Below are 72,089 nucleotides of genomic sequence, written 5' to 3' on the forward strand. Positions count from 1 at the left end.
TGTTTAGGAGGTTTTTCCTCTTTCAGAAGAAAGTTCAGAGGCTCTTTCATGTCCCCTGAATCCTCCAAATCAGGCAGAACATCTTTAAAGATGTCTTCCAACTCTGATTCGAGACTCTCAGCCATGTTGATCTCTTCTACCAAAGAGTCAATAAGGTCAACTTTCATACAGTCTGTTGATGTGTCTGGATGCTGCATGGCTTTGACAGCGTTCAACTTGAACTCGTCATCGTTGACTCTCAGGGTTATTTCCCCCTGTTGGACGTCAATGAGGGACCGTCCAGTTGCTAGGAAGGGTCTTCCTAGAATGAGAGTGGCACTCTTGTGCTCCTCCATTTCCAGCACAACAAAGTCAGTGGGAAAGGCGAATGGCCCAACTTTGACAATCATGTCCTCAATCACGCCTGATAGGTATTTAGTGGAACCATCAGCAAGTTGGAGACATATCCGGGTTGGTTTAACCTCTTCAGTTAAGCCAAGCTTCCTGATAGTGGATGCAGGTATTAGGTTGATGCTTGCCCCAAGATCGCATAAGGCTGTCTTGGTGCAATCACCTTCCAATGTGCATGGTATCAGAAAACTCCCAGGGTCTTTAAGCTTTTCAGGAAAGCTTTTCAGAATGACTGCACTGCATTCTTCAGTGAGGAGAACTCTTTCTGTTTCTCTCCACTCCTTTTTATGACTCAAGATCTCTTTCATGAACTTGGCATAAGAAGGTATTTGCTCAAGTGCCTCTGCAAAAGGAATCTTTATTTCAAGAGTCCTTAGATAATCTGCAAAGCGAGCAAACTGCTTATCCTGCTCCTCTTTCCGGAGTTTTTGAGGATAAGGTATCTTGGCTTTATATTCCTCAACCTTAGTGGTTAAAGAAGCCTTTTTAGAGGGGTTGTTATCAGCACTAGTGTGTGTCTGATCCCTCACTGGCAATTGAGTACCAGAGTCAGAAGCTGGAGTGACGTTAGACGCCAACTCACTGTCTGTTCCTGGCGCCTGAGCGCCAGAAATGTGCCCCTGTTGGGCGTTCAGTGCTGGATTATGCCCCCTTTGGGCGTTCATCGCCAGATTCTTGCCCATTTCTGGCGTTGAACGCCAATCCTGCCTTGTTTCTGGCGCTGAACGCCAGTTTTGGGCATGGTCTGGGCGTTCAGCGCCAGCCTTCCACCCATTTTCTGGCGTTTTAGTGCCAGAATTATTTTTCCCTGGGCTCTTACTGTCCTCAGGGGAATCTTTGGTGGGTCGCTCATTTCTTGAATTTTTGATGCCTTGAGGTGGGGTATTTAATGTTTTCCCACTTCTTAATTGAACTGCTTGGCATTCTTCTGCTATTTGCTTTGATAGCTGCTGCTTTGTTTGCTTAAACTGTTCGTCCATATGTATATTAGCTATCCTTGTCTCCTGTAACCTGTCTTTGAATTCAGCTAGCTGCTTTGTTAGAAAATCTAATTGCTGATTGAATTCAGCAGCTTGTTTTACAGTACTGAATTCAGCAGTTACTGTTTTAACCTCTTCATTCATGGAAGAGTTGTTGCTTAGATACAGATGCTGATTCCTGGCAACTGTATCAATGAGCTCTTGAGCTTCTTCTATTGTCTTTCTCATATGGATAGATCCACCAGCTGAGTAATCTAAAGACATCTGAGCTCCTTCTGCAAGCCCATAGTAGAAGATGTCTAACTGAACCCACTCTGAAAACATTTCAGATGGGCATTTTCGTAGCATCTCTCTGTATCTCTCCCAGGCATCATAAAGAGATTCAGTATCTCCTTGTTTAAAGCCTTGGATGTCCAGCCTTAGCTGTGTCATCCTTTTTGGAGGGAAATATTGATTCAGGAATTTTTCTGTCAGCTGTTTCCATGTTCTTATGCTGGCCTTAGGTTGGTTATTTAACCACCTCTTGGCTTGATCTTTTACAGCAAATGGAAACAGTAATAGTCTGTAGACATCCTGATCTATTTCCTTATCATGTACTGTGTCAGCAATTTGTAAAAATTGTGCCAGAAACTCTGTAGGTTCTTCCTGTGGAAGACCGGAATACTGGCAACTTTGCTGCACCATGATAATGAGCTGAGGATTCAACTCAAAGCTACTGACTCCAATGGAGGGTATGCAGATGCTACTCCCATATGAAGCAGTAGAGGGGTTAGAATATGACCCCAGAGTCCTCCTGGACTGTTCATTTCCACTTATGTCCATGATGGATCTATGGATATAACTTGGACTGATTTACCTTTTTATTTATTTTATTTTATAAAAAGTAAATACTTAAATAAAATAAAATAACTAAAAAGAATTTGAATTTTGAAGTTAAAATTTTTTTTTTTCGTTTATAAAAAAAAGAAATTAATTAGTTAATAAAAAAAAGAAATTTTTGAAAAAGAGGGAAGATATTTTCGAAAATTAGAGAGATGGAGAGTTAGTTAGGTAGTTTTGAAAAAGTTAAGAAACAAACAAAAAGTTAGTTAGTTAGTTGAAACAAATTTTGAAAAGATAAGAAGTTAGGAAGTTAGAAGAGATATTTTGAAAAGATATTTTTTTTGAATTTAGTGAGGAGAGAGAAAAACAATAAGATAGTACAAGATTTAAAATTTTTAGATCTAATGCTCCTTGTTTTCGAAAAATTTGGAGGGAAAACACCAAGGAACACCAAACTTAAAAATTTAAAGATCAAGACACAAGGAAAACTCAAGAACACTTTGAAGATTCACAAGAACACAAGAACATGAAGAAAGAACACCAAACTTAAAATTTTTTAGAAAACCACCAAAATTTTCGAAAACCAAGGGGGATTCAACAAGAAAACACCAAACTTAAAGTTTGGCACACAATTTAATAGAGAAAATATTATTTATGAAAAAGAAGGTTTTGAAAAGAATATAAAAGACTCTAACCCAATTACCAAGAACGCAGATTAACGCTCTAGCCAAATGAGTTATGGGACCTTCAAAAATTTTAAGAAAGATTATTTTTGAAAACACCAAACTTAAAGTTTGGCACAGGATTTAATAGAAAAATTATTTTTGAAAAAGGTTTTAAAAATATGATAGCCAATTATCATGAACATAAACACCACGTTCTAAATAACTGAGCTATAAGTTTAAAGTATTTTAACAAGGGATAATTAATAAAAGACTCTAAACCAAAAAAAAAAAAAGAAGGATTTTTCCTAATCTAAGCAACAAAATAATCCGTCAGTTGTTCAAACACGAACAATCCCCGGCAACGGCGCCAAAAACTTGGTGCACGAATTGTGAATCACACTTTTCACAACGCGTACCACTAACCAGCAAGTGCACTGGGTCATCCAAGTAATACCTCACGTGAGTAAGGGTCGAATCCCACGGAGATTGTTGGTTTGAAGCAATCTATGGTTATCTTGTAAATCTTAGTCAGGAAGTCAATTATGTTTATCAGTTGAATTGTGAATAACTAAGAGAGCATAAATTAAAGGTTACTTGTTGTGCAGTAATGGAGAATATGTTGGAGTTTTGGAGATGCTTTGTCTTCTGAATCTCTGCTTTCCTCTGTCTTCTGATTCACGCACGCATGTCCTCCTATGGCAAGCTGTGTGTTGGTGGATCACCGTTGTCAATGGCTACCTTCCATCCTTCCAGTGAAAACTACGCTCACGCGCTCTGTCACAGCACGGCTAATCATCGGTTGGTTCTCGATCCGGTTGGAATAGGATTTACTATCCTTTTGCATCTGTCACTAACACCCAGCCTTCAGAAGTTTGAAGCTCGTCACAGTCATTCAATCCTTGAATCCTACTCGGAATACCACAGACAAGGTTTAGACTTTCCGGATTCTCATGAATGCCGCCATCAGTTCTAGCTTATACCACGGAGATTCTGATTAAGGAATCTAAGAGATACTCATTCAATCGGATTTAGAACGGAGGTGGTTGTCAGGCACACGTTCGTGGTTTGAGGAAGGTGATGAATGTCACAGATCATCACCTTCATCACAGTTAAGCGCGAATGAACATCTTAGATAGGAACAAGCGTGTTTGAATGGAAAACAGAAATACTTGCATTAATTCATCGAGACACAGCAGAGCTCCTCACCCCCAACAATAGGGTTTAGAGACTCATGCCGTCAGAGAATACAAAGTTTAGATCTGAAATGTCATGAGATACAAAATAAGTCTCTAAAAGTTGTTTAAATACTAAACTAGTAGCCTAGGGTTACAAAATATGAGTGGACTATGATGAATGATGCAGAGGTCCACTTCTGGGGCCCACTTGATGTGTGCTGGGGCTGAGATTTGAGTGAGTCACGTGCAGAGGCCATTTGTGGAGTTGAACGCCAGTTTTTATGCCAGTTTGGGCGTTCAACTCCAGTTTTTGATCCTTTTCTGGCGCTGGACGCCAGAATTGGGCAAAGAACTGGCGTTGAACGCCAGTTTACGTCGTCTATCCTTGTGCAAAGTATGGACTATTATATATTTCTGGAAATCCCTGGATGTCTACTTTCCAATGCAATTGGAAGCATGCCATTTCGAGTTCTGTAGCTCCAGAAAATCCAATTTGAGTGCAGGGAGGTCAGAATCCAACAGCATTAGCAGTCCTTTTTCAGCCTGAATCAGATTTTTGCTCAGCTCCTTGAATTTCAGCCAGAAAAATACCTGAAATTACAGAAAAACACACAACTCATAGTAAAGTCCAGAATTATGAATTTTTCCTAAAAACTACTAGAAATAGACTAAAAACTAACTAAAACATACTCTAAACTATATGAAATTATCCCCAAAAAGCGTATAAAATATCCGCTCATCACTTAGTCTTGCTCACTTTAGGAAGTCATTTGATGATCTTCAGGAAGGCCAAGTTTGTTTTCATTAAAGGAGTATTTGTTTTTATTTTAGTGTAATTATTATTTGGCTTGTAATCGTTTGTTTCTTTTATTGTGTGCAGTTTGTGTGGCAGGCCTATGCTATTGATTGCATTGAGCCAGACATAATTCCTGCAAAAATCTACATTGACTCAATTGTGTGGAGCGCTACGGTGCCATTAGTATCATTTGAATGCATTGAGTGGCATGCTTCCGATCGGATTAGGCGATAGTTCAGTTTCATTCAGGGAGTTCCTCATCAGGAACGGAGTTCGGATATGGCACACGAGGAAGTTCTGACTAGTCCAAAGAATCTTGACTGGGCCATAGCCACGACTCATTCATTTTGGGTGATGTAGTGGACAAATAGGTATAATCACATTCTTACTGAGATTTCTGTGCCTCCACAGCATCCCTTAGAGATTTACATGCATTGGTATTGTACAAAATATGGCAACCACTTGAACTTGTCGGATCTTATGGTGCAAGAGAATGATGAGGGTAATCCAGTTAGGGATGATGACAACCAAGAGCAGGAGAATGATGACTATCAGTCACCGCTACCTTAACCTCAACCACCAGAAGAACAACCACGGTCTTCAATTCCATATGTACTTCAAACATAGTTTACCGCATCATACCCATTACATCAACAGTACTGGAGTACTCCACAGTTTGACATAGGAGAATGAGCTTCATTTAGCCAGTTACTTGGGTTCATGGGTGCAAATCCAAGCCGATCACCATCTAGCCATCAGCCTGATATGATGATGGGCAGGTATTCCTTGGACGCGAGGTTTCCATGCTGCACTTCCTTGGGAAATTCTGGAGGGGTAGTATCTAGAGACTCTAATAGGAGTGATGGTGGTCAAGGAATTCTTAACAGCCATAACCCACGACGTGTTTCAATGGGTCTAATTGAGGAGAATACTAAGGCAATTGAGCAAGAGGCTGATGACTATATAGTAGATAAACCAGACAAAGAGAAGGACGAAGTAGAAGATATGGATGATGATTAAGAATCCAAAGACGACGAGTTTGATCATGGTGATGATGCAAGTCCGGGTAAATGTTTACTTTTTTGTTGTTTGATTCATCGAGTACTTGGATAAAATGTAAAATACATAACTCTGCTGAGCATTGTTGCCGGCACTTGCACCTCTGGATTGACGGCATCTACTACGGTTGTGGCCCTCGGCCCCACATTGCCTACACCGTTTAGGACCACGTAACATTCGCGTGTCCATCTCGTTCAAAAAATGCGTCATCCTTGGGCAACCTTTGGAAACCCGTCTCAGGAATGGATTTGGCACGAATCGAGGCCCGTTATAAGCAGGCCATGTAGTAGGATTCCCTAGTGGCCTAAACCTGCCTCGATATACACGTCGAACTTGATCCATCTTATAAACATCATGTACATACACTTGCCAATCTAGCCGTTGATTTGCACAACATGCAAACACATGTCGATATGAAATTCGGTCCACCTGGAACTCAACACGGTCACATCGGTGTCGACGGAGGTTGACGGCATTCTCCATACCACTTGGCATATCACGCACTTCAAAGACCTCATTCTGCCTGTCAAAGCAATTAACCTGGATGTTTCCTGATGCAAGTTGATTTGCATGCAATTTGGAGGTCACAAGTTCAGAAAAAACATGTCCAGCATTAATCTGAGCCTCCGCCTCGGCTCTTTTTCATGTGAACAACTCATTAAGCCTGTAGAATATTATTTTCACAAGTGCAGTGATAAGGAGATTGCGTGCACCCTTCAAGACTGAGTTGATGCATTCCGCTAAGTTCGTGGTCAATGCATACTGTTCGCGGGGGATTCGGCTTAACCAGTTAGTGTAAGCCTCACCTCGTTCTCGTAAGCGCTAGTAACGCAACTCGTACTCGCAGACTGTCCTCGAATATCCTGCGCAATAAGAAAAAACAAAGAAAAAAATAGATGAGAAACACTGTATAAAGATAACTCTGTTAATTATGAACTTCGAATTAGTCGATGTTACCTATATTGACGACAAGTTTTTGCAGGCACGGTGCCTTGAAATTTCTCAAAAAATTTGACTCTATATGCCTGATGTAAAACATGTGAAAAGCTTTAGGAGGTGACCAAGCTCCGTTACTGCGGGCCACAACTGCATTGATGGATTCGTGTCGGTTAGAGATCAGTCCCACACCATCCCGAGTCACTACATTCGTAGGTTACTAAGAAAAAAGTGCCACGCATCAGAACTCTCTCCTTCCACAATAGAAAATGCAATTGGGACGATATTGTTGTTACCATCCTGTGAAACTACAACCAACATACAACCCATATATTTTCCGTACAAGTGGGTCACATCCACCTAGACAACTGGTTTACAATGTCTGAATGCTCTAATATATGGGTAATAACTCTAGAAGACTCGATGCAACACTTGGATATCAGTAACCAAGTCATCGCTTTGATATGCAGGCATAATCTCAAAATGGATGACTACTGATGGCTCCTTATGACACATGGCCTCAAACCATATGGGCAAAACTTGATACGATGCTTCCCAACCTCCAAATATTTTTTCACTGACTTTTGCTTAGCCAACTATGCTTTTCGATAGCTGATGGTGTAATTGAACTTTGACTGCACTTCCGCAATAACTGATTTCACCTTTATCGAGGGGTCAGCCTCAACCAACGACTTTATCGCTTCTGCAATTGTGTTTGAATCTAGCTTCGAATGATCCTGAGAAATGGTTACTCTGGTACAAGTGTGACTACCATTATACCTCCTTATAACCCAACAGTACTTTCTGCTGATCTTGCTAACCCTGATAAGCCAATCACAACCTGACCCATACTGCGTACACTTGGCATAAAATGTCAGCGGCTCTTACTCATACACCCGGTAGTCTACACCTCTTCGGATAGTATAATCTTTCATCGCCATAATAATAGTTTTCCTAGAACTGAATTCCATTCCCACAACAAATTCACCATCTGTGACAATAGAAATTTCTTCCACGACGACAGCAGTACCATAAATATTTAATAAACAAATATTTAATAACTGAAATTAAAAGTAAAATCTATCTATAACTTATAAATCAATCATACCAAAAATTTGATACTAACATAAATAAATATTAAAAGTAATATTTCGGTCGGCCTCAGATTGTTCAAACTCAATATACATTTCAATGAACGGCATCTAAGTGCGACTTTCAATATACATTGAAAACATCTCTTGCATGCTCCCTTCATCAGTTATATATTTGGTTTGAAATTGAACGAATCCGTCAAATACCGGTATAGGATACCTATATAAAATGCATGATATTTTCCTTAACATTTCAGAATCTATCTTCTCACAAATCACACCTTTTAGTTCCTCGAATGAGATTGTAAATGGAATAACAATATCTAACGAATTTTCACAAACAAATTTCACTCCTTCAAATGTTTGTAACAAAATCTGACCAAAATAATATATTTTTAATAGGACTATATCATCCATATTTCTCACTCACATACATATAAACTCCACTATCAATTTTTTTGCACTCAAACAAAACAATGGAGATAGAGCAGAGGGAAGAAGAAGAACAGCACGAAGGAGAAGAAGAGATTTGCAAACTCGTAACACACACACATATATATACACATATAAATATAACAAATCGTACCACTCGATTTCTATTTGTCCATTGAAATAATATATATTATACTGAAATTGGATGGTCCGATTTGTATTTCTCGAAATAAAAAAAAATTAAACCCTACTGAAATCGGACGATCCGATTACAATGGCCAAAATTCAAAATTTTTCCTCCACACAAATCGAACCATCCAATTTGTGACCCCAAATTTCCTTAACAAAGAAATCGGATGGTCCGATTTCATCATACTAAGGTTCAGATAAAGCTGCTTCACACTTCTATATAGCACCCCACAGCTCCATAATCAGACACAATACACACGGTTTTAATATAAAAAAAATAAGCCTACGTGAAAGTGGATATTTAAAATTAATTAAATAATAATAAATCCTTAAAAAATTGACTAAAGACTGAAAGTTAAATGACAACTAACATTCTTTTTAGGGCTGTCAAACGAACTAGCCCAGCCCATTTAGGCCCGACCCGTTAAACCCGTGAGTTAAATGGGTTGGACCGTTTAAGCCCGCTTTATTCGCGGGCCATAATTTTTCAACCCGGACCGTTTATGGTCAGTCCGTGGGTTAAACGGGCCAGCCCGTTTATTCTTTTATTTTATTTTTTAAAAAATATTTTGACAAAAAATATTACTTTTAGGTCAAAAACCTTTAAAAAATAATTATTTTTTTTTAGTTGATGGGTCAGATTTTTGGGTCGGATCGAGGAAAATATAGACTAAAAGTGCTACTTTTTTTTTAAAATGTAAAAAAAATTAAACGGACCACCCGTTTAGCCTACGAACTAGCCCGTTTAACCCGTCATTTTTTTCGAGTTAATCGAACTCAGCCCGTTTAGCCCGAAATTTAAACGAGCTTAATTTTGGAGGAAAAGCCCGCCCATTTAAATGGGTAAACGGGCTGGCCCGATGGATTTGGCCCATTTTGAGGGCCCTAATTCTTTTAATTTAAATGAGTAAAGGACATTTTCGTCCCTGACCTTTTTTTTCGCGGACATTTTCGTCCTTGACCATTGAAAAATACTTTTAAGTCCCTGATGTCCTTAAAAACTGGACGGATCAGTCCCTCCGTCCAAATGCCTCCGTTAGACCCAACGGAAAATGCTTGTCACGCGTACGTGTCGTATGACAAACTTTCCACTCACGCGTACACGTGACCCACGCATACGCGTCGCCATGAATTCTGCACTTCACCATGAATTCTGCACTTCACCATGAATTCTCCACTTTGCATACTTTTAATTTAATATTTTTTTACATCGTACTCTTATTCTAGTACTCTCAATAATCTTATTCTTAATATTATTTTGGAATTCAACGTTTATGATTATATTATTACCTATGATTAATTTTTTATTTAATTTGTCTTTTTTAATGAGATCATAATTTATATTATAAAAAAATTATACTAAAATATAGTACACAAAAATTACAATTATAAAAGAGAGTACTAAAAATAATAAAAGTTAAATATTTATCTTGACAATGATAAAAATAAATCTAAAAATTTTTTATGATATTTTTCTATAGATATTTTTAGTACTCTTAGTGCTCTTTTTTAGTACGCTATAATTTTACTATTATTATTCTATACAAAAAAAATAATAGGTAAAAAATATATATAAACAAAAAAAATAAGAATCCCATAAAGAATAATAATATCCATGAGAGAGTACCAGAGAACAAATATTATATAAAAAAAACAAAATTAATCATATGAACAATGAAGGACAAAATTAGAAAATAGAAAATAAATTTCAATCTAACGTGAAAATGTAAACGTAAAGCCTATCATTTTTAGTTTTGATTAAACTTGGGTTGAAGAACAGAATCACGTTTACGTTTAGAAGAAGAATAAAATAGCCAAACTAGAAAGTGAAACTTTCAAAACAATTAAACCTACGTTTGATGCTTCAAATTAAGCCAAACACACTCTAAATTACTAAATTTAATTTACTTTTCTTCCATTCGATACATTGATATGTTTGCTTGAGTGATTTAAAGTTTTGAAGGTAAGAATGGTTTGAAAGAAATGGAAAAAAAAACATGCAAAGTAGAGAATTTATGGTGAAGTGGAGAATTCATGGCGACGCGTGAACATGTACACATGAGTGGGAAGTTTGTCATACAACACGTACGCGTGACAAATATTACGGGAGGCACGTCAGCTTTTTTCGTTGAGTCTAACGGAGACATTTAGATAGAGGGACTGATCCGTCCAGTTTTTAAGGACGTCAGGGGCTTAAAAGTATTTTTGAATGGTCAAGGACGAAAATATCATTTCCTCAATTTAAATTGTTCCCGTCCGTTGCTCACGTGCTTCCCACGGAGAATGGAAGGTAGTTTGTCTTCCATTCTTCGGGTATACAGTTAGCTGAAGAAAGTTTCTTCTTCGCTGGTGTCGGTTTGAAAACACCTTGTACGTAGGATCATGTACACACGCCACGTGTCCCTTAAACCCATAGAATAATGAAAACAGACTGTTCTTCCTTATTGTTTCTGCGCTGTGTTTTTACGTTCTTTTTCTTCAAACAGAATATAAGACTTTAAAAAACAAACGTCAGCAGGGTACTTTCATTTGGTTGGATTACTGTTACATGCTTCATTACAATTTATAAACTATCAAACTTTCAATTCAATATGTTTCCTTCAATCTCTTCGTTTTCTTTTTCCCTTTTGTTTCTTCTGAAGTCACGTTCGTCAGGTTTGTTAACTTTCGTTTGTATACTATATACTTTCTTTTATAAACTTTGTTATTTAGAATTATTAGGGTTTTCTGTTGCAGCTTTTTTTTTTTCATTTCTTCAGGCTGCTGCAATTTTTTCTCCAATCAAATTAATTGACTTGATCGCTTATTTCCGACCTCTGTTTATTGATTAACCGAATGAATCGAAACTCGAAGTTCAAATTTTATTGCCAAATAAAAATGTTAGATTTACCTGTTGAATAGTAATATTGAAAAACCTCAGTCTTTTTCATATTATGTGTTCTACTTTATCCTCTTTTCTCTAATTTTCTTTATTACAATTTTGATTCTTATAGTTTTAGTTCCCAATTTGATAAAAAAATTGAAAATCACTATTTTGGTTTAATTTATACTGTAGAAATTGACAAAATGTCTTCCAGTTTTTTTTTCCCCCTTATTTAATCTTTTATCATATCTTTTAGAGTTGTTTTGTTATTAACCGAGTTATTGGTATAGGAAATAGGGATAGTGGAATCATGTCAACTACAACTATGGCTACTGCAGTGGGTGCAGCTGCTCTTTTGTACTACACATTGAATAGGAGATTGCAGTCTCATGAAATAGACAAAGATGAAGATCACAATGGCAATGATTCGCAGGATGTTGTGCCTTTGGGTATCGAACGTGTTTCCCATAGATTAATCCAAGCCCCTGCAACATGGTTAGAGACGATCTCGACGTTGTCGGAGACTCTCAGGTTTACATATTCGGAGACGCTTGCTAAATGGCCTATTGGAGATTTGGCATTTGGTATCAACTTTCTAATGAAGAAGCAGGTTATAGGGACTTTGCTTCTTTAACCAACAGATAATAGTTAAGGAAACTGTGGAGTTGTGTTACAACTAGTGACTATTAATTTTTAACTGTTTAGCGTTGTTTTTATGCTGTGCAGGGAAAGTACCATGTTGAAAGTGTCTTTGCTGATAAGGACAGTTTACAACTGAAAGGATCTGATATTACTGCTGAACTTAAGCATCTCTTAACCTTGTTGACTCTGTGTTGGCATTTTTCAAAAAAGCCCTTCCCTTTGTTCTTGAAAGAAACTGGCTACAATGATGAAAATGTTCTTTTTCAGGAACCAAAAGCAGGAGTAAGTCTTCTCTGAATTTATGAGAAAAGCACCATAAAAACTTAATATCTGTATCATTTGTGGTTGGAGGGAAGGCTGATATAACATAACAGAAGATGTTACTTTAGACTAACAAATCAGGCGCATATTTGATTAATAGAATAGTTTTTGCCATATCGGTAGTCGTAGTTCATTTCGTGAAAAGCAATACATGTGTAAAGTTGTCTTTTCATTTGTCATGCAGATTTTGAAACCAGCTTTTACAATAATAGTTGATCATGAGATGAGATGTTTCCTATTATTAATTCGGGGGACACACAGTATCAAGGATACTCTAACAGCTGTTACAGGATCTGTGGTACCCTTTCATCATAGTGTAGTTCATCAGGGAGGTGTTAGTGATCTGGTATTAGGTTATGCGCATGGTGGAATGCTTGCAGCTGCTCGATGGATTGCAAAGCTATCAACTCCATGTCTGCTTGAGGCACTTAGTCGTTACCCTTCCTATAATGTTAAGGTGAAGATTCCTTTTTCAATATGTATTAATAAAAGAATTTTATTGAGAAGTAGACAATGAATTTCAAAGGTTTGGGAGGAGAAGAAGTTCAAAATCCTTTCTTGCATGCATTCCTTGTTAGAAAGCAAAATCATCTTTTTCACATTAACTTGTGTTTTTATGTTCAAATAGCTACTAATCATGATAATAGTTGTGGATATGGAAGTTATATTTGTTCCTCTGTAGTCATATAAGATAATCTTATAGGTCTTCATACCAACCAGTTTATAAAATTATTTTTTGTTTTCTATCCATCTATGTTGGATTTTTAGCTTTCAATACTAGTGTATGATGCTTCGGTGGTTTTTTGTCTCACTTATTGAAGTGGCTTTTTTTATGCAGATTGTAGGGCACTCCTTGGGTGGTGGCACAGCAGCACTTCTAACTTATATTCTAAGAGAGCAGAAGGCACTGTCTACTACTACATGTGTTGCATTTGCTCCAGGTCAGTCTTATATAATATTAAAAGCTATATTCTTTTCGTTAATTAGATTTTGCATCTTTCCAAACTTAATGGATATATTCAAATATCTTGGAAAGTGAATGTTCAGTTGGAACTGACACATTTTTATTCTGTGCAGCTGCTTGTATGACGTGGGAGTTGGCAGAGTCCGGCAATGATTTTATCACTTCTGTTATAAATGAGGCAGACTTAGTGCCTACATTCTCAGCTGCTTCCGCAGATGACTTGCGTTCTGAGGTTTTGTTCTTGAGAATTTCTAAACAAAATGAATCATGCATCTTGTATTTGAGAATATTTTATAATCTGATTGATTAGCCCAATATATATGATGATATTTTTGAGATCTGCCAATGCTGGATTCTATCAACTAAATAACACATGGGTGAGCGGTTTTGTTAGGTTTCTATCAACTGAATTATTTGATAAGTTGGAAACAAACAACAATTTCAGCATGAAATATACTCTGGGAGATTAATCATGTAATTATCCTACAGCTGAGGGTTTATATAGGACATGGACTACATTGTTGAAGTTACATTTTGGAGATTTTCTGAGTCTCATTTATCAACATTAAGGTCTTACAATGTATACTATAGAATATGCAAAGTATTTCTTATAGTAGTCTTTATGCTCTCATTTTAAGTCAAGGCTTTAACATAGAGTTTGCTGAACATAATTTAGTTTGGTTGCCTTAATGGAGCTTCAATTAACAACATTTTTAGGACAAATGGGGTTTGATGTTTTTGTGTTTCATTTTAGCTTTACTGCATCACATTATAATTAATTATGTTAAGTTTATAGGTTATGGCGTCAGCATGGATAAATGACTTGAGGACTCAAATTCAGCAAACAAGAATAATCAGCACTGTCTGTCGATCTGCTTCAGCACTGGGTTCTCGTCTGCCATCCATTGCTGCTGCTAGATCAAAGGTTGCAGGGGCTGGCGCAATGTTGCAACCTGTTTCTAATGGCACCCAGGTACTTTTCTTCTCTTATATAATTTTGTGCAAAGGTATCATATATAATACAACAATATACTATCTTGAAAAGCTGGATATGATAAACTGCGCAATATAACTAAAAGAGGCCTAAAACAAGAAAATCAAAGAAACCAGTTGTGTGTCCTGTTTTGAGCAAAAATTTTTTGTTGTTGCAATCCAGTTGCCAAAAGAGTGTCAAAACCATAAACTTAAATTTCTAAATTTTAATAATTGGTACCTGGAAATGCAAGCACTTTTTTTCTCCAGTTTCTGAATTTTGAACAACTATAGGTGGTTATGAGGAGGGCCAAAAGTATGGCTCAGGCAGCATGGATGCGTCCAAGTCTTAACCTGTCCTCTTGGTCTTGCATAGGGCCTCGTCGTCGAGCAATTTCTCATTCAACCTCCAAGGATGAAGCAAACTCCCCCACATGTTCAACCTCTAACAATGAAGAAAGTTTGGATCAACCTCTTTATACTACCAAGAAAGGGGTGAATTCCGAGAATATGAACATACCTGTATCTTCGTCTGTAGAGGAATGGTATTCCGAAATAGGATGTGCCGATGAAAGGAGTATGATTGATGAGAGACATGCTGATCATCCCAGCGACATTTTGGAAGACGGCCGGTATGTGGACCACGTGAATGAAGTGTTGTTGTGGCATGAGCTGGAGCACCAGTTGTATGAAAGCTCCAACGGTGAAGAGGGTAATGTGGTAAAGGAGATAAGGGAAGAAGAAACAGAAATAACAGAGGTTTCTGGTGCGCAAACCCAGAGCTCTACTTCAGAAATGAAGGAAGTTCACAGGTTTTTCCCTCCTGGAAAAATAATGCACATAGTTACACTTCACTGCAATGCTTCTGATAGTGAAAACAATAGTAGCCAAACCTCGACGAGTTCGGATGGTCGCGAGCCAGATGAGACTAAGATTGGGATATTTCAAACCTCAAGGTCTTTATATAGCAAAATTAGACTCTCACAAACCATGATCGCTGACCACTTCATGCCGGTTTATAGAAAGCAGATCGAAAGACTGATTCAAGAAGTGGAGGAGGAGGAGGAGGAGGAGGGGGAGGAGGAATAATCTAACTGCGGATCATAGTTCACAGTAGTATTATAGTTAAAGGACATGTTAAATTTTGATTTATTTGTTTTTACTGTCATGTATGTCATTGGGTGTTTTTTTTGTCCCATTGGCATTTCGACGACAAAAACAGTTTTTGCGTTATGCTGCAGAAACTGATGGGTGGGACTGGGACCAATTCGGATCAATGGATGCTTTGACATTGATTTTTGCCGGGGAAAAGCAAGTGTAAATAATGTTGTGGTAATTATACAAGCGAAAGAAAAAAAAGGGTCAACCTGACTCATTGATGCTAATGTAAAACTGCAATCATTTTCTGAATAAATGTTTGTAAAGAAATATTAGTCCATGGCCATGTATGTATGAAGCAGCAGATTCCATTTCCATTGAAAATTGAATGGTTTTTGTAATTATTGAGTTTGGTAGAGGTCACCCTCACACATGATGATGGGGTCTCTGCTGCAGGCTCAGTAATTGAGGTGGACCCTGCTGTCCCTGCCACTTGAATTATAGATTCAAGGGAAAAAAAAATATTATTTATATCCATGAATTTTACAAGTGCTAACAAAAATATCTATAAAAAAAAAAAGCTAATATTATGTTTATAAAAAATGTGTTTTGTGTGATAAAAATACTTAAGTCTTAAATTGTTATTGATTTTTTAATAAAATTTTTAAATTACATTTACTTTTTGTCTATAATTTTAATTTCACTATCATTTTTTCTTTCGCAGATCTCAAACTTTTATATTCTTTTATTATCATTAGGGGTGGTAAACAGGCCAAAATTCACCAAAGTGGCCCGTATAACTGGCCAAAAAATGCAGGCTGCACTGAAAATTTGAAACCAGCATAATTAAAATGAAGCGGGCGCGGGCTTTTCCGGCAGATCCGCCATTTTTTTTGCAATTGAAAATGATAATTGAAGATGTTTTAAGTTATAATTTGGATGATGTTCTATGTTTAATTGATTAGAGACTTGAAGATGTTTAATTACATGTTTTTGACAATGTTTATTTAATAGTTTTGAGAGAGAGAGAGAGAGAGAGAGAGAGAGAGAGAGAGAGAGAGAGAGAGAGAGAGAGAGAGAGAGAGAGAGAGAGAGAGAGAGACCACCTCACTAGGTAGGCAGGAATGTCCTAGCTCGCTTGCCACCCTTAAGGTACCCGCCTTTCCTGCAGAAATAATTAAATGGGGACCCATGACAAGAATAAAATGGGAACAATGAACATTTTTCTAAACCAGGATGGAGAGCGAAAGAAGGGTACCCCGCAAATACTCGTTTGTCATCCCTAATTCGAAATATTAAAAGTACTTCAAACAATTATAATCCTATCCCAAGCTATATGACCAAATTAGTTAGTGTGTCACGTGATTTAGTATTATTAATCCCATTATAATTATAATTACAACTTTGTTAGGTAACTAACTAAGGTATCAGCTAACTTTGCCAACTTTAATGTAGAGTCTAAGAACAAAGTCCAATAACATAAAAAATCATGCCATCATTTTCACCCAAGACTAACCCTAACTTACCTTTTCACCTTCATATGTAGTAAAATTCACAATTCACAAAACTATCGCACATTACTCTCCTCCCATTCCCACCCACATTGCTGCCGAAGTCCACCCAATTGCGCTACTGCCTCCCAACTAGTTCCGGCCACACCACCGCTGCATGAAGAAGCCACGTGTCAACTTAACAGCGCTGACAACCATAGCCCCCAAGAAGGCAGTCTTGCACGCTGTCAGCTTAACAGCGCATCCTGACCCCTCGCGTCGTCGATACCCCCGTGTAACCCGACCCTACAACGTTGACTCGGTGCTAAATGTCCTATTCATGAAGTAACTGCCTGCGTCCTCTGTCGCCAAAGACCACCGCAACATGCATGCGAAGGATTGTCAGTAGTCTGTGGCCACAACGCGCCCAATTCCGACCCTAAGTCCCCTCACTACTGACTGCAACAAAATCCCTTACAAGTTAATGTCACTTGTGCCCAGTACCTGAGGTTTTTTTTTTCTTTTGTTTAAACTCTCTTTATTGGAGGGAAACAAAAAATTCATTTAATTTGGTGATTTTTCAGAAGTTTATTTCTTCCTTAAACATATGTTCCTTAGCTCTTTAGATGGATGCTTCTTAATATAGGAATGCGAATGTTCATTCTTGTTTGACGGATGTTTCTTTGCTCTTAGTTGGATATTTCTTTGTATTGTACATGGATGTTTCTTAGTATAGGATTGCAGATGTTTCTTTGCTCTTAGCTGGATGTTTTATTATATTGTAGATGGATGTTTCTTTATATAGGATTATGAATGTTCCTTCTTGTTTGATTCAGAATGGTTGTAGAGTTGACTCCATCGCTCCTTCCGACAGCCTCTAGCATCAACGACGGTATAGAATGGTAACACACCAAGAGCAACTCCAACATAGACCGGTGGAAGACGGTTGCCCCAGCCAGCGCACTCTGCGGCGATGAGAATCTGACGTAGGTTGGTCCAGCGCAACACATAGATAAGGTGCGGCAGACGGGTGACGCAATGAGAGTGGTTTTAGCAATGATAGTTACGATCACAAAACTGTATGTGTATTACGCAGTAAAAATAAGAGTTACTTTATAATTCTATTTTTAACAAATTCAAAAATCTAATTTTTAAAAAGTCGTTTAAGTTAGCTGGTGGAATAGTTAGATCCTTATACTTTCTCTTGTAATTAATTGCAGAATAATAAAATGTAATCCTAAGCAGATTACTATATACCTACAAAACTAGTCACCAAAAAAAAATATACCTACAAAACTAAATCGTTGTGTAGATTACCCAAGTCGAGTAATCAAAGGAAATAATCGTCGCATACAACAAACTACTCTACATACATGTACACAAGCATTGTCTCATAACATTCAAACGATAATCAATAATCATCTAAGAACCATACTATGATCACAAATAAAAATTGCTTGATCATTAATTTTTTACTTGCATTACATGAGCATTGTCTTTTAATGCTTTCCGTCAAAGACGTTGAAATAAAACGGCACTTTCTTCTTCAACAAAATATACTCGAACTGAAAATTACCCATGAAAACTTTAATGAAAATCATAATTTTTTTTTGTTTTGATTATTCACGATATTTTTTAACCTGACAGATTAATGATCAATTTGTAGCATATCTGAATTTCTTTTAAAAATTTGCTGCTAGCTGCATGCACAAAATAATATTGGAGTTCCCGACATTTGCTAATCACTCGACCAACTCAAATTGGTCACTAAAACTGAATATTTCCACTTCCCAATTTGCTTCTTCCTCAAAAGGCCCACCATTGAACAACTCGTTATCTTTTTGTGTAATATAAATTCATTGGGCCTATCTGTCTAAAACACCCCAGCATGTTTTTCAACTACATCCTTCCATTCTGACCAAAAAAGCAAAAAACTACATCCTTCCATGGCAGCAACCTTTTCTTGTCCCACACATAAATCATATGGAATTGTGATATTTTCTATATATATAAAAGGAAAAATTGAAGACATTATTTTAGCACTAATTCTATTTATGAACTCTAGTTATTTACACTAGAATACTAAATCTTAAATTTCTCTTTTTTATTAAAAAAAATTCAAACTATACAAATAACATTTTCCTTAGAAGTAAGAAGATATGCTAGAAAAGGCAAGACAAACTAAAATGTGATTAGCATTTTGGCTGATTCATCATAATAAATATGCAGTCATGCAGAACCACGGCTATTTTTTCTATCGCTATTCTAATCAATGCCATTTCATCACTTCATGTGACTTGATCCCATCATAACTCATTACAAGTTCATCTTCTGCTACTTCAAAGCTAGCATTTAAATTGCAAGACAGAGAGTACCCAGCAATTATTACATACTTTTGTACAACAATAAGCAAGCATAAATTACCAACAAAGAAACTAAAACCATAACCTGAAACCTCTGCTGCTAGATCCGTGTAACGCTCGAGTTCACTCAAATGGATGCTGAGAGTCCTTCTCTCCATCTTACAGCAATCGGGCTCCTCACACTGTGGCTTCCATCACTCCACTCAATGGACCCAAAACTTGAAGAAACCGCATTCCCAACCCCTCTAGTAAACGTTACCTCAAATGCTTGTGTCTTGTTTTCAGCACTAAACACAAGCTTGCTTGGTGATACTACAACTTCGACACCAGGAGGAGCAACAACTTTCACATTGTAAACAGCATCAACCGAACGCCCCACGTTAGTAACAACCCGTTTGTACTTAACCTCGCCATGATCCGCACCAAACTCAACCGCGAAAGACGGGTAATTCAGATCACCGGGACTAGTTAACTTACCAGTCCTAGCTACTTTAGTTTCACAAATGTCTGAACTAGGAGCCTCCCTAACAAAAACAGCAATATCCCTATTGTCATACCCAATTGAGCATAGGAATGCAACGTAGTCATCAATGTCCAAATCATAAACCAAACCAGGATTGAGTGCCCTGTTTGGATCAACATGTCCAGCACCATGAATGAAAGGGTTGGACTCTCCACCAGTTCCAAGATCCTTAATTTTACCCCCCGAGTTATCGACATTATAAGCGGTTGTCATCAAAGCAGATTTTATAGCAGCAGGTGTAAAAGATGGATATGCCTTCCTAAGCAATGCAGCAATGCCACTAGCATGGGGGCAAGACATAGAAGTACCCGAAATAATGTTGAATTCGACTCGTCTAGGATCAATTTCTAAATCAGTAGGTCCTATCTTCCCAGTCCACCCTGCCAAAATGTTAACACCAGGGGCTATAACATCCGGCTTAAGAATCTCCGGCGTGAGATGGTTCGGTCCGCGGCTAGAAAATGAAGCAACTTGTGGAGCAGAAGGTGAAGAACCAATCACAGTGCCTCTGAACTCTATTGTTGCAGTTGGAGATTGGCTTGTTTTTATGTATTGCTTGATCTTGTCTCCGGCGGTTTGACCCACCATGGTTGCCGGAAGAAGATGTGCATCCGCGAGAAGCTCCTCACCATTCTCTTCAGTGTTGGCTAATATCATTCCCAACCCACCAGCAAGCTTCACCGCACTACCTTTCTCAACTCTAGCATTCACTCCCCTGTCACAAACAACTATTTTTCCTTGAACCTTGGAAGGTTCTAGAGACCCAATGTAGCACAGCCTGTTTCCACAATCCGAGGCATAAACCAAAGGAAGCTTAAAATCAGGCAACTCTTGGCCGTAGTACAAAGAAACCCCTCCAAAAACACTCCCATCTCCAAGAACCACGTCAGCAGGAAACTCCCTGTCAACCGTAGAAGCGCCAACGGTCAAAATCCAGGGAGCAATGTTCACGGCAGTGAACGGACCGGGACCGGAATTGCCGGCAGAACAAGAAACAAGAACGCCGTGCTGCGCTGCACCGAAAGCACCAACGGCGATGGAATCATGAGAGTACGGTGGCGCATAACCGTTTGCACCAACAGAGAGGGAAATTACATGGACTCCATCAGCAACAGCTTGATCCATGGCAGCAAGAATATCAGAATCAAAACACCCCATTGACCAGCAGATCTTGTATGCTGCAATTCTAGCCTTTGTAGCCATACCTCTGGCTTCGCCCTGTGCATAGTGGAACAAGCTCGCATTAGAAACGACGGAACCAGCGGCGGTTGAAGCAGTGTGCGTTCCATGGCCTTCAGTGTCCCTAGTAACAGAGCAAGGATATATTATATAACATAAGAATAGATTTGTCGTAATTAAAATTCAAATAGTAACTATGTTACGTTATTGTTAGCTTTTGATTTAATTTTTATCACCTAGCAGACTTGGATTCTGTGGATTCATCGATGGGCTTCTCGCGGAAAGCCTCGTAGCCTTTGTAGAAGGCTCTGGCGCCTATGATCTTCTTGTTGCATGAGGAAGCGGGAAAGTCGGAACCAGTTTCGCACACGCCTTTCCAGGAGGAAGGGACGGCGGAGAGGCCGTCGTCGGAGAAGCTTCGGAGCTCCGGCCAGATCCCCGTGTCGAGGACTCCGATGATGACGTCGTCAGCGTAGTCGGAATCTGGCCATATCCCGAAGGATTCGGCGAGGCCAAGGAAGCGAGGGGTGTGGGTGGTGTGGGGGTGGCGGATTTGGTCCGGCACGACGGAGAGGATGGCTGGGTTGCGCTGGAGGGCGGCGGCCTGCGCGGCGGTTAGGCGAACGGAGAAGCCATGGAGGGCGTAGTTGTAGGTGTATAGGAGGGTTGTGTGGTCAACGGAAGAAGGGAGGGAACGGAGGATAGAGTGGTACCAGTGGTGGGGAGAGGCGAAGTGGGATGGCTTCTGTGATTTTGACACGTGGATGATGTAGGTGTGTGGAGCGTCGGATGATGATGCGTCAGAAGTGGAGGATGAAAAAGAAGCTAGGAGACAGAAGAGGAAGAGAAGAGAAGAGAAACAAGAGGAGAAAGAACGAGTAAAAGCCATTATTGTGTTTTCTTGTACCCGGAGAAATGGGAGGAACTGAAGTGAGCAATATTAGGTGGCGTCGATTGGGCGTTGGGTTTAGTAGCTTAGCCAGTGAGGGGTAGGCAGCTGTTGGTGTGATGAAGAAAGATGAAGAATGTATCTGACCTACAAATGGGGGAAGGTGTATGGTAGTTTAGAGATATTTGCAGCATGTGATTAGGAGGATATGTTATTAAATGGTAGTGTGGGGCCCATGTGTGGAGACGGGGATGCTATGGGTTTAAACCAAGTTCTGAAATCAGACTCATGATTCAACCATTCTAATTATCGATTTACTGATTTATTAGCCTAATTAGTTTAACTGTAATTTAATTAAAATAATTATTTTATAAAATAAAATATAAATAAATTCGTTAAATTTTATAGTTTAATTTAAACCTTAAAATGTCATTTATATTTAAATTTATAATTCATAAAATATATTAATAACTTTTGTTCATATTAATTATTAATAATTTATCATTTATTATATCATATTTAGGGTTGGATGCATTCCATATATAATACATATTTTATAAAAATTAAGTATATATTGAAAAAAGTAAGAGTTAAACTTACAATTTTTTTTATGTAATGACTTGCAATGAGTGAGTAATTACTAAATTAGTTAGTTAATTTAGTAATTTAGAGTATTAATTTTTTATTTTTTATTTTATTAATATGTATAAAATTTAGAATGACTGAATTTTATATTTTCTTGGAAAAATTTAATATTTTTACAGGTAAGGTAGAATTTAGAACTATAGAGTACGGGTAGGATTAGGGTTGACAGATTCTCAACCCCTCGGATAAAGTAAGGTAGAATTTTAATGAAATTTTTAACCCATGGGTAGCATTAAGGTAGGGTCCAAACCCTATCCTACCTTACCCATTGCCAACCCCAATCACATTATTAAACTCATCAACACCGTAACAATTTATGAATAAATTTTATAAGGTTGTCAACACAAAAGTTAATGAAGATAAACTGATCATAATAAACAGTAAAAGCTCATGCTTCATTGTACAAATTTCATTAAAGCTCATGGAATATCTTCATTGTGCAAATCTCATGAAAAATTAACAAATTTTGCCAACTAACTATACACCATAGTAGTTTTTGCAAAGTTTTCCAATAGCACATTACAAAAAGCACAGTAGTGAAGAAAACAGAGTACTAACAGTGACTAGAAAAAGATGAACATAGCAGCTGTGAGCAGAGCTAATCAATAATTATTTAAAGTGGCTTCTGAACAACAAAAAAAACAAAGAACGAGCACTAGCAGTGAACAGAGAAGAACGAGCATAGCAACAATGAGCAAAGTTAATAAATAATCATTTAAAGTGGTTTTTGAAAAAAAATGAAGAACGAGCACTAGCAGTGAACACAAAAGAACGAGCATAGAGACGACAATGAACAGAGCTAATCAATAATCATTCAAACTAGTTTCTGAACAAAAAATTAAAAAGAACAAACAACGACCACAGCAACAATGAGCAAAGTTAATCAATAATCAATAATCATTCAAAGTGGTTTCTGAACAAAACAAATGAAGAACCAGGCAATCAGGAGATCTGAGCAAAGTATGAGGGAAAGCGGTTGAGCACGACGGAAGATGGCAACCAGGCGACGAGTACGATGACGGAGGCGGGCGAAGGACGACTGAGTAGGATAAAGGGTTGGAGCACGCTAAGCTCGAGGAAGAAGCTGCAATTGGTAAATGAGGAGAAGGGTTGGAGCACGATGACCGGATGACAACGAAAGATCCTGAGCACGACGGATGGTGGCAGTGAGAGTAACTGCTGTGGCGGTGGTGGAGGCTAGATGGCTAAGGTTTCTTTTGAGTTTTGAGGGAATTTTGTGCAAAGGAGAAATGGAGAAGGGTGTTGGGCGTGTTCCTCAGCCCCTGTTTTGGCTCTTCGTTTCCTAGCAAACCCAAAACTATGTTGTTTCACAAAAAATAGCCAGGTTTCGGTTCAATCTGACCGGTCGGTTCTTGACCGATTCAACGGTTTTGAAACGGTTTTTAAAATAGTTAGTTAAGAATTACATATACATATCACTAATATTTATATATTTGGGTAGCTAGTTAAGAATAAATCAATGCTAATTATTTATGCGAATAATAATCGACTCAAAGGAAGCTTATTGTTTGGCCAAATAATAAACATTGAACCTTATATTTATTTTCTATTTAGTTGTGCAACAATTAATTAGCCCAAAGGAAGGTTAGTGTTTGGCCAATTAATAAAAAATATATGTGGTAAGAAATAGACATAATTCTCAAGTTTTTATGTGAACAATGAGTTGATCCAAAGATAGGTTTATTGTTTGACAGAATTTTGTAGAGAATATTTGGTAAGTCGCACTAAATAAATTTATGTTGCTTAGTTTATGTGAGTACAGATTGTCCCAAAAGAAGTTCTGTATTGGCTAAATTACATGCTTATTTTTAGTAATAAATATGTGATACTTATTTGGTTTCATATGAATAATAAGTTTGTCCAAAAATAGGCTTATTGTTTGGCAAGATTTATTATCAATATTTAATTACTGTATTAAAATACTACTTACAAATTAATGTTTTTGTTCAAAGACTAAATATTAATATTGTGCTAGGTATTTGTGAAGGACCCACCATTATATGAATTTTATTCGTAAGATATGTAACTTTTGTGAATATATTATTTAGCTTTAAAGTTATATCCGTCAATGTTAGTCTATTTTTAAATATTTTTTTTGGAAATTAAAAAAAAAGTAAAGACTTTCTGTAATGAGTAACTTATATTTTATCAAATTATTCTTTCATATGGCCTTTTGAGATAAATGTGATTGATGGATTATATCAGTTTAGCAGGAGTACGTATATTTTCACTATTCTTGTATGTCAGCGGCATGTAGAATTGTAAATAAGGTTATATACTCAACTCTAAAGACAAGTACAGTCTCATTAGGTGCCTCAAGAAAGTTATAAAGGTCAAAAGTGCATAAAGTTTATTATGCTTCAACAGTAGTCTAATGGATAAAAAATACACTTACAGTTATTGTATACTTTATTGGTATCTTTGGCAGATATTTGAATCAGTTAACAATAGATCACTAAATAGTATACAAATAAATTTTGTTATAGCAAAACATTACATGTTCACACATATGAAGTCAGAAACTAAAGTTAGAGATAATTTGATATTGAAAGACTTTTTGTTGAATGTCAAAACAATTTTGATCCATTGCAGGTATACTCATATGCTCATTAGAAGAGTTCTTTGGAACAGTATTGAGAAGACACTTATTATTCTTTCTACTAAAGTATTTGAATATAAAACACCTTATAAAGATATTCATTTTGGTGACTACAAATACTTGTCACAAATTAAAAAAATAAATTTAAAAAATTACTTGAGTTATTTTGTGACAATATATTAGTAATCTAATATTTTAAATCTTTTGTTAAACAAGAGAGTTCAGAGTGTTTAAGTGTCTTGTGAGAAAGATAGCACAAACTCAACAAATGCATGCATATTTGATTAGTAAGAAACAAACACTCAAGGTATTTCTTGTGGATACTATTCATATGGGTTTCATATCATTTTATGGTATATTGTTTTAGTGGGAATGTGCATTTAGATGCTCGTATGATTTAGACAAATTTACGAATATAGATATTTCTATAGAAATAAAGTATTCAATTTTGTTTTCACTTTGACTCATGTTCTCATAAAATTTATTAAAGTTGGATAAGTTGGAAATAGTCATGCATGAGATCTTTTCGCACATAATTTCTGAATTTTCTTATCCAAATTTGATCTATGTCATTGAGTATATTAGTATAGTAATTATCGTAGTTTCACTAATATGATAAAAATTACGATAATTTCATAACTGATATATGAGACGAACCAGATTATTAAAATAATCAAGAAAATAGCATTCAGATGCCCACGCGTATAAAGTTTGGCAAATTATCTGGTATGAACCGGAACTAACATCCATACGTATGGATCTGCTATGGCATGGAGTACGTCGCGACTCCTGGCTTCGTTCTTCTGTGGACTGCGCACTTAAAAACATGTGATTATCTTATAATCCTCACTCCATTTGAAAAGCAATTATGCCACTTTCTTTTTGTCCAAATATAATTTTCGAAACTCAACTTGCAATCTATCTTAACATGTACACTTGACACTATGTGAGATGCACACATCAGAATCCATACATATGGATGTTTATTTCCATCCATACCATATACTTTGCCATAAAGTTTATAAGATATATGTGATTATATATATATATATATATATATATATATATATATATATATATATATATATATATATATATATATAGTTCAAGTAGGAGATTGCTAGGAAATTATTATTTTTTAATTTATTTATGGATAATACATATATAATTATAATCACAAATTAAGTCATTTCACATTAAATGACTTATATAATGGTGATCTCATTTATTCTCATAAATGTTGAATTAAATAAATCATTGTTACTTTTAATTTGGAATTAAATGAGAATAAAATCATAGATACTATTTTATTTAGGTTTTAGGGTTTAATGAGTGTCACACTCAAATATAAATAGTTATTTCAGGGTTTTGGTCTCCAACACACCAAAGCTGCCTCCGCAACTCTTTTTCCATCAGAGAAATTATGATTAAGCCCTCTTAGTGATACAGAAGGCTTTGATTGAGAAAGATCAAAGAACCAAACTCTTCTAATCATGTTCATGAATTCAGGTACGATTCCGTATTCAAGTATTTCTTTTAATAATTTAACATAAATGGTTTTTGGATTAAGGAAGTCATAAAAATTCCAACAGAATACCCTCGAGTTGCACCGTATACGTGACTCGGTCGAAGTAGGGTAAAGGGGTGGTGATTTTGACAAGAGGCGTGTACTTCAACAGACCCAGCCACAATAACCTGGCGTCGCCAAAGAGCAACACTCCAAAAGGAGGAGTCGCTAGAGATGCAATACGAAAATTTGCCAAGTCCCATTTGCGTAACGCAGGAAAGGGAACTGCAGTTCATGCCCATTAATCTCGTTATCTTGGAGTCCTCATTGGTATTGGATCTGAATGAAAAAGAGTTTATGCACCCAAAGACGATGCTTGGTTGAGCGAAGCCGGCCAAGTAGAAGGTGTCTGCGGCGAGGTTGCCGTTGAGGGAGGTGGCATCGGTGTAACACCCTAACTTTTAGCACCTCATTATCGTACTAAAAGTTCAAGCGTTACTTACCTTTAAACCTTTTTATTTTATACTATTTTTATTTAATATTGAGCCTTTGCAAATACAAACCGAAACTTTCATCAAGAAAACAAAGAGTCGATACTTTAAATCATTTAATCACAAAATTATATATATCCACGTAGCATTATATACATAGACTTACTCAAAGATCCTCAAATACAATTTCTATCCCTCTAAAAACTAAAATAATAAATGATGAAGGAAAAATAAAATCTAAGAACTCAACTCATAAATATAATCTTCTATGCTCCTATAGCTCCGCACTAAACCTTCGCACCTGTTCAGAAGCATCGGTTGGGGAGGGGATGGACTGACTATGTGATGAGAGAAATTTTGTGTGGTCTAGAAATTTGCAGATAAATCCTCGTTGCAAGTATAGTTTCTAAACCAACAAAAGTCCTTTCATACAAACGTTTTGGTTGTCACAAGTAACAAACCCCTTTAAAATTGATAACCGAGTATTTAAATCTCGGGTCGTCTTCTCAAGGAATTGCAGGGAGGTATGTTCTTATTATTGGTTGTGAGTTTGTAAATTGGGGGTTTTTAATGTATAAGATAAAAAGCGAGAATAGTAAATGGCAAGAAAGTAAATTGTATTAATTTAAATAAAAATAAAACTCTTGGCAAGGTATAAGCACTGGAAGTCCTATCCTTATCAATTGTGATGAGAATTGGGTTTTAATCCCACTTTGTTAACCTCTAACTATGAAGGTAAATCAAGTGGATTAATTAGCTTAATCCTCAGGTCCTAGTCAATTCCTATGGAAAGACTAGAGTTATTGGAGCAACTCCCAATTTCAACCACTGCTTTATTTGACAGCTCAAGCGTTACCAATTACTTAACCAAAGCCAAAAGGAAGAATTCTAAATTAAATTAAAAGCATTCATGTAAATAAAGCAAAGCAAAATTAAATCTGAAAATACCTTGAATTGCATTAATAAAAGAAATCAAATCTAACATGAATATTCATAAAGTAAATTGAGAAAATAAATAAAAATAACATTGAACCTGGGATTGAGAGGCACTCCTAAAACTAAGAGAAATCCTAAATCCTAATCCTAAGAGAGAGGAGAGAACCTCTCTCTCTAAAAACTACATTTAAATCCTAAAATTGTGAATATGAGAGCTTATTCATGTATGGATATATTCTCCCACTTTATAGCCTCTAATCTGTGTTTTCTAGGCCGCAAATTGGGTCGAAAACAGCCCAGAAATCGCTGTAGATGAAATCTGCCATGCTGGTTTTTCGCCACTGCGACGCGTCCGCGTGGATCACGCGACCGCATCGCCTAGCGTTAGAGCAACTATGGCATATTATATATCAAATCGAAGCTCCGGACGTTAGCTTTCCAAGGCAACTAGAACCGCGTCATTTGGACCTCTGTAGCTAAAGTTATAGCCATTTGAGTGCGAAGAGGTCAGGCCGGACAGCTTAGCAATTTCTCCAACTTCTTGTATTTCTTCCACTTTTGCATGCTTCCTTTCCATCCTCTGAGCCATTCCTGCCCTGTAATCTCTGAAATCACTTAACACACATATCAAGGCATCTAATGGTAATAAGAGAGGATTAAACATAGGGAACTTAAGGTCAAAGAAGCATGTTTTCAATCAAAGCACATAATTAGGAAGGCAAATGTAAAACCATGCAAATAGTATGAATAAGTGGGTAAAGAGTTGATAAAAACCACTCAATTGAGTACAAGATAAACCATGAAATAGTGATTTATCAACCTCCCCACACTTAAACATTAGCATGTACTCATGCTAAGCTCAAGAGAAGCTATAAGAGAGTGAAGAGGAATGGTAGAAAGTATGAAATGCAACCTATCTATATGAATGCAACTACATGCAGAATGTTTCTACCTACTTGGTTAAAAGTAAATAAGCTCTTCAAGACAAACATAAATCATATTTCACTAATTCAAATCATACAATAAAAGACAAGTAAACTTGTAAGAAGATAGCTCATGAAAGCAGGGAACATAGAATTTAGCACTGAACCCTTACTGGTAGTGTATATCACTCAAACTCTCAAGTATCTAGGGTCAATCACTCTACTCTTCTCTAATCATGCTTTCTAAACTTTGTTCTTCATCTAACCAATCAACAAATATTTAGTATACCAATGCAAACATCATGAGGTCTTTTCAGGGTTGTAATGGGGCTAAGGTAAGGGTGGGGGTATATATATATATATATATATATATATATATATATATATATATATATATATATATATATATGGCCAAGTGAGCTATAATATGAATCTTTGACTAACCTAAGCTCTCACCTAATATACATATACTCTATATACTATTAAATTCATGCCTAACTACCCATAATTCTCACTTTTGTATGATTCCCATACTCATGTACCAAAATTTTGATATTTCTTTACTTTTATCACATGTGTATTGATCTTTTATTAACTTAACATTGGGATAATTTTGTCCCCTTATTTATTTACTTATTTATTGAATATTTTTAGATTTTTCTCTTTTTTTTGTAGAGAAATAAACATAACTTATCAATGCACAAGGATTTTCCATTATTTTTCTATTTTGGTTTTTCATGAGTAGGTTCCCAAATTCTCAATATTCAAATAAATTAGAAACATGATACATTCCCTTATTAACCCATGTTCCCACAATTTTTCCACACTTAGTTGATGCAAAATCTCTATCTTAAGCTAACCAAAGATTCAATTAGGATATTTAATTGTTTTTCTGCTTAAGGCTAGTGATGTGGTAAAATACAGAACAAATGGGATTAAAAGGCTCAAAGTGGCTGACAAGGGTGATTTAAAGGGTAGGCTTATTTGGGATAAGTGAGCTAAAATCAAACAATGGCCTCAATCATATGCAAACATATAAATACACTAAATATTGGACATATAGACTGAAATAAAGTAAAGATTGCAATCATAGAGAAGAAAATACACAAGAATAAAATATTTATGGTTAAATAATATAACCATATAAATAAGCTCAAAATCTCACAGGTTGTGTGTTCTTTGGCTCAAAAATCATGTTCCAAATATAACTTCAAACAAATTTAACACAAAGAAATTTTGATTTTAAATTAGTGGGATTTTTTCAAAAATAGGATCTTAAAAAAGAAAATTATTATTTTAACCAAGCAGTGGCTAAAATGCAAAAAAATCAAACAATCATGCAGTGAAACATGCAAATGTAACAATGTACTAAATAAAATATTGGTGTTGAGAAGAAAATAGCTAACCCATGGAAATTGGTATCGACCTCTCCACACTTAAAGATTGCACCGTCCTCGGTGCATACCAAGATGTGCATGTGGATGGGAGTTGTGGTTCCTCAGCTGGGGCTCTTTTTGTTCCTTTCCTTGCCGGTGGTTTGGGAGTAGCTTTCTCTTTACCCTTCTTGGTGGCCATCCTGAAAAAGGAAAAAGAAAGTAACTTGAATTCAAAGGGATAGAGCAAGGAAGAGAATAAGAAAGGTGGTAATTAATGCACATGAAAAGATAAATGATGTTGACACATGGTCAAGACTACATGTGAAAAATCATAAATGGGAATATAGCAGTGCATATGATGACAATTAAATGCAAGATGTTTATTGGCATGCTGGCAAAGGCATGAGTAGCATAGATCAAGCATTCAATGTCCAAGTTAGATTACCAAGTCTTTCAAACTATCAACATGTTTGTAATAACAATTATATTTAATTAATAAAATATAAAAAGGGGTTTTGTGAAAAGCAGGCATCAGAATAGTAGAATGGAATAATCTAGAAAAATGCATAATGCCATATGAGCTTTTTCACAAACACATAGCATGCATGGTAAATAAGCTATTGAAAGTATTAAATTGAACATGCAAGCAACCCTTTAAAAAGTAATATATAATTGTCAAACAAATCTTGAATAATCCACAAAAATATAAAAAATAATGACCCAAATAAATTTCTAACACCAATGAAAATAATGCAATGAATGAAAGTATGCATATAAATTAAATGAAATAGAATGGAAGTGAAAAGGGATGAAGAAGAAGAAATCAAGAAAAGGACGAAGAAAGAATAAGAAAAGATAGAAAAATTAGGATTAGAAAAGAAAAGATAAGAAAATTGGCTGATCTGGGTATTCTGTGCGCCGCTTGTGACGTGGACGCGTGAGTGATGCGGTCGCGCGGATAGCGCTTCTATGAAATGACGCGGACGCGTCATCCACGCGGTCGCGTGGATCGATCTGTGCCACTAGCGCGAGGGCAGCCGCGCGGTCGCGTAACTTTCTGTTTGAAGCTCATATTGCCAATTTTTTGGGTGACGCAGTCGCGTGGGGGACGCGATCGCGTGGTTGGCCAATATTGGGATATGACGCGGACGCGTGGGGCACACGTTCGCGTGGTAAGGTCTGTGCGTCTAGCGCCAGTCCAGCATCACTCCAGCTCATCTTTCGGCCATGCACCCTTTTGACGTCGATTTTCAGGTCACGCGGCCGCGTGGGTGACGCGGCCGCGTGGGAGGCCAATGTTCCCACCTGACGCGGACGCGTCAGTGACACGGTCGCGTGGGGTCAAATTATGCTAAAGGCGCGCCTCCAGCCACGCTCTCGCGTGACTCTCTGTTCGTTTTCTTTTCTTCCCATTGCACTAGTGACGCGGACGCGTCAGCGACGCTGCCGCGTCGCGTGCGTGCTTTTTTTTTTTTAATCTAAAAAAATGCAGAATGCAGTGTTAATATGAATGTGATGCAAAACTCCAAGTTCAATATAATAAAATAAAATAAAACTCGAAAACAAATAAAACTAAATAAAATTGAAAGAGGAACAATCATACCATGGTGGGTTGTCTCCCAGCTAGCACTTTTAGTTAAAGTCCTTAAGTTGGACATTTGATGAGCTCCCTCTTATGGTGGCTTGTGCTTGAATTCATCCAGGAATCTTCACCAATATTTGTACTTCCAGTAACCTCCGGGGTCCCAAATTAGGCGTAGAAAGTCTTCAAGCAAGTTGAAGCAAGTGATAAGGCCCCATGAGTGTTGATTGCTGGAATGAATTCCGGAGTCCCAAATCTTGCTTTTGCACCCATCTTCTTGTTGATCATTATGATTCCATCCGGGTAGCAAGTAATTTGAATTCTCACTAAAGCGGCCAAACAACTTCCTAGACCCATTCAGTTGAGCTTTACACCAACCTTTGAGTTTAAACTTAAAGCTTCCAACCATAATGAACCTTGCAGGACAATTCTTACCACTTGCCATCTTCCTCTTACTCTTAATGCCACAAAGAGCTCTAAGTTGACCATCCGTCTCCAGTAGCCCATATTCAAGTGGAATTAGAAAGCTAAGGGATATGAATTTTACCCACTTGAATGTTGTGAAGGATGATGGCAACTTAGGGGGAGGGGTCTCCAATAACTTCGGCAATGTGATTTCAAGTTCCACTCCCTTCTGCTCTTTGACAACTTCCACCTCTTTGCAAGCTTCTTCAATTTCAACCTCTTCCTCTTGGTATCTTTCTTCCAATTCAATCTCTTCTTCATTACTTACCAAGGGCATAGGAGGCTGTGCTTTTTCTTCTTTACTCTCCATCTCTTGACCAACCTCTTCCAAGTCTTCAACTATGATATGCCCTGGAGGTTGTACACCCTCCTTAACATCAAATGCAACCGTCTTGGTTCAGCATCTCCCAAGTCTTCAACCACTTCTTTCTCTGCAAATATTATGGCTTTCTCTACTTGTTCCAATACAAAGCCATGTTCCTCATTGTCCACCGAAGTTTTTAGTGTCTCCTTCATGCTTTGCTCTTCTTTTGATTCTCCACATGTAGCCATGAGAGTTCTTTGAGTGCTTAGATATTGGAAAGCTATTATGTTTACTAACTCGCCTAAGGCGGCCGCGAAATTTAGCACACTCTTATTCATCCTTTCTTGCCTTTGAAGAATAACACGAAGTCTGTCATCCATTGGAGGTTAGGGTGGATATAAGGATTCATTGGTTGGGAGAGAGGGTTCATAATAGGAAGGTGGTTCATCTTGATAATGATATGGAGATGGTGAATATTGAGGTGGTGGTTCATGAGAGTAGTTGTGTTGGAAAGGTGGTGGTTCTGTGTATGGTTCATTTGGCTCATAAGGTGGTTGGTATGGTGGATGTGGGTTAGGGTCATATGGAGGTGAATGGTGGAAAGGGGCTTGTGAATATGGTGGTCCAAAGTCATGTTGAGGAGAGGGTTCATAGGCATATGGTGGTAGTTGTTGATAATCAGAAGAGCGCTCACCATAGCCATTGCCTTGATATGCATCACAGAACGGTTGTTGATAGTCCATTGGAGGTGGTTGTTGCCAAGAGGGTTGATCAAATCCTTGTGACTCCTCCCATCTCTGATTGTTCCAACCTTGATGTCTGTTCTCATTGTAATTTCCTCTTCCTGCAACATAATTGTAACCAAACTCATAGCCAAAGGGGTGAGAGTTCATAGTAACAAATAAAAATTAAAAATAAAAATAAAAATAAATTTAAATTAAAAGGTTATTTAAATTTTGAATTTGAAAATTAAATTTTGAAATTTGAAATTTGAAATTTTGAAATTTGAATTTTTGAAATTTGAATTTTAAATTTTTGAAATTTGAATTTTGAAATTTGAGATTTGAAATTTGAAAAATTTTTAAAATTGAATTTTGAAAATTTTTAAATTTGAATTTTGAAATTTGATTTTCAAATTTTGAATTTTTGAATTTAATAAGGAAAGAGAAAAACAATAAAATGACAACAAACTTAAAAATTTTTAGATCAAAACGAATAAAACAACTAAGAATAACTTGAAGGTCAAGATGAACACGAAGAACAACTTGAAGATCAAGATGAACACCAAGAAAAAAAAATTTTTTGAAAAATTTTAATAATTAAATAAAAACAAATAACCTCTTAATTTACGAAAAAGCAAAAGTAAAAATAAAAATAAAAACAAATAAACAAGTAAAAAGAAAATATTTACAATAACCAATAATAAGGCACACGTTTGCAATTCCCCGGCAACGGCGCCATTTTGATGAGAGAACTTTTGCGTGGTCTAGAAATTTGCAGATAAATCCTCGTTGCAAGTATAGTTTCTAAACCAACAAAAGTCCTTTCATACAAACGTTTTGGTTGTCACAAGTAACAAACCTCTTTAAAATTGATAACCGAGTATTTAAATCTCGGGTCGTCTTCTCAAGGAATTGCAGGGAGGTATGTTCTTATTATTGGTTGTGAGTTTGTAAATTGGGAGTTTTTAATGTATAAGATAAAAAGCGAGAATAGTAAATGGCAAGAAAGTAAATTGTATTAATTTAAATAAAAATAAAACTCTTGGCAAGGTATAAGCACTGGAAGTCCTATCCTTATCAATTGTGATGAGAATTGGGTTTTAATCCCACTTTGTTAACCTCTAACTATGAAGGTAAATCAAGTGGATTAATTAGCTTAATCCTCAGGTCCTAGTCAATTCCTATGGAAAGACTAGAGTTATTGGAGTAACTCCCAATTTCAACCACTGCTTTATTTGACAGCTCAAGCGTTACCAATTACTTAACCAAAGCCAAAAGGAAGAATTCTAAATTAAATTAAAAGCATTCATGTAAATAAAGCAAAGCAAAATTAAATCTGAAAATACCTCGAATTGCATTAATAAAAGAAATCAAATCTAACATGAATATTCATAAAGTAAATTGAGAAAATAAATAAAAATAGCATTGAACCTGGGATTGAGAGGCACTCCTAAAACTAAGAGAAATCTTAAATCCTAATCCTAAGAGAGAGGAGAGAACCTCTCTCTCTAAAAACTACATTTAAATCCTAAAATTGTGAATATGAGAGCTTATTCATGTATGGATACATTCCCCCACTTTATAGCCTCTAATTAGTATTTTCTGGGCCGCAAACTGGGTCAAAAACAGCCCAGAAATCGCTAGAGATGAAATCTGCCACGCTGGTTTTTCGCCACTGCGACGCGTCCCCGTGGATCACGCAACCGCGTCACCTAGCATCAGGTAAACTATGATATATTATACATCAAATCGAAGACCCGGACGTTAGCTTTCCAAGGCAACTGGAACCGTGTCGTTTGGACCTCTGTAGCTAAAGTTATAGCCATTTGAGTGCGGAAAGGTCAGGTTGGACAGCTTAGCAATTTCTCCAACTTCTTGTATTCCTTCCACTTTTGCATGCTTCTTTTCCATCCTCTGAGCCATTCCTGCCCTGTAATCTCTGAAATTACTTAACACACATATCAAGGCATCTAATGGTAATAAGAGAGGATTAAAGATAGGGAACTTAAGGTCAAAGAAGCATGTTTTCAATCAAAGCACATAATTAGGAAGGCAAATGTAAAACCATGCAAATAGTATGAATAAGTAGGTAAAGAGTTGATAAAAACCACTCAATTGAGCACAAGATAAACCATGAAATAGTGGTTTATCACTATGCTTCTGTGCATTCTCTGTATGTGTGTTTATCTGCTATTAGAATATCTAATTGATATACCTGGCATAAACGTTCATGAGCATGCATTTGGGACTTTGAAGCACTAGACTTCCGATATTGAGACTGATCAACTTGATGTCGATTGTTTGGTATGTATAGGAACCAGATGGCACTTCGTGGACGCGGTCGAGGTCGTGGGAGAGGTAGTACTAGCACTCAGGGACCGAGAATCAACCCAAATGACCCGGTAAATTTTATAGCGGCGTTGGAGAATATGGCTGCTGCTATGCAGGCCACTGCGGCGGCTCTTGGGCAACAGATGAACAATAATGGCAATGGCAAAGGTGGAGCTCAAGGTCCGACTGAAGCCGATACCTGGTTTCAGGCTATGGAGCGAGCACTGCAAGCGCAGTTGGTACCTGAAGAGCAGTGTGTCGAATTTGCTACCTAACTGCTCACTGGGGAAGCATCGCATTGGTTGCAGGGAGTCCGACGTCTCCTGCAGCAGGGTGATGACCCTATCACCTGGGATGCCTTCCAGGTAGAATTCTATAAGAAGTACTTTTCGAATTCTGCCAGGACGGCCAAGGAACTGGAGTTACTGCAGCTGAAGCAGGGTGCTATGTCTGTCTCTGAGTATACAGACAAGTTTGAGGAGCTATTCAGGTTTTCCCGCATGTGTCAGGGAGCTCCGGGAGACTTCGAGGAATGGAAGTACATTAAGTATGAAGGAGGGCTCCAGAGCGATATCTTTAGTTCAATGGGACCAACGGAGCTCAGAACTTTCTCAGAGTTGGTGAATAAGAGCAGGGTTGCTGAAGAGTGTGTGAAAAAGGCAGCTACAGAGAGAGGAAGGCATAAGGGACCATTCCCACAGAACCGAGGGAAGAACTTTGCTCCTAGAGGTCTGCCTTTCAAGCGAGGGGACTTTGCACCACACCAGACTCAGGGTCAGAATAGTTTCAGAAGGCCCAACAACAACAACTCCGAGGGGAGAAGGTTTGGGAAGCAACCTCAGAACGAGCAAGCTTGTGCTAGGTGTGGGAGTCACCATCCGGGAGTCCCATGCAAGGCCAGATGGGGCCTGTGCTATTCTTGTGGTAAGGCGGGGCATAAAGCCTCAAACTGTCCGGAGAAGCAGAAGCAAGGTGCTGGGAGAGCACAGTAGCCTGGTCGGGTGTTCACCACCTCAGCTGTAGGTGCCGAGGGATCCAATACACTTATCCGAGGTAAATGTGAAATGACTGGTCAAATTTTAAATGCTTTATTTGATTCGGGAGCAACACATTCATTCATTGCATTCGAAAAAGCTAGTGAGTTATGATTGAAGATTGTGGTGTTGGGCTACGATCTTAAGGTGTATAATGTCACCCATGAAGCCATGGTGACTAGGTTAGGATGTCCGCAAGTTTTATTTAGGGTTAAATAACGTGATTTTGTTCATGACTTGATTTGCTTGCCGATGACCGGTCTTGATCTTATCTTGGGGTTGGACTGGTTGTTTAAGAACCATTTCTTGTTGAACTGTTTTGAAAAATCGTTGTATTTCATGCCTGAGGGGTCGGAAGGACCAGTTGTAGTGAATGGTTGTTATTTAAACTACGTGGTAGTAAACTGTTCGGGACAGGAGTGTCAGGGCGTTATGCTGTTGGCTGCGAGTGTGTCGGGTGAGGAACAAAGTTTAGAGAAAATTCCAGTTGTTTGCAAATTTCCTGAGGTGTTTCCAGATGACATTGAGGAATTCCTTCCTAGCCGAGAGGTTGAATTTGCAATTGAGTTGGTACCGGAAACGGGGTCAATTTTGATTGCCCCTTACAGAATGTCACCTTTAGAAATGGCCGAACTCAAGTCTCAGTTGGAAGACTTAATGAGTAAACGCTTTATCCGCCCTAGTGTTTCTCCGTGGGGAGCACCGGTGCTACTGGTGAAGAAGAAAGATGGGAGTATGTGGCTTTGTGTAGACTACAGGCAACTGAATAAGGTCACAATAAAGAATAAGTACCCGCTGCCGAGGATTGACGATCTCATGGATCAGTTACAAGGAGCCGGAGTTTTCTCTAAGAATTGCGATCCGGCTATCACCAGATAAGGGTGAAAGATGAAGACATCCCTAAAACCGCTTTCAGAACTCGTTACGGTCATTACGAGTACACTGTAATGTCTTTTGGGCTGACGAATGCCCCTGCAGTGTTCATGGATTATATGAACAGAATTTTCCGCCGTTTCTGGATAAATTCGTTGTTGTCTTCATTGATGATATACTAATTTACTCCAAGACTGAAGAAGAGCATGCAGAACACTTGAGGACTGTGTTGCAGATACTAAAGGAAAGGAAACTTTATGTGAAATTGTCCAAATGTGAATTCTGGAAAGATGAGGTACAGTTTTTGGGCCATGTAGTGAGTAAACAGGGGATAGCAGTAGACGTATCTAAAGTGGAGGCGGTAATGGATTGGGGGCGACCAACCTCAGTAACTGAGATAAGGAGTTTTCTGGGCTTAGCTGGCTACTACCGGAGATTCATCAAAGGTTTTTTGCAAATAGCTTTGCCATTGACAAAGTTAATTCGCAAGGACGCGCCATTTGTTTGGACTCCTGAGTGTGAGGAGAGTTTTTAAGCGTTGAAGCAAAGGTTGACCACCGCGCCTATGTTGGTGTTACCTGAACCAAATGAATCATTTGAGGTGTACTGTGATGTCTCACTAAAGGGTCTAGGATGCGTGTTGATGCAGCATCATAATGTGGTGGTGTATGCCTCACGGCAATTGAGACCTCATGAAGTTAATTACCCTACGCACGATTTGGAGCTTGCTGCGGTTGTGTTTGCGCTAAAGGTGTGGAGGCATTATCTCTATGGGGTTAAGTTATGAGTTTTCTCTGATCACAAGAGTTTGAAATACCTCTTTGATCAGAAAGATCTTAATATGCGGTAGAGGAGGTGGATGGAGTTACTAAAGGACTACGACTTTGAGTTGAATTACCATCCGGGGAAAGCGAATGTAGTGGCGGATGCGTTGAGTCAGAAGTCATTGTATGCTGCTTGGATGATGCTTCGAGAAGAGGAGTTGCTCAAGGCATTCGAGAGTCCGAAGATCGGTGTTCAAGATGCGTCTGGGACTCTGTGTTTGAGTCGATTACAAATCTCAAGTGACTTCAAATCCAAACTCCTAAAGGCTCATCAAAACGACGACGTGTTATTGAAGGTGTTGCCAGCTATTGAGCAAGGGAAACAGTGGAGAGTGTCATGGAATCAAGATGGATTATGGAGATTCAAGGGTAGGATCATTGTGCCGGATGTTGGGACTTTGCGGCAGGATATCTTAAAGGAAGCACACAAAAGCAGATTCTCTATTCACCTGGGAAGTACTAAGATGTACCATGATTTGAAAGCAATGTTTTGGTGGCCGGTATGAAAAATGATGTGGTGGAATATGTCTCAAAGTGTTTAACCTGTCAGAAAGTAAAGATCGAACACCAGAGACCTTCTGATACGTTGCAACCTTTAGAGGTTCCACAATGGAAATGGGAAAGCATTGCGATGGACTTTGTGTCGGGATTGCCAAGGACTAGGGCCGATTTTGATGTTGTCTGGGTGATTGTGGACTGACTGACGAAGTCAGCTCACTTTCTACCCATTTGGATGAACTATACTCTTGAGGAGTTAGCACGCTTGTACATAAAGGAGATTGTGAGACTTCATGGTATGCCTACTACTATAATTTCTGACCGAGATCCCCGTTTCACTTTAAGGTTCTGGGGTGCATTTCAGAAAGCTTTCGGAACCCGATTAAGCTTGAGTACGGCTTACCATCCTCAAATAGATGGTCAATCTAAGAGGACAATCCAAACACTAGAAGATATATTGAGGACTTGTGTTTTGGACCAACCGGCGAGCTGGGATAGGTATATGCCGCTAGTAGAGTTTGCATACAATAATAGCTACCATGCGAGCATCAGAATGGCTTCGTATGAGTCTCTGTATGGGAGAAAATGTCAATCTCCGCTATGTTGATATGAAGCTGGGGAGAAAAGCTTGTTGGGGTCGGAGATGATAGCTGAGACCACTGAATAAGTCAAAAAAATCTGAGACAGGATGTAAGGTCCCACATCAGTTCGGGAGGGGAACGAAGCATGCCTTATAAGTGTGTGGATACCTCTCCCTAGCATGACGCATTTTGACAAGTGAGTGTGGGGGCTTCGGCTATCATCCCTATCGTCAAAGGCAAAACCGTGGGGCCTTGTGTGCCAAAGCAGACAATATCGTGCTAGCGGGTGGTCTGGGCTGTTACAAACAACATTCCAGCCTCGAATTCATCAAAATAATTTGGTTCTTGGCTGCATTTAAACCGACCAAACCTAAACTAATCACAAATATCAATATATCACAAAAATTCAACATAAATTCAGTCAAATTCAATCAACAATCAATCACAACATCAATTCACTTATCCAATACCAATTTAATCGATGATAAATTACTAAAACTCTACCTCCGTACGAAATCAAAATCAACAAAAACTCTGGAGAAGCTTTTTGATTGAGCTGCTGAAGAAAAAAAAATGCCAAAAATCGTCTGTGCCTCCTAGAACTCCAATTGGCCGAACTCAAGGGGAAGGGGAGCTATGACACCGTCAACTTCTATCGAACAAAAGTGACACCAACACATGGAAGAGGAAGATACGAACACTTTCATCGGATTAGATTTTTTATTGGAGTTACGAATTTCAAGAAATCGAACGCCGAAGGTCGGAAGTTCCATGGTTTCTCATTCTCTCTTTCACACGGCCATTCTTTCATTTCTTTCTCAATGAAGCATGCACGGCTGATTTGAAAATGAGAATGATGATGATTAATGTTAATAATAATGATTTAGTTAGTTTGGTGACAGACGGGTTAGTTTGGTGACAGACGGGGCTGGGAGTCATGCATGAGCCACGTGTTGGTTATAAACCTGTTGAGTCAGTGGTTCAAGTTAAAAATATCTTAAATGGATAACTATGAAAACTGGATATATTAAAACACAAGTAATAATATATATCAGTTACTAACATAAATAACATTAGTAGCATAACAATAAAAGATATACGGTGAAGCATTAGTAAAGTTAAGCTCACCGAAAAATACCGATATTTACTCATATCGGCGGATTTGGAACTTGATTAAATTCAAATAGTTATTAAATTAATTTAATTACTTATAATAAAGTAATTTCTAAAAATAAAGAACTCCAATTTATAAAATAAATTATAATTTATTTATATTTATTTTTTTAAAAATGTGGGTCGTTACATCCTACCCACCTTATAAAAATTTTCGCCCTCAAAAATTGATATAAGATGAAAAAGATTCATTCTAACCTCCCTTTTCAAACATGTCAAAGAAAAATAGAAAGATTTGACCGGTTTAATTTTCAAACATGAGGAAAATCAAAGTCATACTGACACCAAACTATGACAAAGATGGATGTTCCAAAAGGTTCAAGTAGACAATTAAGAACATGGTCAAGCAAAGATATATGCGAATGATGGAATATAATCAGAAGGGAATCAAAGCATGGTTTAGGAAAGATATCTGAAACAAAGAACTCCAATAAAGATGGAAAAACAGGAAACGATGTGCCAACTCTTGTGTCAAGAATTGTAAGTCAAAAATGAACAGATCATTGAGAAATAACTCCTAACGTTCCCAAACTCCGTGATTCGCATAACCTATTATTTCTGTTTTGTCTATGATAATCCACTAGTGTTCTTGTATACACAAATCATCAGTATTAAGTTGGCCAGACCTAATACCATGAGAAATGCAAAGGTCGACTAACAGCATTAATCAATAGATAGTCATGCATATAAAACTCAAACTCTTGTAATTAAGACAAGTCCAACCGCATAACAGACACTCAGAGTATGCAGTGAAACATAGTCAGTCCATTCCCAAGGCTCTAACAGGAACGAACTGTTCTGATACCATAATATAACACCCTAACTTTTAGCACCTCATGATCGTACTAAAAGCTCAAATGTTACTTACCTCTAAACTTTTTATTCTATACTATTTTTATTTAATATTGAGCTTTCACAAATACGAACCAAAACTTTCACCAAGAAAACGAAGAGTTGGTACTTTAAATCATTTAATCACAAAATTATATATATCCACCTAGCATTATATACATAGACTTACTCAAAGATCCTCAAATACAATTTCTACCCCTGTAAAAACTAAAATAATAAATGATGAGGGGAAAATAAAATCTAAGAACTTAACTCGTAAATATAATCTTCTATGCTCTGTAGCTCCGCACTAAACCTTCGCACCTGTAGCTGAAAAGGGATGGAAATAGGGGGTAAGAACCGGGGAGTTCTTAGTAGGGTCGGGGTGTACAGTTATATTCATTTTATATATATCTGGTTCACAATAACAGTCAACAAAGTACAATCCAATTCAACAATTTTAGAACACAGAATCCAATCACAAGCACACACAATCATAGAAAACACAATCACAAACAAGTACGTGCAAACAAGTATGATGCATGTCTAGTCCTATACAGGCTATGAGCTCATGTGTTGGTTTGTTGCCCGAATCCCGACACTGGTCCTGAGATAAGCGTTTCGTACCGCCGTCCTTATCTCAGCCAACATCCCCTCCATGAGCGTTACACATCGCCGTCCTCATGGGGAAACCTTCCTTTCGGTCTCCAGTGAGCGTTACGCATCGCCGTCCTCACTGAACCGTCCTTATAGCATCAAGTGAGCGTTACGCATCGTCGTCCTTACTAGACACTTGGCACTTAGGCCTAACATCAATCAATTTCTTTTCAATCTTCGTTCTCTACTCTACTGCGGTAAAGATCCATTTAATTAATACCTTCTTTTCTATCTGCTCTACTGTGGCAAACGTTCATTAAAAATCTTTTCAGTCACTGCTCTCTACTCTTCTGTGGCAAAGATCCTTTCACTTAATACATCCTTCTCTTTTTGTTCTTTTTCTTTTAAAACAAAAATTAGCTCTTTGTGATATTCTCCAAAACCTTTTAAAACAATTTCACTTAAACCAATTTTTCTTTCAAAAGACAAAGGAAAACTATTTATTAGTTAAATCCGTCAGCAAGGCCTCTAGACTTTAGAGGAGCGATAACCAATCTCATTTTCTTGAGTTCATTATAAATCCTTAACAATTATTGTTTTCTTAAACTGAATTTAATCAAATAAAGTTTCTAAATCAAATCATACAAATTAAAAGTTCCGAACCAATTTCAAAACCAAAACCAATCCCAATTTCATCCTTAAAACTAATTCTTTAACTTTTTTTCAAGACATTGCAAAACGAAATCATTCAATCAAAATTTAATTACTTTAAAGTTCACTAAAACTCCTCCGAATGAAATTATTAAGTCAAATTCAAACATAAGCTCTTTTCATATTTAAATTAACCTTAAAACATAGTATTTTTTTTTAATAATTTAAAGTCGTAAAATAATTCTTTTCAAAATAAATCGAATTCAAAACATATACTTTTCTTAAATGAATTAAACTCGAAACATAAGTATTTTCTTAATAAATCAAATAATATAGCTTCTCAAATCCAATCTTTTTCTAAATAACATTTCAAACAAAATCTTAAATTTTATAACAAAACTTCGGCAGCATCTTCCCTAAAATTTGGACTTTGCCACCCTTTTCGGGTCCCATCCTAACTATTTCTCAAACTCTTTCGAATCATTTCCAATAAATCAAAGCCATTTCTAATATCAAAACATTTATAAAATCAAACCAATTAAAAATTAAACCGCCTCCAAAATCAAACTATTTTCATATCTTAAATCATGTTATCAATTCATCAATTCATTTCTTATTAAATCTCAATGCCATCATCAAATTTTACTAATTCTACTTGATCACCAACAACATTTCAGTCCCGAATTCATTAAAATAATTTGGTTCTTGGCTGCATTTAAATTGACCAAACCCTAAACTAATCACAAATATCAATATATCACAAAAATTCAACATAAATTCAGTCAAATTCAATCAAAACAATCAATCACAATATCAATTCACTTATCCAATACCAATTTAACCGATGATAAATTACTAAAATACTACCTTCGTGCGAAATCAAAATCAACAAAAACTCTAGAGAAGCTTTTTGATCGAGCTGCTAAAGAAGAAAACGTCAAAAATCGTCTGTGCCTCCTAGAACTCCAATTGACCGAACTTAAGGAGAAGGGGAACTATGTTACCATCAACTTTCACCGAACAAAAGTGACACCAACACATAGAAGAGGAAGATACGACCACTTTCATCGAATTAGATTTTTTATTGTAGTTATGAATTTCAAGAAATCGAACGTCGAAGGTCGAAAGTTCCATAGTTTCTCATTCTCTCTTTCACACGGCCATTCTTTTATTTCTTTCTTAACGAAGCATGCACGGTTGATTTGAAAACGAGAATGATGATTATTAATGGTAATAATAATGATTTAGTTAGTTTGGTAACACACGGAGGGCTAGGTGTTATGCATGAGCCACATGTCGAGTTATAAAGCTATTAAGTCAGTGGTTCAAGTTATAAATATTTTAAACGGATAACTATAAAAATTGGATATATTAAAACACAAGTAATAATATATATGAGTTACTAATATAAATGACATTAGTAACATAACGATAAAAGATATACGGTGAAACATTAATAAAGCTAAGCTCACCAAAAAATACCGATATTTACTCATATCGACGAATTTGGAACTTGATAATAATAATATTAACTAAACTCTCTTTTTAAATTAAAAATATCAATTACTTAAATTAAAATATACATATAATTTTTATTACTTATAAATTATTAGAATTATAATTTTAATTATATAAAATATTTTATCATAATATATATATGAATTTGATTAAATTCAAATAATTATAAAATTAATTTAATTACTTATAATAATAAAATAATTTTTAAAATAAAAAATTTTAATTTATAAAATAAATTATAACTTATTTATATTGATATTTTAAAAAATATAGGTTATTATAATTGGTGTGAGAAGAGGTTGCGTGTCCGTAAAAAACAAATTTTTTTTGGTTCAAAAGCCAGAACTTTTTGTTAAAAAACCAATTTTCCAATGTGAAAACTGGTTTTTCAATGCAAAAACTAATTTTCAATGTAAACATTTAATATTTTTTGTGTAAAAACTATTTTTTTTATAATTAGTATTTATTTTTATAATCAATTATTTTTTTTAAATTTTTTAACCAATTAATAAATAATTTTATCATATAAAATCAGTTTAATTAATTATGCTAAACTAAATTTTTGGGTAACTTAAACCAAGTTTGGTTTTTTGGTTAACCTTAACCATATACATCGCTAGATAGGAGATGTTATTAGTGGTAGAAGCTATTTTATAGAGTTAAAAGATCCAACACACCTTTCAATATCACTAATTTTGATGTAGAGTTTTATCACTTATTGAACTAAAATTTACTCATGAATATCCAACATTATCCAAATATGATCATCATTTTAAGTAAGGAAACACCATATCAAAAATTGTCAATTTTTTAAAACTATTAAAAATACATATTTGATATTCACAATTTTTTCATACCAAGTGTCCTCATATTTATCAATAAAAAATTCTTTAACTCAGTTAAAAAATTTACATAATAAATATACATTAGTGTAGGACTAACACATTCAAATGAGACTTGTATTAATTTTTTATTCCTCTCTCATGTCTATATTTGGAAAATACTAATATAGATATACTCACTAGTAATCATTTAGAAGAAAAAAAATGAAGAAAAATATGTTAATTTAGAGTAAACAGATGTACTTATACAGAATTTAAATTTTTTATCGTTAGGTATCTTGTTTTCAAATAAAATGTGTAATTTAGTATAAAAATATAAATAGACTTAATTTACATAAATTAGTAAACATTATATTTATCTATTTTAAAAAATTCTAAGACAAAAAAACACATATTTTATGAAATAAGAAGGATTTGAATTTGAGAGATTCTTGCAATTTTAAAAAGTAAAAGAAGAAAATATCAATTTCTCTTTAATTTTTTTCTACCTTTTGGACCCACCAACTTTGCTATCCAATAATTGAAGGACGTATGGGAACCGTGGATTGGTGGGAGTGGTTAATGTATGTCCCCAACTCCCCTACCACGTACGACAAAAAAAAAAGATTTAAAGGGTAAAAAACCCTAATAAGCCAAGGCAAGAAATGTGTAACGTAAATACGCCAAACTGAAAATCGTTTCAACAATAAGTCAAACGTAATTTTTATGTAATTCGAACCAGGGTGGTTCGAACTACGAACCTTAGTAATTCGAACCAGGATGGTTCGAATTAGGTGGAGAGAAACTTTGAATGTAATTCGAACCAATGTGGTTCGAACTACTACCTAAATTTTCTTCATAAATCGAACCAGGTAGGTTCGAACCTTGGGTGCACATAGTTCGAACCAGGGTGGTTCGAATTATAGAGAGAGTCCGGCCTCAGTAATTCGAACCGGGCTGGTTCGAATTACACAAACCATAATTCGAACCGGGCCGGTTCGAATTAGTGGGAGAGAGACCTCTATATTACCGTTCTAAGCGTGAGTTGGTCTCATTAGATGGAGTAAGATGGCTAGTGAGGAGAGTTTTGTTGTTCTGGTTCACCACAGAGGATCCATTAAGAGGAAAACTCGTTCCGGAGTGAAGTTCACAGATAAGGATCCTCTATGTATTGTCGTGAATCCAACGACAAGCTATGATGACCTTGTTAGATCTGTGCTGATGAAACTTGGCCTGGAAGGTGCGAAGCGGGTTAAGAAGTTTTTCTATCGCATTCCAGTCACGATCCTGCATGATACGGTGAAGTATGATTGTCTCACGATTGGTAGTGATGAGGACCTGCAAGTCATGTTTCTTTGTCGGAGGAAGTTTCCGGAGGTGAGGATACCAGAATTGCTGGCAAAGCTGATTGATGTGGTATCCAGCTCAGGGGGTTCGAACCGGAATACCACCAATGTAGCCACGGCAGCTGGTTCCAGTTCCAGGGCTGCTGTGGCTTCTTCCTCCGTCCCAGTGTACGAGCCAGCGGTCCAACTTGTCGCCTCCCCGTCTTTTGCTGTTGATCTGAATGACGGCGTAGGCGACGAGGTAGGATCCTTTGATATTCTGTCGAACGCTTTAGAGGGCGTTCCACCGGTTGGCGCTGGAGACGGAGTCTTGGGTGATGCAGATGAGGACGACATCGAGCCGGATACGATTGAGAATGACAGCGGCGACGAGGTTGGAGCGACTGGTCCTGCATTGGCGGGCGGTGGTTCTAGCTCTGGCACACAGCAGTATCCACCACATTTTTCCTCGTTGGACTTGGACGCCATGAGGCATGAGGGGGTTTTAGGGCACGCTGTTGGATTCGGAGCTAGAGATGCGGAAGGGACTGCTGGTCTGACAGAGTTCCAGGTTGGTCAGCAATTCCAAGATAAAGACGAGGCCCTGTTAAGTGTGAAGAGTTACAGCATCCGGCGAGGGGTATAGTACAAGGTGCTGGAGTCCGATCACCGCAGGTGTGTGGGCAAGTGTTCCGAGTTTGGGAATGGGTGCACATGGTTGATTCGACTGAGTCTCCGGAAGCGCAAGGGCATTTGGGAGGTCAAACGGTACAACGGACCTCACACTTGCCTGGCCACATCCATCTCGAGCGACCACAGGAGTTTGGATTATCATGTGATTTCGGCGTTCATTATGCCAATGGTTAGGGCTGACGCATCCGTGAGCATAAAGGTGCTCCTAAACGCCACGGCAGCGCACTTTGGTTTTAGGCCGACTTACAGGAGGGTATGGATGGCAAAGCAGAAGGCTATTGCCCTCATCTACGGTGACTGGGATGAGTCATACAACGACATACCTAGGTGGGTGTTGGGTGTCCAGCTGACGATGCCTGGAAGTGTTGCGGTCCTCAAGACGAGCCCAGTTCGAGTTGGAGGACAGGTGGACGAGTCTCAAGCGTATTTCCACAGACTTTTCTGGACTTTCCCTCCGTGCATCAAGGCATTCCTTCATTGCAAGCCGCTAGTCAGCATTGACGGCACACATCTGTATGGGAAGTATGGGGGAACATTTTTCATCGCGATTACACAAGACGGGAACTCCAACATTCTACCTGTCGCATTCGCCCTAGTAGAGGGTGAGAATGTAGAGTCCTGGACATTCTTTCTCTCTTACCTTCGACAGCACGTGACCCCGCAGCCCGGTCTGCTGGTTATATCGGACAGGCACAACGGCATCAAGGCTGTGCTTGAGGCCCCTGACGGAGGTTGGTTACCGCCATCTGCGTACTGTGCATTCTGCATACGACACGTAGCGGCTAATTTTGCCCTTACCTTCAAGGGCAAAGACGCTAGGAGGCTTCTAGTGAATGCGGCGTATACGAAGACCGAGGTTGAATTTGATTACTGGTTTGATATTCTGCGGTCTGAAGACCCGGCGATGTGTGAGTGGGCGAACCGGATTGATTACTCCTTGTGGACTCAGCATCGTGATGAGGGTCGGAGATTCAGTCACATGACGACGAACATCTCCGAGTGTGTGAACTCAATCCTCAAGGGGGTCAGAAATCTCCCTGTAGCATCCCTGGTGAAGGCAACATATTGTAGGCTTGCAGAACTCTTTGTTCGCAAGGGGAGAGAGGCTGAGGCCCAGATGGGAACCGGACAACAATTCAGTCAGCATTTGGTGAAGTGTATTGAAGCCAACTTGAAGACGGCCAGGTGCTTCACAGTGACGTTGTATGACCGGGATAACTCGGAGTTCACCGTAGCAGAGACCACTCCGACTGGTTCTTTCTCCTTGGGTACCTACAGAGTATCACTTGCCTCGTGGACATGTGACTGTGGGTACTTCCAGGTGCTTCATTTTCCGTGTCAGCACGCACTTGCATGCTGTGCCTACTCACGGGTCACCTGGACCTCTTATGTTTACAGCGTCTATCAGATTAGCTCGGTGTTCAGTGTGTATCGGATGGGATTCACACCTTCGATCCCGGAGGGCTTCTGGCCACCTTACGACGGGCCCACGGTGATTCCGGACCCTGACAAGAGGCGTGCGAGAGAGGGTCGTCCTAGATCCACAAGGATACGGACGAATATGGACGAGGCAGATCCGAATCGGCCAAAGAGGTGCGGCCTATGTCGCCAACCCAGACACACACGACGTTGTTGCCCACAGGTTGGAGGATCGTCTCAAACAGGGCGTCATTAGTGGGCATGTTGTTAGTGTTAGTATTATTTACATTTTAGTTTTCCTGTTAGATGCAATGTTTGAGCACGTATGTAAGTGTTTGATCTTTATACATTGTACTTTGATTGTTGCGAGTAGTAATGAATATGTTGTCTTTCATTATGAATACTGCTACAAGTTCCGTCGATGCAAATTTTAATAAGTAAAGGTAAACACTAAACTGTTTCATGATTCAATGATTATAAATATTCAATGTCCCACAACACAAATAACAAATAACATAGGTAAACAGACTATAACATAACAAGAAAAGTACATATCACTATCATACATGATTGAACCATAGGGAACAAAATACATGAAAAGCGAATCATCTAAACAGATGCGATCCAGTACCACAGCGACGGGCTACCCGTGCCCTCTGACCTCGGCGGATAAACGGCTCCTCATCCTCGATGTCATCCCCATCCTCCTGCGGGGCAGGCTGTGCAGGTGGCGCAATATGCAGGGGTGCCGCAGCCAGCCCTGCGACAGACTCTGATGCAGCGGTGAAGGTGGATGGAGGGGTACCTCCGAGACAGAACTGGTGACCACCGGATGACGATGGAGGCTCGTTCAGATCAACATCTAACGAGGCCTGTGTGCCTGAGGTCTGACCACCACTGCAGGGAGTGACGTCCCCCTGCATGATGGCAGTGATCTCCTCTAGGAAGCGTGGACTCCCGAAGTCCCCAACAAGCGTGTCTGACCCAATAAAGTCTGACCACTGTGATCCCGGGATAACCCAAGGTGTACCCCCTTGCTCAGGCTGGTCATCGGCTGGCACACCAACGAAGTAATGTCCAAGAGGGCCCGATCCAAGTCCAGCGTCACCCGTGTCAGCCCCGTCACCCATCCTTGTACCATACCACTCACCCCTATGACCGCCATCGTGTGTACTAGTACCCGCAGCTCCAACAGCCCCTGAACCACCCCCGCCAACATGCCCATGCTGATCCTCGTCGTCGTCCCCACGGTCAGCACGCCCCCTTGCCCTACCTCCCTGGACTCGTCGTCCGCCTCTAACGGGACCGGCGTCGTGATCATCGTCCATAGCATGATCAGGCCACCTAAACTCACGCTGGCTCCGCCGTGTCCCCACACCCATCCTCCTCTCAACCCTACGCCTGTCCGGCACGTCCTCAGGACGATCCATGTCAGGAACTCGCCCCGGACCCCGCTGTGACGCCTCAACTAGAACCGGAACTGCTCTCGGATCCCCCAGCTGCGTGTCCGGAGACAAGAACCTCTTCCTATGCTGACTCCACCACTGAAGGAACTCATGCGACGGTCCGGGGTCGGCAACAACGTCGAACCTCAGCACACTCTCCTGACGAGAGTCCCAGTAGAGATGCCACTTCTGCAAATAAGACGGGAACCACCGATCGCCACCTCTCCCGTCCTTGGACATCAGAAAGTCGATGTTCAGGGCGGCGGAGGGGGCTGTACCCCTCCAAACTGCAGAAGAACACGATCTATCTGATGCCAATCTATGACAGCAAAGTAGATCAGCGCGGTCACAGAGCACCACAACGCCATATGCCGAGGCTCCAAAACCTCTGGATGCAGAACCTGAAGTACGTCGGGGCTACTGTACGGCATCCATATAAACTGCACAACACATGGAACCCACCCTTGTCAGGGCAACTGTTGGAACCAACTCGAAAAGCTTGCTTATAAAAGGACACTTGTTAACTAGCATACTCACCTCCCTGTCCTGTAACCGGTCTATCCTGAGCCTCCACATCGCCACTCTAGGACCCTTCTCGCTCCCGGAAGGATTGTAACCTGACCATCTGCAACATACACATGTGTTACATCTACTGAAATATGTGTTTAGAGTATGCAATAGACTATTAATGAAATGCAGTGTTGTGTGTAAAATTGAAATAGAGAAGGCTGCTTCTAGTACCTCGAGGCCAATGGCCAGCTGAACGTCTCATATCCTGCAGGCCTAAATCGAGGAAAGCGCCAAAAGATCCAAGACTGAAGTAGCTGAAGCGGGCCCGCTAACTTGACGACATGTCTGTTCGCCACTCGGCACATGCACCGGTACAACCAAGCCAGTGCTGCAGAACCCCAGCTGTAGGTACCCAGCTCCTCCAGCCTCGCTACGTACGGAAGCCATCTGATGTGAATCCAGTTCCCAGACTTGTCCGCAAACAGCTGCGTGCCCAACAACATCATGATGTACGCACGGGCATATCGGTACACAGTCTCCTCATCTGCATCCTCAGGGCACTCACCAAAAGTCTCCTGAAACCAGCTGCAGTTCACTGCGTACTTCTGAACCTGACTAGGAGGAGGTGTAACTCCAAGCAACTCCTGGAACCAGACCCAGGCTGGACGGCCACCTTCGATGTATATATGGAACTCTGACAGGCACCCGCTCACGTAACGGCCGTCCACTGGCAAACCCAGCTGGTATGCCACGTCCTGGAGTGTGATCGTGCACTCTCCGAACGACATATGAAACGTGTGCGTCTCGGGACGCCATCGCTCAACGAATGCACTGACAAGGGCCTCGTCTAGCCGGAACCATCGGTCGTTCAACCTTGCAAGATGGTATAGACCTGCCATCTGCAAGTACGGAACATATCTGTCATCAAGTCGCATGCCCTGCTGCCGCCGCATGCTCCTAATGCATCGCTGGGGCTGCGCATGAAATGAACCGCATAGTTAGAACCAGCTTAAAAACCAACCACAACCGTAAGCAACACGATAAATCATCAACAAACCATTCTGATAAGTAAAACCGCATAACATTACATGAAAGATAAGCAACTGGAAAACAAACCCATAGACCGCAAAACTAAACCGCTAACATAAACCAGCTTAACGAGATCCACTAACAAGAAACAGCTTAACTAAACCGGTTTACATAAAACAGGTAGCGTAAAACAACTACCATCAAACAAGTCAAACAAATCACCAACATAAAACCACTAACAAAAACCACCTACCCTAAACCACTCACGTAAACCGCTTGCATAAACCACTCACAAAAATCGGTAACATAAACCACTAACAAAAACCACTAACTTAAACCACTAACATAAACCACTACCCTAAACCACCAACCTAAACCACTAACATAAACCACTAACTTAAACCACTAACTTAAACCGCTAACTTAAACCACTAACATAAACCACCAACATAATCCCCTCACATAAACCACCTACATAAACCACTAACATAAACCACCATCTAACCCACATGCAAAACCACTAAGTCACAAATACCGCTAGAATAAAAAAAAATTCCATACTAACCTCGTCATTGATAACCCCGGCTATATGAGCGACTCCGTCCAAGCGATATAATCGTGCCGGATCGTCCCCCATCAGCAGAGTATTCCGTTCAGGTCTTCCTCGGAGAGAATCTGGGTCGTTTTCTCTGAGATTTGGTGGGGTAGGGGGAAGGAATAATAGTTCGAATGAGGGTGATTCGAACTCTTTATATAGCCGAATCACCCCTAATTCGAACCAGCTTGGTTCGATTTATGAAGGAGCACGCCAAGGGTAATTCGAACCAGCTTGGTTCGAATTACATACGTTGCACACTTGCCTATTCGAACTAGGTTAGTTCGAATTACTTGGGGTGGTAGTTCGAACCACATTGGTTCGAATTACATTCAAAGTTTCTCTCCACCTAATTCGAACCACCCTAGTTCGAATTACTAAGGTTCGTAGTTCGAACCACCCTGGTTCGAATTACATAAAAATAGCCTTTGGCTTATTGCTGAAACGATTTTCAGTTTGACGTATTTACGTTACACATTTCTTGCCTTGGTTTATTAGGGTTTTTTACCATATTATTATTTCTATCAATTAGATTTGATGATTGATATCATCATTTTCTTTCTTTGATGCAAGGGATATCATTCAGGATTTTCAAAATTGGATTGGTTATTAAATTGAAAAAGTTAAAAAACTATAAATAAAAAATGTAATTAAAATTGACTAGACATTTTGAGAAACTTTTTTAATATTGGCCCATTATATATATAAAATTGTCCAAGAAATGAGTTTATTGGCATGTTTAACGTTATTGTGGGAGCGCCGTCTAATACGCAGAAAAATAGCATCGCCGTTAATCGGTGACAATTTTTTTTTTCTCTAAAATAGTAATTTTATTGCAATAAAGGGAGTTCTATTACAATTACCACATTAGGGATACAAAAGCAATAAAACATAAAATAGGGTCACTCCCAAGAAATTAATAATAACAAGCTTAAGAAATTAGGTTCTTAGACCAAAGGAAAATGGAAAGTCTTTTTGCATCTTCGTCATTTGATGACTATAGAAACTCACTTGGGTTAATGAAACTCTTGAATCCTTTTTTCTCTGTGCTTCGCCGAACCCACCGTTACCAAGGGTGCAGTTTTTGATCCCTGGGTATCAAAACTCAGAAATCAATTCGGTGCTGCTGATTTTTACTCCTTCTGAATTCTGCCGCGAGATTCGTTGCCTGGGCCAGAATTTTCCCAGGTTCTTTTTTGCTTCCTTCAAATACCAAGGAGTTCCTATCCATCCAAATACCCAAAGAAGGTAAGTTGTTCCAGTCATGTTGACTCTGGCCTCACTTCTATTTGTCACCGCTGCCACAACATCAATCCACTATTGCCAAGGTTGAAGAAGATTGTTCTTGGGAATTGCACTTGCCATTGGAGAGTTGTTCCAGATTTCTACAATTTGTGGACAAAAAAACCAGCGCATACAGGGCTGATTCTGGAGCGGCAGAGCATCGAGGACAATGCGGGTCTGCCTGAGGTATGCGCTCATGAAGCTTTTCTTTCATCGGTAAGCCGTTGTGAATTAATTTTCTGATAAAAATTCAAATTTTTTGCTGGAAGTTAGTCTTCCAGATGGCTTTCCAGATCCCCTTTTCTCTGAATCATTCATGGAGTATCGCTAAAACTGGATGGAAAAAGAGATATGCAATGTTGTAGCCAGATTTTGCAGAGTACTCACCGGAGCTAGTATGTATCCAGGTTAGTCTGTCTTTATCCTCTTCAATCTTTGTTTGGCATATTTTGGAACTGGTTTCACTGTTGAAATTTGCATTGATTTTGTCTAGGTCTCATTTTCTGGAGGCATCCATCAATTGTTTAACCCAAAGTAATTGTTGGTTACTTGGCTCATTTGGAGGAATTCGAAAGGGGGGTTCATCCCTAAACCAAGGATCTTCCCATATCTTTACCATCCCTTGCTGAGAAACTGACCATTTCGCGCCCTTTTCGATGACATTTCTTCCTTCCAAGAGACTCTGCCATGCCCAAGATGGTCTACTCCCTTTTTTTGCTTCAAGGAAGGAGGTTAGCCTGTAATATTTATTTTTAAAGATTTTGTAGAATAGAGAATGAGGCTTGGTTAATAATCTCCACCCCTGTTTTGCCAACATCGCTAGATTGAAAGCTTCTAGGTCTTTGAATCCCAATCCACTTTCCTGTTTATCTTTGCTTACTGTATCCCAACTAATCCAATGCATCTTCCTTTCATTATGTTTCTGTCCCCACCAAAATTTTATCATCAACCTATGCAGGTCATCAATTAATGTCTCAGGCAGCTTAAAACAACTTAGCGAGTATATAGGAATAGCAGTGCCAATTGCTTTGATTAGGGTTTCACTTCCGCTGACAGACAGTAGATTTTTTTTCCAGTAGTTCAGTTTTTTAGTGACCATGTCCTTCACGTAAGCAAAGGTTTCATTCTTAGATCTATTAACCATGGAGGGCAAGCCCAAATATTTATCTTGAGTACCCACATTAGGAACTCCAAGTAGAATCGCCAACTTGCTCCTTACCTCCTGTTGTGTATTCTTGCTAAAAAATACCGCTGATTTATTCAAATTGACTTCTTGGCCACTTAGACTACTGTATTGCTCTAGAATGGCTTGTAAATGAATGAAACTTTGCTGGTTTGCCTTGCAAAATAGGATTGAATCATTTGTGAATAGTAGGTGGTTGATGGATGGGCATCTCCTGTTCAACCGCAATCCCTGAAACAAGTTATTTTGTTCTTCTTTGTGGAGCAGATAGGAAAGTCCCTCTGCGCAAATTAAAAATAAATATGGGGAGAGGGGATCTCCTTGTCGGAGCCCTCTAGTTGGCTTGAAAAAATAAATGGTGAGCCATCCACAATAACAGAATAAGAAATAGTTGACATACACTCTTTCATCCACTCTATCCATCTATTACAGAAACTTTCCATAACAAACCATACAAAACTCCACTCAACACGATCATAGGCCTTACTCATATCGAGTTTTAGAGCTAAGTCACTATCACCATAGGTTTTATTTTTCAGGAAATGAATGCATTCATGCGCCACCAGAATATTATCACTAATAAGTCTACCCCGAATGAAAGCACTTTGATTATCACTAATAATTCTGCTTATAAGTGGTTGCATTCTATGAACAAGAATTTTAGAAATAATCTTGTAGAAAACTGTGCTTAGACTTATAGGTCTGATTTTAGACATCATTGTAGCATTAGGTATTTTTGGCATCAAACAGATTTGGGTATGATTAAAACTTTTTAGAATTCTATTACCTCCAAAAAAGCTTTTAACAGCACGACAAACATCTCCTTTAATGATACCCCAATAGTGCTGATAAAATTTAGCGGTGAATCCGTCATCTCCTAGAGCTGCTGCAACATTAATTGAGAACACAACTTTCTTAATCTCCTCTTTAATGAATGGCCTTGTTAGTCCCCTGTTAGTTTCAATTGAGATTTTTCTTCTTATTCCGCCTAAAGCTTCTGTTGGATCACTAGGAGAACTAGTTGAAAACAGACCCTCAAAGTATCTCTGTGCTCTCTCTCCAATAGTCTCGGGGGTAGTATACCACTGTCCGTCCTCGTCTTCTAGCTTCCAGATTTTATTCCTTCGCTTCCTTTCTTGATGTTTGGAATGAAAGAACCTAGTATTCTAATCACCCCATTTCAGCCAATTCACCCTTGATTTCTCCTTCCAAAACCTTTCTTCCATAGTATAAGCCTCTGCCAATTGATCCTCCAGCTGTAGTATTTCATCCTTCTCGTACTCAGTTGGCCATTCTCATGCTTGCTAGTCTGCCTTCTATTTGTTCCATAGCTCTCCTGCTATTCCCTGCCCCTGAGGATTGCCATTTCACCAACTCATGCCTGCAACACTTGAGTTTTTGAAACAATTGGAACATTGCTGACCCATTCACCCTCAATTGCCAATTTTCCTTTACAATGTTATTCACTGCCTCCAACCCGCACCATCTCTCTTGGAAGCGAAATCTTCTCTTGCCCCGATTAACCTCCAGATTAGTGTGGACTAAAAGCGGTCTATGATCTGATCCGTTGTTATCCAGGTAAGTAACATTAGCCATAGGATACTCTTCTCATAGTTTTGAAGAGATTAGTACCCGATCCAGTCTTTCCTTAATTGCTCTCTCTTGGCAACTTCGGTTCCACCATGTGTACTTATCTCCAATATATCATGCATTTATCAATCCCCCTTGTTGATAAAATCTTGGAACTGCTGCATCGCTTGGGGTGATTTCTCCCTGCCTCCCTTCTTTTCATGGGACAACGCAATAGCATTAAAATCTCCAGCTACCATGCATCTTTCTCCTGCTTACTGGATTATAGGAAGAAGTACTTCAAACTGGCTATTGCAAATCTGATCGACACTATGAAGGTGAACCACTAAAACCTCCAAGTGGCGTTGCTGGTCTGGGTCCTCCACTGTGAACCAAATGTAACAGTCCCCACTTTTTTTCACCAACAGCTTAACTTCTTCTTTCCAAGCGACCACCAAATCTCCATCTGTTCCATTTGCATCAACACAGTAGGTTTCTTTAAATCCACATGTATGTAACTGACCATTAAGATACGAGGTTTGATGTTTAGTCTCGCATAAGAACATCACCTCGGGAGAATGGGATCGTACTATCCCTTATATGTTGTGAATTTCCAGGGGTTTTCCCAAACCCCGACAATTTCACATCATCAGCTTCATTGCATTTGGGGTGCCATATTTGGGTTGGCACCCTCCCCCCCTTCAATGTTCTTTCCTCCCCTAACACTCCAATCCTCCAGTTCTTCTTGCAACTCCGTCACATCTGTTTTTCGTTTTTCCCCTAACACACTGACTATTGGGTCTCCCGGTCCTGCTTTTCTAGCCAGATGCTTGATCTTCTGTCTCTTATTACTCTTCCCATCATTCTTGTGAGGTGCACCAATTTGAAAGCCGTGCTAGTCAATCAAATTACATGTAGGGAGGGTAATATCAAGTGATAGAACTGAGCTTCTTCTGTTTTCTTCCGGGGCTTCTTGGCTCTTAGTTTCCTGAACAGTTAGTTTAGCAAAGCTTTTTAATAAGCTAACAGGGGTAGGTTTCGCAACTATATTTTTCCTTGTCAGGTTAGGGCTATGGGTTTCTTCTGTCTTCCCAACTCTCCATCCTACCTGTTCAGCTTTCAGATCAGGTCTCCATTTCAATTCCGCCTTTGCTTCTATTTCTGGAAATGCAAGGAGTTGATTGCAGTTTCGGGTTTCATGCCCCAGAAATCCACAAAAATAGCAATAAACCCCAAGCTTTTCGTAATTCAATTGTATCACACATGTCCTTTTATCTGGGCTAATCACCTTCATGGTTTGTTTTAATGGTTTAGTAACATCCACCTCCACTCTCACTTTCATAATTCTGTCTCCTCCAGCCCTCATTGCAAAGAAATCAGCATCTAGGACGCTTCCAATTCGACCCGCTATCCTCCTCGCCACCTCTATTATTTTACAAAATTCAGGTATATCCCACAGCTGGATCTACATAAGTATTCTCGAGTAGTCATCTTCTGCAATCTTTAATTCTGGATTCCACCATTTTAGATGAATCAAAAACTGTTTTATTAGCCATGGAGAGCCCCTTTCAACCCTAATCAGATCAACTTCATTGGCAAAGAAAAACTGATAAATATTGTCTCCATGACTTTTGATTCTGAATCCCTCTGGATAATTCCATATAGCAGTGAATGCACCTTTGATAGTTCCCATACCAAACTCCCGATCTGCCATAATTCTTCCCACCAGACTCCTGGAACAATCTTCGATACCTGATCTCACATCTTCTTCCTCCAACACGACCACTTCCTCATCAGAATCATTAACATGATCTGATTGTCTCTCCCCTTAACTCGGTAAGATTGACATTGGACTTTGATCACACACAAATATTCAATTTTCAATTGACTATATTTGAATTGTCCCTGAAATTGAATTGAAAGACTCTTACACACACAATATCTCCCACAAATGATCAAACCCTAGTGCATACCACAAGAAAAAAACCTGACAGTACAAAAACCCAGACGGCACAAGATGAGAGAACTTAACCGGCGACAATTTGAACAAAATGTCAGTAATATTTTATTTTACATGAACGACATGTGGCTTGCTTCTCTTTTCTCTCTGCTTAACTTAGCCAATAAAACAATCCCATCCTCATTTCTTTTTTCTTTTTCGAGTCTCTTTCAACCCTTCAACAACAACGACAAATCACGTCTAAAATTTTTGCTCCTCACTCCACCATTGAAAAAATCGTGGCTGCTGAAACAACAAGAGAAGCTTTCCATTAGTTACTTTATTTGTTACTTTATTTGTTGGGTTATTAATTATTATTATTATTATTAATTTGTTTTAAGCTGAAAACAATATAGAAAAACATAATTCATATTTTTTTAAATATTATTTTGTTGTTAATTAGTAGTAAATAAATAAAATACTTGTTAGTTGATTAGAAGTAATTAAAAATATAATTTTGTTGTTGGAGTTGTAGTAACAATACTAGTGTTAGTATTGGTTAATTGTTGTTAGAATATATTATTAATTAATTATATATTAGTATATATTTTAGTAATTTATGTTTTATTTGAAAATTTTTTTCAACAACTGATTTATTTATTTAATAAATAGTTGTTAGTATATGTCTTTTAGTGGTTTAGGTTTGAAAAATTTATTAAAATATATTAACCTTGATTATTATTAATGATTAGTTTAGTTATTTTAGTTTTGTTTGAAATATGTAATAATAAAACTAAATGTTTTTTTAGTATTTTATAAACAGAATTAATATTATTAATTCTTAGCATATATTATTACTAATTTTAATTTTATTTGGAAGGTTTAAAAAAAAGGAAAATAGAATTATTAGTATTTAATAATAAAACTAGATTTTTTTAGTATTTTAATTATTTATTAAAAAAACCATTAGAATTATTAATTGTTAGCATACATTCTTACTAATTTTAGTTTTATTTAGAACGTGTTTTTAAGAAAATAATTATTAATATTAATGTTTAGGGTATATTTTTAATAAATTATCGTTTATATTAAATATTTAATAATAAAACCAAATTTGTTGTAGTATTCTAATTATTTATTAAAAAATAGAATTAATGTTATTAATTTTTAGCATATGTTTTTAGTAATTATAGTTTTGTTTCTAAAATTAGAAAATTAAAATTATTAATATTAATGTTTAGAATTATTTTTAATAGATTATTATTTTATTTAAAATATTTAACAATAAAATAGAATTTTATTAGTATTTTATTAATTTACAATATATGTTTTCAAATAATGATTGTAAAATATTAATCATCAGTAAGACGAAGATGGAAAAACGTGACATTACACGTGCTGACGAGCATATCTCAGAATATCTTTAACATTCTGTATATGTAATTAATTTTTGTGTTTATAAAAGTAATGATTTTATATATTTTTTTTTGTTATCACGTAGGTATCCATGATAAGGGTTACGACTGTAGAGTTAACTTGGCCGGTAAGAGTCCATCTAGATGGACTCTGTCATTGATTAAGAAGAGGGTTAAAAAGGATGCTCTAAGGTGGTAGAAACCATAAAAAAAAAACATCTTTAAATGAATTAACTCGGATGTTTAGTGTTTGGATATGTGTAATGGTTTTTGTATGACTTGTGTTAATTAATTAGCTCTCACTTGTGTTGTTTTAATTAATTCTCTACAACCTCTGTTGTTGTACTTAATTATCTATACATTGTGTTATTTTCGAAATTTTAGCAAAATGAACTCAAAAATGTCAACTTGAAAATTAACTTTAGCAAAGTAATCACAATATGACTCAATACATCCAAAAGAGACAATCTACAACTAAAGAAATGAATATAAGAGTAAATAAAGTACTGGATACACCTTAAATCACTAACTCCCCTAATATGAGCACTATGAATTTGGAGCCGTCCCATTAGCACTAGCTCCACCACGGTGTAGGCATCTACTTTGGTTATGACCCTCACATCCACAAAGCCTACAATGCCTAGGACCACGTAGATCATGCATATCCATCTCATTCAAGAAGTGAGTTTTTTTAGGATGACCTTTGGTCACTCGCTTGAGGTGGGAATTGGAAACTAGTCTTGGTCTTTGATGCACATGCCATGCTGTTGGATTTTCTAATGGCCTGAATCGGGTTCTGTACACTTTTCAGATCTCTCCGATTGTATATACCATGCACGTACTATTTCTAATCCAAGCGCTGATTTGCACAACAGACAAATACATGACGACAAGAAATTCGATTCACCTGAAACTCTCCACACTTACAATGCTGAAGACACAAATTTACTGCAAACTCCAAACCGCTAGGCATCTCGAACACTTTCAAAGACCTCGTTCTGCCTATCAAATAAGTTAACTTGGATGTTTTTCGCTGTGTGTTAATTTGACAAAATTTTCTCAGTTGCATATTCAGAGAATAGTTGACCTGCACTTATACGAGTCTCAGCCTCAACTTTCTTCCTTGTAAACAACGCATTTAGCCTTTAAAAATCTACCTTAACAAGAGTTGTCATGGGAAGATTTCGTGTCCCTTTCAATACTTTGTTTATGCACTCCACTAGGTTAGTGGTCATATGGCCCCAGCGATGTCCATCATCATATGCTAACACATATTGTGATCGAGGGATATTGTCCAGCAACTGCTTATAAGCCTCCCCCTGCTCACATAATCTTTGGAAACACATATTGAATTCACGCATTATTCTCGAATAACCTATATTGACAATCAGCTTCTGCATATGCGGCGCCTTGAACCTCCTCAAGGAGTTGGATGCTATGTGTCTGATGTAAAACATGTGAATAGCTCTTAGATATTGCCATGCTCCATTACTACGACTTACAGGCTATAGCTGGGATAATTGACTCGTGTCGATCAAAGATGAGGGCAATACTGTAAGAACTAAATTTTATGATAAAATAATAAACTGATTAATTATAATAAAATAATAATTTCATTGTTCAAGATAAGTTCAAAACTATAAAAATGTAATTTTGAAAATATAAAGGTAAAATTCGCATTCAGTAAATTTTTCCGAGCAGAAAAAAATATTTTTCTGCTGAAATATGCATAAAAAATGCGTATCGGTAAATTAGTCGAAAATACCAGCTTAAGTTTATCCGATACAGTGTGAGAGTAATAAAAACTGTAGAAAAACTTAGGAAAATACTTAAAGTTGAAAACCGGGTGCTAATTCTAAAAGTTTGGCCCAAAATTGGGCCAAACGGGCCAAAAGCGCTAACGGGTTAGACCAGACCTAAGTTGAATCCAAGGCTAAACATATATAAACCATTAATGAGCCAAATCAGCTCATTTCACCAACAAAGAAAGGAAGGCACACTGGTTTGAGAAGAGAAAGGAGAAGAGGGTTTGGCACTATTCACCACCATCTTCCTCAAGTTATAACTTGATCTACAGTGCTCTGATTGACGAGCCATTTGTGGCCACACGAATATCTCGTCGAGCTCTTCATTATAGAAAAATAAAGTTGATAGGATCTTAAATCTTGCACTCCAATTTTCTGCGCTTTGTATTTCCACGATTTTGGTTTTTGATTTTGGAAAAATTTTGTGATTTTGGTCGTTTAAGTGTGATCTAGTAGCGGGTTATTATTGGGTTTTGTCCTAATTCATGGTGGGTAAGGTAAAAAAGCTCTATACCCTTGTGATTTGTCATATTTGTGAACCCTAGGTTTGATTTTGGTAATTTATATGGTTTAGCTTGGAAATTCTTGTTCGTGGGAATTGAATTGAAGAATTGGTGCACTTGGAGTTGATCTTTGATGGCTAGATATTGTTGAGCTTGTTTGAGGACTCTACTTGGTGACTTTGTGCATATTGGGAATCGGCCAAGGTATGGTTTCGGTTTCCTTTATGTAATATGTAATGTTTCGTAACACTTAGGCTACTGGCCTTTAAGATAGAATTGAATGACGTGGTTGTACAATTAGTTTCATGTAAATGTTATGGTTGGTGATGATTTTGATGAAAGTTGAAGGAGTTATATATGGTGGAGTATGGATATTAATGATTATGATGATTGTGATGATTAGATGAATTATGATGTTAATAATAGGTAATTGTTAATGGGTTGATGATTGATGATATTGTTGTTGATAGATGATGAGGAATTAGATATTTTATGATGATAAGTTGATAAATAATATTTTTTACGGTTTAAAATGATGTGTATGTAAATTGTTGGATGTTGGGATTGTTGATTATGTTTAACATGGTTATATTGAGAAGACATTAAGGAAATCAGGAGTATTTGATGGTCATAGCTAGATGCTTGAGAAATGATTGGAAAGTATTTACTATGAATATTTGAGTTGTGTTGAGTGTGTTTTGTTTGGTTTGTTTTAGAAGTTTTGGAAAAAACTAGAGAATTGTCACTTTTGGTAAAAACCTATTTTTAGTGAACTTTGGCGGATTGAGCCTCATACATTGAAATTGAATGATTTTTGCTTTAATTAAAGATGATTTTAAGAGCTTTAAAATGATATGAAGTTTGAGAAAAATAGAATTTGATAGAGAAAATTATGAGCGTTTAAAATTCGGTGCAAAAATCTGAAATTCTGTAGCTTTAAAATTTTTCCAAGTCTACTAAGGCTTGCGTTCAGGGACAGACGTAGGGGGGGAGGCGAGTGGAGGCCTCGGCCCCCCCAACTTTAAAAAAAAATTAATAGTAATAAGTTATTAAGTATGATTTAATTTTTTTAAAATTTATTTAGTATTTAGTCTAATATAAATAAAAGTCCAGCCTAACCTAAATATTAATGATTTCTAATATCTAAAAAAGTAAGTAACAATAATAAAAAAATCTGAAAAGATATTATTATTAATATTTTTTAATTAAATAAAAATTTTCAAATTCCATAAAGTGAATTTTTTTCTTCTTGTGAGCGTCCTTCTTGGTTCATTTGGCATTAATTCTCCCTGTTTCAACTATTACAACTGAGAGATCTTTTTCAGCGATGAATATTGTGAAGAATAACTCATAAACAAAATGAAAGGTTGATTTCTTGCTAATGTCTTTTAATTATATTGAAAAGAAAATTGCTAAAAAATTTGACACAGATTCTATTATTGATAAATTTTATGATACGAAGAATCGACCACTTCGTTAATAAAAAGTACATACATATTTTTTTACTTTAAAATATATTCTCTATCGATATATTTTTATAATACATTTTACATTATATAATTTTTTATATAATTTTTTAATATTATATATGTTATTGGCCCCTCCAGAATAATATTTCTGGATCCGTCCCTGCTTGCGTACTTGGCACACATACGCGTACGCGGGTAATGGATTCTATCCAGCATTCCCACTTGTGCGGCATGGTCCAATTTTTCTTGGATGTGTACGCGGGCATTGCATGCATACGCGGACAATCCAAATTTCAAGGCATGCATATGCAGGACAGGGGTTTCGCGTAGCGTATGCAAAACCCCTGTTTTGCTGAAAAATAGTTTTCTTCACCTTTTCAAGGATTTTATAACTTTCTGAACTTATTTAATTACCGTTTAAGATTTCTATCTAGTAATTAGGTCCTAAGTATTAGAGGTGAGTTAGTAAATTAAATTGATGAATTTCTGTTATAAGTTTAGAAGACGGTGACTAGGCTTGGAAAGTTCTATGGATGGAATAGCTTGAGTGTCTTGACGGAGTATTGAGGTGACAATAAATTGAGAAACATGAATGATTATGATTAATAAGATGAGTATAAGCAGACATATGCTATGAGCAGTGATCTCTGAGATTGAGTATGAGATTGTGATATGCATTGTTCTCCGTCGTAGGGACTATGGTAGTCTCACGCCTACGTTTGGATATGAGGGCTATGGTAGTCTCCCACTTACATGACATGCATTGAATTGGTAAGTCGCTATGCACCTCAGAAAAGGGCTGTGGCAGTCTCCTGCTTGTCGAGGTAGCAGTGCCGGCGTAGGGGCCGAGGCAGTCTCCCGCCTATGTTGAGAAGTGAGGACTGAGGTAGTATCCCGCTCGCATAACCTTCTCTGCTGCATGAGTGTGCCAGACACTATATCCTCGGAACATTAGTGTGTCAGCACTATATCCTCAGAATGATAGTGTGCGGGGCACTATATCCCTGACGCGGTAGAAAGGCTACAACCGAAAGGATGTGTCGGGTTGGCATTTTAGACCGACAAGTGATATCACGAGCCAATAGGAAAGGCCATAGCTGCCTCCTCTGAATCTTGGAAGATGGAGAGATTTATCACCAAAGCCCACCAAGACCACTTCTATGAAATAGTGGCAGAGAAGAAGGTGATCCCTGAGGTCCCTTTTAGGCTTAAGAAGAATGAGTACTTGAAAATCCGAAGAGATATCCAGAGAAGAGGATGGGAAATCCTAACCAATTCTATTCAAGAGGTTGGGATCTTAATGGTACAAGAGTTCTATGCTAATGCATGGGTCACAAAAAACCATGACATTAGTGTGAACCCAAATCCTAAGAATTGGAGCACCATGGTCCGAGGGAGAATCTTGGACTTTAGTTCGGAAAGTGTGAGGTTGGCGTTCAACTTGCCTTTGATGCAAGGAGACCTACATCCATACACTAGAAGAGTCAACTTTGATCAAAGACTGGATCAAGTGCTCTCAGACATCTATGTGGAAGGAGCACAGTGGAAAAGGGATTCCCAAGGTAAGCCCACTCAACTAAGAAGGCTTGACCTCAAGCTCTTAGCTAGAGGATGGTTGGAATTCATCCAACGCTCTATCATCCCTACTAGCAATCGGTCAGAAGTGACCATTGACAAAGCTATCATGATTCATTACATCATGATTAGGAGTGAGGTGAAAGTACATGAGGTGATACCTCAAGAATTGTACAAGATAGCTGAAAAGCCTTCTACCAAAGCAAGGTTAACATTCCCTCACCTTATTTGTCACCTATGCAATTCAGCTGGAATTGTCATAGAGGGAGACATCTTCATTGAGGAAGACAAACCCATCACTAAGAAGAGGATGGAGCAAACTAGAGAGCATGCACATGAGCCTGTCCAGCCACCTCAACATGAGATTCCTGAGATGTCTCAAGGGTTCTATTTTCCCCCTCAAAGCTATTGGGATCAATGACATACTTCTATGGGAGAATTAAGATCTAACATGGAGCAGTTGAGGATAGAGCATCAAGAGCATTCCACCATCTTCAATGAAGTAAGAGAAGACCAAAAGGCTATGAGGGAAGAACAACAGAGACAAGGGCGTGACATTGAAGAGATCAAGCACTACATTGGATCCTCAAGGAGAAGTAGTATCCGCCATCATTAAGGTGGATTCGTTCTCTTAATCCCCTTTTCTTAGGTTATTTTTCTATTTTCTATTATGTTTTATTGTCTGTTCTCTTATTCTTATTGCATGATCATTTCTATCTATGTCTTAAAGTTATAAAATGTTCCATATATCTCTCATATCACTTAAAAGAAAATTTTATTTGAAAAGAATTGAGAGATACATGAATTTTGAGTTTATCTTAAGAATAGTTCAATTATCTTGATGTGGTGGCATTGCTTTTGTTTTCTAAATGTATGAATGAATAGTGCATATTTGAAATTGAAATTAAGAAAGTTGGATCTTGAAAGAATGATGATAAAAGTGAAGTATCATTGGTAATATGAAAAATCTAAAAATTGATTTTTGAAGCAAGAAAAAGCAGCAAAAAAGTAATAAGCAGAAAAAGGTTATAACTCTTAAAACCAAAAGGCAAAAGCAGAAAAAGCCAATAGCTCTTAAAACCAAAAGGCAAAAGCAAAAAGCCAATAACCCTTTAAACCAAAAGGCAAGGGTAAAAGGATCCAAGGCTTTGAGCATCAATGGTTAGGAGCGCCTAAAAGGAGTAAAATCTTGGCCTAAGCACTCCAAATGGACAATGTCCCTAACTATATGCTTGTGGTGTGAAGGTGTCAAGTAAAAAAGCTTGAGACTGAGCAGTTAAAGTCGTGATCCAAAGCAAAAAGAGTGTGCTTAAGAATTCTGGACACCTCTATCTGGGGATTCTAGCAAAGCTGAATCACAATCCGAAAGGGTTCACCAGTTAAGTGTCTGTGACATTTATGTATCCGGTGGTAATACTGAAAAACAAAGTGCCTAGGGCCACGTCTAAGACTCTAAAAAGCTGTGTTCAAGAATAAAAAAGAACTGAACTAGGAGAGTTAATAATATCATCTGGATTCTAAGTTCCAAAGGAGACCAACACTTCTGAGTTTAAATGGGTAGTGAGATGCCAAAACTATTTAGAAACAAAAAGCTACTAAGTCCCGCTCATCTAATTGAAACTGAGCTTCACTGAAAACTCTGAGATTTATTGTATCTTACTTTTCTTTTTATCCTACTTTATTTTTAGTTGCTTGGGGACAAGCAACAGTTTAAGTTTGGTGTTCTGATGAGCGGATATTTTATACGCTTTTTGCCATCATTTTCATATAGTTTTTAGTATGTTTTGTTTAAGTTTTATTATATTTTCATAGGTTTTAGTGCAAAATTCACATTTTTGGATTCTACTTTGAGTTTGTGTGTTTTTATGCAATTTTAGGTATTTTTTGGCTAAAATTGAGGAGCTGGAGCTAACGCCTGATTCAGAGGCAGAGAAAGCACTGCAGATGTTGTCAGGATCTGACCTCTTTGCACTCGAAAGAGCTTTTCTGGAGCTACAGAAGTCCAAATGGAGCATTCTCAACGGCTATAGAAAGCTGACTTCCAGAGCTTTCCAGTACTGTATAAAGAAGTACTTGTTGGGAGGCAACCCAACCTTCATTATTTTTATTTTGCTTAATTTTGTTTTTCTTTAATTTATTTATCTAGGTTCATGATCATGTGCAGCAATTAGAACAGAGACAGAAGTGTTCAGTAGTGAAAATAGAACACTCTGGATGGAGTGTTATTGGAGTTGAACGCCAGCCAGGGAGCAGACCCTGGGCGTTCAACGCCCATGCAGAAGGCAAGGAATCTGAATTCCCTAGCCACTCAGGACCAGTGGGCCCACAACATCTTTACCTACCCACTTATTTCTTCTTTCTTTTCACACTTCCCCATACACTCTTCCCTATAAACTCTAGCTCAATCACATCCATATCACTTTCCCAAGACCATCATAACTCCCACCAACCCCCACCCACTTCAAAATCAAAATTTTCTCCCATTTTTCCCACCCATGACCGAACCCTACCCTATCTCACTCCTATAAATACCCTTCATTCTAAACCTTCATACACACACCTCTCATATACATCATAACCCCCCTTGGCCGAATTACTTCCTACCCCCTTCTTTTTTTATTTTCTTCTTCTTCTACTCCATTCTTCTCTTTTCTTTATTTGTTGCTCAAGGACGAGCAAAGATTTTAAGTTTAGGGTAGAAAAAGCGTTGCTTTTTGCTTTCCATTACCACTTATGGTACCTAAGGTTGGAGAATCCTCTAGAAAGAGGAAAGAAAAGGCAGTAGCCGCCACCTCTGAATCTTTGGAGATGGAGAGATTCATCACCAAAGCCCACCAAGACCACTTCTATGAAGTAGTGGCATAGAAGAAGGTGATCCCTGAGGTATCTTTCAGGCTCAAGAAGAATGAGTATCCGGAAATCCGAAGAGATATCCGGAGAAGAGGTTGGGAAGTCCTAACCAATCCCATCCAAGAGGTTGGGATCTTAATGGTGCAAGATTTCTATGCTAATACATAGGTCACAAAAAATCATGACATTAGTGTGAACCCAAATCCCAAGAATTGGAGCACCATGGTCTGAGTGAGAATCTTAGATTTTAGCCCGAAAAGTGTGAGGTTGGTGTTCAACTTGTCTTTGATGCAAGGAGATCCACATTCTTACACTAGAAGAGTCAACTTTGACCAGAGATGGGATCAAGTGCTCTTAGACATCTGTGTGGAAGGAGCACAGTAGAAAAGGAATTCCCAAGGCAAGTCCATTCAACAAAGAGGATTGACCTCAAGCCCAAAGCTAGAAGATGGTTGGAATTCATCCAACGCTCTATCATCCCTACTAGCAATCGGTTAAAAGTGACTATTGAAAGAACCATCATGATCCATTGCATCATGATTGGAAGTGAGGTGGAAGTACATGAGGTGATCCCTCAAGAATTGTACAAGATAGCTGAGAAGCCTTCTACCAAAGCAAGGTTGGCGTTCCCACACCTCATCTGTCATTTATACAATTCATCTAGAATTGTCATAGAAAGAGACATCTTCATTGAGGAGAACAAGCCCATCACTAAAAAGAGGATGGAGCAAACTAGAGAGCATGCACATGAGCCTGTGCAGCCGCCTCAGCATGAGATCCCTGAGATGCTTCAAGGGATGTATTTTCCTCCTCAAAGCTATTGGTATCAATGGCATACTTCTAATGGAGAATTGAGCTCTAACATGAATAAATTGAGGATGGAGCATCAAGAGCATTCCACCATCCTCAATGAAATCAGAGAAGACCAAAGGGCTATGAGGGAAGATCAATAAAGACAAAGGAGTGACATTGAAGAGATCAAGCACTACATTGGATCCTCAAAGAGGAGCACTAGGCGCCACCATTAAAGGTGGATTCGTTCTCTTAATCTCCTTTTCTTATGTTATTTTTCTATTTTCTGTTATGTTTTTCTGTCTGTTCGCTTGTTCTTATTGCATGATCATTTCCATTTATGTCTTAAAGTTGTAAAATATTCCGTATATCTCTCACCTTGCTTAAAAAGAAAATTTTATTTGAAAAGAATTGAGAGATACATGAATTTCAGGTTATATAATAAGAATAGTTCAATTATCTTGATGTGGTGGCATTGCTTTAATTTTCTGAATGTATGAATAAACAGTGCATATTTGAAGTTGGAATTTTAGAATGTTGGCTCTTGAAAGAACGATGATAAAAGTGAAGTATTATTGATAATCTGAAAAATCCAAAAATTGATTTTTGAAGCAAGAAAAAGCAGCAAAAAGAAAAAGAAAAAGCATGTTGCAAAAGAAAAAAAAAAAAATATATATATATATATATACATGCATGCGAAAAAAAATATGGCGAAAAAAATGAAAAATAAAAAGCAGAAAAAGCCAATAGCTCTTTAAACCAAAAGGCAAGGACAAAAAGCCAGTAACCCTTTAAACCAAAAGGTAAGGATAAAAGGATCCAAAGATCTTAAGAGTGTGCTTAAGAACTCTGGACACCTCTATCTGGGGATTCTAGTAAATCTGAGTCACAATCCAAAAGGGTTCACCAGTTAAAGTATCTGTGGCATTTGTGTATCCGGTGGTAATACTGAAAAACAAAGTGCTTAGAGTCACGGCCAAGACTCTAAAAGCTGTGTTCAAGAATAAAAAAGAACTAAACTAGGAGAGTCAATAATATCATCTGGATTCTAAGTTCCTAAGGAGACCAACACTTCTGAGTTTCAATGGATAGTGAGATGCCAAAACTATTCAGAAGCAAAAAGCTACTAAGTCCCGCTCATCTAATTGGAACTGAGCTTCATTAGAAACTCTAAGATTTATTGTATCTTACTCTTCTTTTTATCCTACTTTGTTTTTAGTTGCTTGGAGACAAGCAACAGTTTAAGTTTGGTGTTGTGATGAGCAGATATTTTATACGCTTTTTGGCATCATTTTCATATAGTTTTTAGCATGTTTTGTTTAATTTTTATTAAGTTTTCATAGGTTTTAGTGTAAAATTCAAATTTTTGGATTTTACTTTGAGTTTTTGTGTTTTTATGCAATTTCAGGTATTTTCTGGCTGAAATTGAGGAGCTGGAGCAAAAGTCTGATTCAGAGACAGAGAAAGCACTGCAGATGCTGTCCGGATCTAACCCCCTTGCACTCGAAATTGCTTTTCTGGAGCTACAGAAGTCCAAATGGAGAATTCTCAACGGCTATGGAAAGCTGACTTCTAGAGCTTTCCGGTACTGTATAATAGTCCATACTTTTCTTCAGAATTGAAGGCTCAAAATTGGCATCAAATGCCAGCCTCCTGCCCTAGTCCAGGCGTCCAGCGCCCAAAGGAGGAGACCAGCGTCCAAACACCCAAAGAGGACAACCTAGCCAGCGTTCAATACCTTAGAGGCCTCCTAGCACGTGAATCTCATCAAAGCTCAGCCCAAACACTCATCAAGTGGGCCCCAGAAGTGGATTTTAGCACTAAAAGACTATTTTACCTTTTTATGTATTCCTTAGTCAGTAGATTAGTATATATAGAACAAGGATCACTGGTGCACAAAATTGTGATCCCTGGTAATGGCTCCAAAAACTTGGTGCTCTAATCTTAATTCATAATTTGTCACAACTTCGATACAACTAACCAGCAAGTGCACTGGGTCGTCCAAGTAATAAAACCTTACGTGAGTAAGGGTCGATCCCACGGAGATTGTTGGTATGAAGCAAGCTATGGTCATCTTGTAAATCTCAGTCAAGCAGATATCAAATGGTTATGGAGTTTTCGAATAATAATAATAAATAAACAGAAAATAAAGATAGAAATACTTATGTAATTCATTGGTGAGAATTTCAGATAAGCGTATAAAGATGCTTTCATTCCTCTGAACCTCTGCTTTCCTACTGTCTTCATCCAATCAGTCCTACTCCTTTCCATGGCAAGCTTTCTGTAAGGCATCACCGTTGTCAATGGCCACATCCCATCCTCTCTGTGAAAAAGGTTCAAATGCTCTGTCATGGCACGGCTAATCATCTGGAGGTTCTCGATCATACTGGAATAGGATTCACCCTCCTTTTGTGTCTATCACTATGCCCAGCACTCGCGAGTTTGAAGTTCGTCACAGCCATCCCCTCCCAGATCCTACTCGGAATACCACAGACAAGGTTTAGACTTTTTGAATCTCAGGAATGGCCATCCATGGGTTCTAACTTATACCACGAAGATTCTAATATCTCGGACTCGGTCCTCTGTATTAGATATCTAAGAGATACTCATTCTAGCTTGTTTGCATATAGAACGGAAGTGTTTGTCAGGCACGCGTTCATAAGTGAGAATGATGATGAACGTCACATAATCATCACATTCATCATGTTCTTGGGTGTGAATGGATATCTTAGAAGCGGAATAAGTTGAATTGAATAGAAAAATAGTAGTACTTTGCATTAAATCATGAGGAACAGCAGAGCTCCACACCTTAATCTATGGAGTGCAGAAACTCTACCGTTGAAAACACATAAGTGATGAAGGTTCAGGCATGGCCGAATGGCCAGCCCCCAAACATGATCAATAGATCAAAAGATAATCCAAAGATGATCCGAAGATGTAAATACAATAGTAAAAAGTCCTATTTATACTAAACTAGTTACTAGGGTTTACAGAAGTAAGTAATTGATTCATAAATCTACTTCCGGGGCCCACTTGGTGTGTGCTTGGGCTGAGCTTGAAGTTTACACGTGCAGAGGCTTCTTTTGGAGTTGAACGCCAAGTTGTAACGTGTTTTTGGCGTTCAACTCTAGTTCGTGACGTGTTTCTGGCGTTTAACTCCAGACTGCAGCGTAGAATTGGCGTTCAACGCCCTTTTGCGTCATCTAAACTTGGGCAAAGTATGGACTATTATATATTTCTGGAAAGCCCTGGATGTCTACTTTTTAACGCCGTTGAGAGAGCGCCATTTGGAGTTCTGTAGCTCCAGAAAATTTACTTTGAGTGTAGGGAGGTCAGAATCCAACACCATCAGCAGTCCTTCTTCAACCTCTGAATCTGATTTTTGCTCAAGTCCCTCAATTTCAGCCAGAAAATACCTGAAATCACAGAAAAACACACAAACTCATAGTAAAGTCCAGAAATGTGAATTTAACATAAAAACTAATAAAAACATCCCTAAAAGTAACTAGATCCTACTAAAAACATACTAAAAACAATGCCAAAAAGC

The 72,089-nt window shown here is 38.0% G+C and overlaps 3 protein-coding genes and 1 long non-coding RNA gene across 8 annotated transcripts; 2 read left to right on the forward strand and 2 right to left on the reverse strand.

Moving 5' to 3' along the window:
- Nucleotides 1-2,648: 2,648 nt before the first annotated feature.
- On the reverse strand, nucleotides 2,649-14,959 carry LOC148543950 (uncharacterized). Of its 3 annotated transcripts, none has more exons than XR_015899766.1 (3): nucleotides 14,818-14,959; nucleotides 14,539-14,742; nucleotides 2,649-4,623 (listed from the first exon to the last, which is right to left on the reverse strand). It is a non-coding gene; the product is annotated as an uncharacterized LOC148543950 (long non-coding RNA). The 3 variants fall into 3 exon arrangements; XR_015899765.1 differs by having other exon boundaries at nucleotides 2,649-6,750; XR_015899764.1 differs by lacking the exon at nucleotides 2,649-4,623 and having other exon boundaries at nucleotides 13,765-14,742.
- On the forward strand, nucleotides 10,784-15,725 carry LOC107618364 (Alpha/Beta hydrolase fold-containing protein). Of its 3 annotated transcripts, none has more exons than XM_016320401.3 (8): nucleotides 10,784-10,905; nucleotides 11,689-12,008; nucleotides 12,125-12,322; nucleotides 12,546-12,818; nucleotides 13,200-13,302; nucleotides 13,439-13,557; nucleotides 14,122-14,298; nucleotides 14,592-15,725. In XM_016320401.3, the coding sequence occupies exons 2-8, from the start codon at nucleotides 11,709-11,711 to the stop codon at nucleotides 15,384-15,386; spliced, it is 1,965 nt and encodes a 654-aa protein (XP_016175887.1). In that variant the 5' UTR covers nucleotides 10,784-10,905; nucleotides 11,689-11,708; the 3' UTR covers nucleotides 15,387-15,725. The 3 variants fall into 3 exon arrangements, with proteins under 3 accessions (XP_016175887.1, XP_016175886.1, XP_020968196.1); XM_016320400.3 differs by having other exon boundaries at nucleotides 10,812-11,190; XM_021112537.2 differs by having other exon boundaries at nucleotides 10,812-11,190; nucleotides 11,696-12,008.
- Nucleotides 15,726-19,067: 3,342 nt separating this feature from the next.
- LOC107617858 (Subtilase family protein) lies at nucleotides 19,068-22,074 on the reverse strand. Its single transcript, XM_016319729.3, has 2 exons — nucleotides 21,187-22,074; nucleotides 19,068-21,074 (listed from the first exon to the last, which is right to left on the reverse strand). The coding sequence occupies exons 1-2, from the start codon at nucleotides 21,837-21,839 to the stop codon at nucleotides 19,376-19,378; spliced, it is 2,352 nt and encodes a 783-aa protein (XP_016175215.1). The 5' UTR covers nucleotides 21,840-22,074; the 3' UTR covers nucleotides 19,068-19,375.
- A 24,415-nt stretch (nucleotides 22,075-46,489) lies between these two features.
- Nucleotides 46,490-49,013, forward strand: LOC148543951 (uncharacterized). Its single transcript, XM_088498795.1, has 5 exons — nucleotides 46,490-46,959; nucleotides 47,488-48,033; nucleotides 48,346-48,481; nucleotides 48,569-48,753; nucleotides 48,953-49,013. Exons 1-5 carry the CDS (start codon nucleotides 46,490-46,492, stop codon nucleotides 49,011-49,013), a joined length of 1,398 nt encoding a protein of 465 aa, XP_088354921.1.
- Nucleotides 49,014-72,089: the final 23,076 nt, after the last annotated feature.

Source organism: Arachis ipaensis, chromosome B9 (genome assembly GCF_059453495.1).
Source record: "Arachis ipaensis isolate K30076 ecotype BB chromosome B9, ASM5945349v1, whole genome shotgun sequence".
Taxonomy (NCBI): domain Eukaryota; kingdom Viridiplantae; phylum Streptophyta; class Magnoliopsida; order Fabales; family Fabaceae; genus Arachis; species Arachis ipaensis.

Coding starts and splice junctions, on each gene's coding strand:
- LOC148543951 (XM_088498795.1), top strand. CDS start 46,490: ATGTTTCTTTGTCGGAGGAAGTTTCCGGAGGTGAGGATACCAGAATTG. Junction 46,960..47,487: donor TTGGACTTGGACGCCATGAG/GCATGAGGGGGT, acceptor CGACATACCTAG/GTGGGTGTTGGGTGTCCAGC. Junction 48,034..48,345: donor GAGGTTGAATTTGATTACTG/GTTTGATATTCT, acceptor GAAGACGGCCAG/GTGCTTCACAGTGACGTTGT.
- LOC107617858 (XM_016319729.3), bottom strand. CDS start 21,839: ATGGCTTTTACTCGTTCTTTCTCCTCTTGTTTCTCTTCTCTTCTCTTC. Junction 21,075..21,186: donor ACAGAATCCAAGTCTGCTAG/GTGATAAAAATT, acceptor CTCTGTTACTAG/GGACACTGAAGGCCATGGAA.
- LOC107618364 (XM_016320400.3), top strand. CDS start 11,127: ATGTTTCCTTCAATCTCTTCGTTTTCTTTTTCCCTTTTGTTTCTTCTG. Junction 12,323..12,545: donor TTCAGGAACCAAAAGCAGGA/GTAAGTCTTCTC, acceptor TTTGTCATGCAG/ATTTTGAAACCAGCTTTTAC. Junction 13,303..13,438: donor ATGTGTTGCATTTGCTCCAG/GTCAGTCTTATA, acceptor TATTCTGTGCAG/CTGCTTGTATGACGTGGGAG.